The 72089-nt window shown below is 31.9% G+C and overlaps 1 protein-coding gene across 1 annotated transcript; it reads right to left on the bottom strand.

The window, feature by feature from the left end:
- Window positions 1–32016: 32016 nt before the first annotated feature.
- On the bottom strand, window positions 32017–59190 carry LOC124358498 (tetraspanin-2A). Its single transcript, XM_046810792.1, has 7 exons — window positions 58993–59190; window positions 40106–40303; window positions 34822–34970; window positions 34440–34644; window positions 34091–34327; window positions 33302–33487; window positions 32017–32375 (listed from the first exon to the last, which is right to left on the bottom strand). The coding sequence occupies exons 1-7, from the start codon at window positions 59068–59070 to the stop codon at window positions 32295–32297; spliced, it is 1134 nt and encodes a 377-aa protein (XP_046666748.1). The 5' UTR covers window positions 59071–59190; the 3' UTR covers window positions 32017–32294.
- Between the last annotated feature and the right edge of the window lie 12899 nt (window positions 59191–72089).

Here is a 72089-nt window from a genome sequence, read left to right as displayed (position 1 = left end):
TATTATCATGAGTATAACAATGTTAATACTTTTAATTCCAACATTTTATAAGTGATATTGATAACCTCTCCTAAAAGAAAACATTTGAGATCTCAGAGCTGACAAAGAATTATCATCCAAGCATTTCTTTTTAAGTCATACTTCAGGCTATTTAAAAATGGAATACTAACCGTCTACGTCATATTACCATTGTATTTTTTATAAAACGAATGTCATTCCATTTTTATACCCTATCAGTTTTTTAAGTTTGTGTAGGATATTATAAATAACTATTTAAATCCAATCCTGATAAATCTCTGTATATTGAATTACCCTTGACAAGATATTTTCGTGTAAAGGTTGATGCAAAAGTCAGGAAAAGAACAACTGTAGTCAAAATAAACTACTGATTGCAGCGTTCTAACGTAGCAAAGATTCCGAGAAACCATCCTGTATTATTAAAGCATTTCAGTGTAAGGGTAAATAACCCTTCTATATCGAATTATGCGGTTTGAAAATAACTCAAAATGTTCCAGAAGTAGTCTTAAGCTGAGCAAAGAGCTTGACAATGCTACGGGGTTTTGCAAATAACTACTTAGGGAACTTTGACATGGATGGAATAATTTGTGCTAATCACAATGATGTTTGTTCTGTATAATTATTTTTAACGTCAAAACATGTTTTCTGCCCTTTAAAGTACATTGCATGGTTGCAACAGGAAACAAAAACTATATAAGTTCTAGACAATTACATATATAAGTAGACAAAATTGTTGAAGAAAAATAATTACTCTTAAATACTTACTTTATGTTTCATAGGTTTTAGCATCGGTATTAATATGCAAATTAAATTACCCTCTATTATGGCATCATAAAGCTTACCTGACATTGGGAAAAGTAAGGTAATGCTGTGACCGGTAGGTAATGTTTAGTCAGCTATAAGTATAATTAGGTAATCAATATTGATATAAACCAAAAGCTACTGGCATTTGAAAGTCACTGCTCTTTGAATCTCATGGATATAAGATTTTTACGACTACTGACAGCTCTAGATCTCTAGAAGCTCCTGGTATATAGGATTTTCCAGCCTCTATAGTAGGACCTAATGAAACCGCCGTGTAAAGGCGTTGTGTATTTGGCCAATGTATATTAATACGCTATATTCTCCCTCAAAAAAAACTACGGAATCAAGAATATTTTATACCTGAAAATTCTGAGCTAATAAGAAATCTTTGCCCTTCAGTAGGTCGTGTTAGGACAGTTTCTAACTGGAAATTTTCAGCTTATACAAGCTCTCAACTTCTCAAAATTCTGCAACTTCGGTACTCCTAGCTATTTGAGGTTTATCAGTTTCCAATTAACTCATCAATTTGCATGTAATAGTAACCCACACAAATATTTCAAGGTAATTATAAAATAAGAAAATATACACACACACACACACATATATATATATATATATATATTTGCTGTTTCTAAAAATACTTCAATAATCATAGGATTGCTGTGTTCTGATAAAACTGTATCCATTGAAGACGAATTACTACCAAGATGCTTTTAAGACAACATGGTTCTTGCAGATTTTGAGGTGTGTGTCATTTTTATGAAAAGTACTACTTTTGAATGTCCAAATTTAGTACTAATAATAACGGTTTTTGCATCAATCATTATAAATTTTAAACCATTTCAAATTGGAAATACTCTAACTAAATAATTCGATACTGTATTTAGCTGTATAGAGTAACCGTTTATCCTCAATATAAACCCAATGTTCGATGGTGAATACGTAATGGCGTGATGTGTATGTAAATGAACTGTGACGCCAACAAGTACCGGCCGCTAACAGAACTGTCACTGCGGACAGTGAAGGCAACAGTAACAGTGACAGTGACAGCGACAGCGACTGTGGCTCCGTTGTCACAGCCCCGTCTGCTGATCGTGTCTGTCGTCAAATTAGGAACAGTTGTCAACCCTTCCCGGAACTGAACCTAATACTTCAGTTTATACAAATTTGTTTTAAATTGAATAGTACGATTAACGTGACCAACGTGCCCTACGTATTGGTTAATGTAAAACTGTTCTTTTCTAAAATTACACTTTTGTAATTCCAAACTGTAAAAGGTATTTCAAACAATGGAATTTAACTTGGAGTTTTACATAAAAAATGGAGAACATCTAATCCAAAAACCCATTCCCGTATTGTAAAAAGCATACAATAGGATAATTTAGGTACCATGTTTGAACACGCAGCTCTAAAGACAAAAGGTCCAACCCTATTGAGATAGAACTGCCCGTTGAGGGCACTACCTTCAATGTATTATGGAATCTTTGCCTGAATTGATATAACAAATTCAATTAAATAAAAACAAAACATAGGTTTGTTTTATGCACGATGTTGGGCCTCCCCATTTACGAGCCAAAATTAAACAGACGTTATGAAGAAATAAATGGATTAGCTGGAGCGGTCCTCTACATTGGCCCTATATATTTTTAGTCAAAAGTATAGTGTGCAGAGTTCCACATGAGAACATTGAGCAGCTAAGAGAAAACATTTTTAATTGTTGTCAGAGAATCTGGGAACATTTAAGAATTTGCTTTCGACCTTTAAAAGACGCATACAAAATCTGCATTTAATCGAATGGAGGACATATTGAACACCTATAATTATGAAAATAATCAGGAAGGGGTATTTTCATCGATGAACATAAATTTATTAAATTAAGTTGTTTTAGCCTACACAACATGCTTGTACACAATAGAAGTAAACGTATCGTGAAATAATTTAACTAAGAATAAGAATAAGAATACGACCGCTAAAAAACACATTCAAAGTTTTTTAATTAATACAGCTTGCACATTCCTGAGGTAAGAAAAATATTCTCGCAAATGCTCTTTTGCAATCAGCAAATGCCTGTCAACTAACGGTACATATGAGTTTTTAAGGTGCTGTCTTGCACATGGTTGATTGTATTACTTGCACAGGAGGTATACAATTCATATAGAAGAGCCCTCACTTTGCCGTACCTCGATTGATACCATTAGAAGAGGTGTGTTGAGGCCCAGGGAATTATTTCGGTTACTTCTGACATCCGACGCTAGGGCTGTGCCATGACACTCTAATGTTTACCATTCAAATATTCACTATCTGAGCAACCTGGCTACCTCACTCCTCATACATCGGTCCGAGCCCTCACTTTGCCGTACCTCAATTGATACCATTAGAAGAGGTGTGTTGAGGCCCAGGGAATTATTTCGGTTACTTCTGACATCCGACGCTAGGGCTGTGCCATGACACTCTAATGTTTACCATTCAAATATTCACTATCTGAGCAACCTGGCTACCTCACTCCTCATACATCGGTCCGAGCCCTCACTTTGCCGTACCTCAATTGTTACCATTAGAAGAGGTGTGTTGAGGCCCAGGGAATTATTTCGGTTACTTCTGACATCCGACGCTAGGGCCGTGCCATGACACTCTAATGTTTACCATTCAAATATTCACTATCTGAGCAACCTGGCTACCTCACTCCTCATACATCGGTCCGAGCCCTCACTTTGCCGTACCTCAATTGATACCATTAGAAGAGGTGTGTTGAGGCCCAGGGAATTATTTCGGTTACTTCTGACATCCGACGCTAGGGCTGTGCCATGACACTCTAATGTTTACCATTCAAATATTCACTATCTGAGCAACCTGGCTACCTCACTCCTCATACATCGGTCCGAGCCCTCACTTTGCCGTACCTCAATTGATACCATTAGAAGAGGTGTGTTGAGGCCCAGGGAATTATTTCGGTTACTTCTGACATCCGACGCTAGGGCTGTGCCATGACACTCTAATGTTTACCATTCAAATATTCACTATCTGAGCAACCTGGCTACCTCACTCCTCATACATCGGTCCGAGCCCTCACTTTGCCGTACCTCAATTGATACCATTAGAAGAGGTGTGTTGAGGCTCGGTTACTTCTGACATCCGACGCTAGGGCCGTGCCATGACACTCTAATGTTTACCATTCAAATATTCACTATCTGAGCAACCTGGCTACCTCACTCCTCATACATCGGTCCGAGCCCTCACTTTGTCGTACCTCAATTGATACCATTACAAGAGGTGTGTTGAGGCCCAGGGAATTATTTCGGTTACTTCTGACATCCGACGCTAGGGCCGTGCCATGACACTCTAATGTTTACCATTCAAATATTCACTATCTGAGCAACCTGGCTACCTCACTCCTCATACATCGGTCCGAGCCCTCACTTTGTCGTACCTCAATTGATACCATTACAAGAGGTGTGTTGAGGCCCAGGGAATTATTTCGGTTACTTCTGACATCCGACGCTAGGGCTGTGCCATGACACTCTAATGTTTACCATTCAAATATTCACTATCTGAGCAACCTGGCTACCTCACTCCTCATACATCGGTCCGAGCCCTCACTTTGTCGTACCTCAATTGATACCATTACAAGAGGTGTGTTGAGGCCCAGGGAATTATTTCGGTTACTTCTGACATCCGACGCTAGGGCCGTGCCATGACACTCTAATGTTTACCATTCAAATATTCACTATCTGAGCAACCTGGCTACCTCACTCCTCATACATCGGTCCGAGCCCTCACTTTGCCGTACCTCGATTGTTACCATTAGATATGTATCTCTTGTGTAACTAATATGATAAAAAGGCTAAGATTATGTTACCACGCTAATTTCTGAGTTATTGCCTCATTAGTTTTTGTGCAAAATAAATATCTAAATTAATAATGCATCTTAAGTTTGACATTTCGAGATGTTGCCTTAATGTGAGGTATCTTTCTTCGGACCCGAAAGGGATATTTCGTTTCAAGAGCAAGTTGTGAATTAACATAAGAACCAATACGAATAGTGTGAATGCACAAACAGTTTTGTTTATAGATTTTTTTTACGACAGAATGTTGATAGATGTAGCAAAATACAGAGTTGAATTTGTTTGTATGGCAAAGTTTAGTTTATTATTTTAAATTTCTATTATTTCAGTATTAATAATAATTATGAATGGGAATAACATAAAATTTAAGAGAGGTTTTAATTAAAACTATACTTTTTAACTTCTTGTACAATGCCCGGGAGTAATCAAACATTCATTACTATTTAACTTCTCCAAGAGGTCCAGTGGTAGGTGAACTTTCAGAATAAATTCTATCAGATGAAGGCACCAAGAATTGGATTGCAAGTGTAAGTAGGGTGGTCCCTTCCCATGAATGAACATAAACTGTCAATGCAGATGAGCTGAAAATAGACTAGCTCTGTTACAAAACAAAAACTGAATTTGCAATTCTATTACGTTTTACGTTCTGCCACTCAAGTTTATAGGGGTTGAAAAGCCTAAGTAACCACAAAATACTCAATCACAGTTCTGCATAAAAATTTTAAATTTATAGGATTCGAAATTGGATTTTTTAGAACAGTAAATTTATTTCGGTGATACACTTAGCGTACACCTCACGCGATGTAAGTAGCCACATCTTCTTACGTGCCACTGAGTGCCTGATACCGAATACTTACCTTAAAATAAAGACATTGCAAGTGATACTGTGATTGCTATGCTACATTACTCTTTAGCACGCTATATTGTTACACTTGAAAACCACTGAAAACATGTAAAGTGATATCTTTGATGAAGAGAATATGGATAAGTTTTATGAAAAATAAACTTGTATTTCAATATTGCTTTGAATAATTTAATTCCAAAGGGAAAACGTCAGGTTTATTCATATTGTTTCGTAGTATTAAAACTTTACTGGTTATTGTTTGACAGTAGAAGTCACCCTATGATTTATTTAAAAAAACACATTCTATTTCATAGAAAGTGCAGAAATTATTTAAATTAAAAGCTGTTATCATTTCGTTCGGTTAAAACAAAAACTGACAGATGTCAATGCACCGTTTAAAACTTTATTTATTTAACACATTTTGCTTTTTACCACAAAAAATATTTTTCAGTTTGAGTTAAAGTTGTATAACTATTGTTACATACTTCCCTGGCTGTCCTCATGGGCAACTTAACGAGGCAAGTACCTTATCAAACAGAATAAACGGCAGAGTCACAGTACAAGGTCAATGGTACTGATAAATGTGCAATGATCACGTACAGGATTTCAACATGCGCTGTCTCTGGCTCAGTCTCAAAATCCAATGCCTTGGAGCAGTTGCCTCTGCACTCTCTACGGTCGCCATTATTTTAAATGGTGTTATAGGTAATCAGGATGGCATTGAGGGCATCGTCAAATGAGTAAATTTCTTAATGAACTCACTACAACCTATGGCGTTATAACACGTGACTTAGTACCACATGTAGTCTAATGAAATGAGCTATTTAACCTCAATGAGCTGGTTATGCGATACATGGAGTAAGGTAGTCATACCTTGTTAATATTAGTTTTAAAATGAATTTTAATAACATTATGCTTAAAAATAATTAGTTTTGTGTTTGAACTTATTTGACGCAGAAAATAATATTACAGCATTAGATACTTTACAATACAGATATTTAAAATATTGTGCCTACATCTTATGCACCGGAGGCTACAATTGAGAATGTACTTTCATATTAAGTAAAGTAAGCTAATATGGAACTTTTGAAAGCTACGTTATTCACAAAGGCAATCTTAACTCAAAATGTAATTTAATAAATTTGCTTAACTTTCTAGTGAGTTTCCACTCAGCCCAGATAGGAACTTTTTGTTTTCCATGAAGAGTAAAGTTTTGTTGATTGAAATAATATGCAAATTTAAGCAGTCGCATCTGTCAGTGTTTTGCTGAACTGAGCGACATATTGACAGACTTTAATTAAAACACTTTCTGCAAGTTTAGCTGCATTCTAAGTAGCCCCTAAAACAAGTTGAAACGATACGTTTAGTATAAATTTCTCAATCATTTCAGGACTAAAACATGTCTACAATTCATTGTTTCTTATTTTAATAAAATGAATGGAGACATATAATTTGACAATCAGTTTATTATAAATGACGTAAAACCAAACATTCTAAAATAGTGTAGTCATTATTAAATATAATTACCACTGCATTATACAATATATTCGCACTAATCTTGTGATACTGTTATAGGATTTGCTCTTCAGTACTTATTCTCCATCAAATACCATTTCTATTATTATCTGCACTTACATTAATTAAATCCTGCACCTCCAGTAAAAGTGCTAAATTTTGTGATACTGAAGATATAATACAGAATAACATCTAGAAGTTTCAGAATGTAATAAAACGTATAGTGCGTTATAACTATTGTTCAATTTTTAATACTACCTAATGGCGTAATTTATACCTAAACATGTATTAGGTAGTATCAAACTGAATTCATTGTATGATTTCCACGATGCCATATTGTTTACTCATGAGACCAATTTAAAAGCATGGCGACCATCGGGAGTGTAGAGACGATTGGTCTGATATCGGATTTTGGAACTAATCCAGAGACAGCGCATGTTCAAATCCTGCCTGTGACCATTGCACATTTATCAGTACCATCGACCTTGTACTGTATCGACTCTCCCGTTTATTCTGTATTTGATAAGATACTCGCACAGTTAATTTGCCCAAGAGGACGGGCAGAATAAGATCTAAAAAGAAGAATGCATCTACTTAAGAAAAGTTTTCACTAACGCAAAGCCAAATGTCAGGAGTTACATGCACCATCTTCGAACACGATGTTCTTTTATAGAAATAAAGTTTGAGGCAAAATCGGTTGATCGTTCTTAAATATCGTGCAGACAGACAGACAGATAGATAGAGAGTAATATATTCTTCTTCAGCGCATCCAGAGATAGTCTTTTGTAAATCTCAGCTGATAATGCTGTTAGATTTTCGAAGATATTTGTTATGTTTACGCATTAATTGTAATTAATTTCAATATTAATTCAAGTTCTATAGAATTTTATATAAAATAAACATATTTCAGTTTGCGAGGAAAGTTTAAATAAATGTGAAAACTGCTCAGCGAATTTAAGTTCGATGCCATTAAAACCGTGGCTACAAACTAATTCTGGAACAACTAAGCTCTTAGTTGAGTCACCTAGATTTGCCTGAGTCTCACTGCGAACAATGAAGGGATCCGAGCACAACACTTGCTAATGCTGCTTGTGGTAAAGATAAACCAACAAAGCTCGAACTGTTCCCGTGGAGCTTCTACTCATTAGAGATTCTCTCTAACAGGTTGACCGCGATACCCCTCATTCTGGCCCATTCCCTTGCAAATCGCGCCCCGTGTAAAAGTTCTATCGGTAAGAGCTCACTGAGTTCTCTGGATCACGATGTAAGAAACATTAAAGGCATTAACTTTATCAACACGTATAAATACAAATAGTCTTAAATTGTTGCAACACAAAAAAAACTGAATTTGTTTCTGGAAATATATTTTGAAATTCTGCGCTTTATATATTACCACAACCACTATAAAGCATAGTGGCGTTTGTATATTTAAATCGGTTAGTTAAATGATTAAAAAATGATGGCCATATACCTATGTAAAATATGGATATATATATATATATAGATATTCACTGCACGTATAAAGATAATTCAGTATTGTAGTATACAATGAACTATGTTTTTGCTCACTACAATTCGATACTCAATTGTGTTATTCATTTTGGTGATTGTAACATAATAATGATATAAAATATACCTCTTCCATGTTTAGTCTGTTTTTTACGATGAAAGGGTGTAAAGGATAACAGGATTTCGGACATTTGCCATCGTTATAAGTTATAAAAGTTATAACACAAATTGAAATTAATAAAGTGTGTCATAGAATGTAACAGGGGCATATTAGTTAATTATATATATATATATATATATATATATATATATATATATATATATATTCGCCTCTGAAATTTTAATTTCAATTATTTGTTTCAGTCAATTGAGATTAACATAATAGATTTGATCAAATTTTAAATATTGAATGATTTACGCAAATGGAAGTATACACAATCAGGATAATGTTTCTAAATTTATACATCATATGTAAAGTGTTTGTAGTTTATCGAGCTATGAATCCTAATTGTCTAAGCTTTCAAGTAGACAATTATCGTTGCTGGACTTTAATTTTCGTTCTTTAAAAGTTAAACTAGCAACGTAAGAGGACATGTTACCGCCTAGGTGAGAACATCTTATAGATGTGTTTTTTTTTTATTAAGGTTTTCCCGGCGTATATAGGCCGTTATAATAAGTTGGGATGAGAAATTATAATGACTTTTCCGTGAATATCTCTTACCCCATTCTAATAGGAAGAAATATAATCATTCAGCTAAGGTTATTGGACAAACTGTAGTAATTTATGTATGTAGCAACATGAATAATATGTAAGTAGGTGCGAAGATGAATATTTTCCCCAATGAATATCACCGCCTTTAGCTGTTTATGAGGACATCTAATAAATCATTTAAGATTATTCGGTGGTGCACGATTTCTGATATAATGTTGGTTTACATGGAAACATCTCACGATTGTTTAGTTAAAGGTTTCCATTGACGTCAATGGTAGTGATGACAACTTACCTGGTTGTTTTAACAGGGTAGGAGTAGGGATGGTATCCACTAGTACTACAACTGCCCTAGTGACTGCTTGGCAACTTCTAACCTTTCGCTTGGGGTTTGAAAATGTCTCTTTTACAAGGGTTCCAAGCTACCTCCAGTTTTGTGCTGTCTGTACATGGGACTGGGAAATTATAAAAGACAATCACGTGCCAGACCGTCCTGTGTTCTTCTGACTCAGGATACCTGACATAAAGCAAGAAAAAAGAAAGTTATTTTTTCCAGTTTGTTATGATTAGGAAAGAGTACTTAAAAATTTTTACGTTAAAGTAAAAAAACAAACTTTATTAAGACTACAATCGCACATCACATTATCACAGGCTACAGTAGGATACTGTTACAGTACAGTTTCCTGAGTCAGAAGAACATAGGGCAGTCTGGCCCGTGTTCGTCTTTTAGATTTTCCCAGTCCCGTGCACAGACAGCACAAAACTACAGGTAGCTTGGGACCCTTGTAAAAGAGACACTTGGTAACCCCAAGTGGAAGGTGAGAAGTTACCAAGCTGTCACTAGGGCAGTTATAGTACTAGGGGATTACCTTCCGTACTGCCTAGCCTGTTAAAAAGGTCATGTAAGTTGTCATCACTACAATTGACGTCAATGGAAACCTTTACCTAAACAATCCTGAGATGTTTCCATGTATTACTGAGAATAGTGAAGCTAATTACAAGAAATCTTTATCTTTGTAAAACAATCCTATTGTGCCACCAGATCAACACCAACATTATACCACGAATCGTTTACCACCGAAGAATAATCTTAATTGATCGATTAGATTTTTTCATAAACAACTGGAGGCGGTGATATTCGTTGGGAAAAAAATATTCATCTTCACACCTCATTCTATATTATTCATCTTCATCCAGATATTAGTAAATTTCGCCTAATAACCTTAGCTGAACGATTAAATTTCCCCCTATATGAGTGGGGTAAGAGATATTCACGGGAAAATCATCATTACTTCTCATCCCAACTTATTAAGCCTAGAGGTATATTCACCGGGAAAACCTTAATCAAGAAAGAAAAATCCTATCCTATGGCGGTACCATATCCTCTTATATTGCTAGTTTCATTTTAAAGAACGAAAATTAAAGTTCAACAATAATGTTAACCGACTTGAAAGCTTAATTAATGAGGCGTTATGGCTCGATGAGCTATAAACACTTTATATATCACTTATCACTATAGATACATCCTGATTGTGTATACTTTCAATGGTGTGAATCATTCATTATTAATTTAAAAATTGCTCAAATATATTACGTTAATCTCAATTGAATAAAACAAATAAGTGAAATAAAAATTTCAAAGGCAAAAATATATCTCTTTAATAAACTAATATGCACCTGTTGCATTGTATGAGACATTTTGAGATTCACTTCAATTTAAGATATATTAAAGTACATGAACGTTAGAATTGATGGAAGGTTAGCAACTTTCTACCCAATATGTTAGCATGTGAGTTACAGGTGTGTGTAATAACGTGTGAATATACCCTTGGTGACAACACTTTAAGTGATTGATGTAGCTTCACCCCAACACGCTCCTTGGGAAATAGAGGAAAGGAATATGTAGTGGTTCATGGCCCTACCCATCTTTCTTCTGCGCAAAATTAGATTACGGTAAAATGTATTGGAAAAGCTTCTCAATATATATTATATTAATTTTTATTTATTAATAACTTATTTTGGTTAGATCTGCTATAATTATTTAGTTTAGTGTACATAAAAACAAGCAGATATGTGGTTTCAATCAATTTGTATATTGAATAATTACATACATTTATTTACTGAATATAAATATTAGGAAATAGTATACATTTAAATTTTAGAAAAAAATCATAAGATAGAAAACTGATATCTTCCTTCTTAAAATATCCAATATATGTAATTAATTAATAAAAATACTTACAAATTCAATAAAAACTAATTATAATGTTGAACTATACAATTACAATTATTTTCTGAAAATAATAAAGAATACAAGTGAAATCCGAGTAAATGCAGACATTTAAAATAATACTAAAATTTTAGTGAATGAGGTAAAACTCAAATATAAATAAAAAGAAAAATCTTTGATTGCAACAAGTTAAATTATATAATTCTAAAATAATTGGCAGTATTTAGGATTTCTCCTTATTTATATGAATAATTAACCTGCATACCAATTATAATGACTTCACACTACTTTCTTGTAATCATTTTTTTAATTTGGTGTGTTTAGAATGAATGTATTAGAAGGTAACATATAAAAATATTTTAATAAGTAATATAAATTAAAGTATTTTTTTTATTTTACTGATTACTTTAGTATTAAACCAAGAAAACTTTCATTGATAAAATGAAGAATACAGATTTATTAACTGAATAATAGTTATAATTTTAATTAGTATTAGTATTAACCCGAATTGGCTCGCGAACAGTTGCACCAAAGAATGAACATTAAAAATTAATGTAAAACTTGGAACACAAGTAAAACGTCCATGAATAAAGTCATTGATTTTGTCCATAAACATTATGGCAAGTGTAAAGTAAAAAAAAAGTAAAGAATGTCTTATTGTACCAGGCGAAGTTAGGGCTAAGAAGCCCTCTCTAACACTTAACCTGGGGACAACTTAACTTAAATGTATACAAGTTTGGTAATCGAAACAATAAAATTTTGTAGTATCGTCAGATACTCAATTTTGAAGAAATAAAATTGCACGATAACACAATATGTTTACGTTAGATTGTCGTCATTCGTGTTGTAATGCATTTTTACATTAAAAAACCTTTACTCGACAATTCCAAAATCAAAAAGTTAAAATATTGATATTTCTTACCCGCTCTATAGAAATATCAATTCTGTATTTTTATACTATAATTGAGCAACATATATAGATGATATTTATTTCACCAACCGCGTAGGCTTAGGGTCAAAAAAAGTAATTGTACTTCTTTTGTGGAACAGGAGGCCGTAGGAAGTTTCCATATCTCGATTTTCCATCGGCATGTACAGCCTTATCATGTCTGCTGTGTTGAGTGCACCATGTGTTTCTGGAATTTGTGCTAGGTTCAGATATTTGTAATATAGACATTTCAAATACGCTATGTGTGATTTTATTGCTTTCATTGGCACGAGGTTGATTTGTTTAAATTTGTCATGCTTAACATTATGATTTAAGTGTTGAAACCTGAAAAAAGGGGCACATAACAATTCTTGAAACGTTAGGTTTCTCTAATCGTAATTTGCAACGCTGCCAAAATTCCTTTATCCTGTTTCCCTTCCAACAAGTGTTTCAATAATAACAAGTTCACTGTTATAATTTGCTGTGGAATGAACCAAATTCAACGTAATATCTTAGAACGTGACAGAACGTGACTAAAGATTATGAAGAAACGATATACTAATGTCCAAGTCTCTATGACCTTCCATCAAGAGTTATCGCACATACAGACAGAAGGAGAGACAATTAAGAGTTTAAGATGATCAAGGACCTTGACAATACACAATTGAAATATTATAAAATATTTAACATTCAGATTAACCTTTAAGACTTCAGCACTAAAATTATGAAATGGATAGAGATGGATACAATGAATATAAAGATTATTACAACTTTAATGGTGAATATTTAAAGTAGTTTTTTTTAACATTTCGTAAAATAATCGAACCAAAAAGATAACTTTATGTTTAAAATTATCCATTGTAAACGTACTATTATTATATTCAACACTCTGGTCGTAGCCTATCATTCAACTGATAGTGCTGTTTATATGTCAACTGTACTAAATCCTACTCATTAAAGATCAAATGCAATTGTCGTCCTTATCTCAGAATGTTATGTAACAGTTGGACTGGAGCGCACAAACACTCTGGTCGTAGCCTGTCATTCAACTGGTAGTGCCGATTAAATGGCAACTATATTATATCCTACTGAATATCGATCAATTGTTAACAAGCTATTGTGATACTCAACTCAGACTGTTATGTAACAGTTGGAATGAAGTGAGCAAACACTAGTCGTAGCCTGTCATTCAACTGGTAGTGATCATTAAATGTCAGCTGTACTGTATCCTACTCAAAGACCTTACTCTTCATGAACTGATTACATTTCTAGTAGTCATTCCTGGCACTAATGCTAATCTTTTGTATTTTATACAGGGTGAGTTTTAAGAGTAGCCCCATTCTTCAGATATCGAATTTGGATTTCCGCTGATCATAGTTGAGTCTCAAGTACTTAAATTTGAGACATCGATGAATAAAACTCGATTTATAAAACCGTTTGCCTTTGAAAGTCTGGTGTTATGGGTAGGGAAAATATAAACATTGTAAATAACACAAAAAACACATCTAATTGTTTGTGCTAATATTACCTTTAGGTCAAAATTACCAGTTGTAGATACGTTGAACTGATTAAGTTACTACATTTAAAAAGTTTCTAAGTCGGGAGCTCGTACTCCACCTCGGATATGAAGGATGTCGATAACTTATTACGATAACTTCCAGCTGTATCTTACTATTCAGTAGACCTAAAATAGTGTTAAATCTAAAAAGTCACCCAGTTTTCAAGATTAGTGTGCGCAAACCTATGCAGACATACAGACAAACATATATTTGCTTTTCAAACTGTCTTTATTTAATAATAATAATTAATTGTAGTATAAGTCAAATGTAATTCTGAAAGGAAATGTATGTATACTTTGCTGGCCGACCGGACCGGCCAACTTTGCTGCTTTTCTTTGCTCCCTTTATATTCGTGTTTCAATAAACGAATATCTGTAAAGCTCACAAAGTAGTATATGGTATTGCTTTCCAATCCATATTCATTATATTACTCTATTTCCATGGTTAATTCAAAAAGTTACATCAATATTTATATAATTAAATCAGTATCGTATCTATCATCAGTAAAAAATGGATGCTATGATTTCCTCGAGGATTGTTTGTCATAAAAATTGAATTTAAAGCCTTTTAAATTGCTTTGTGTTTCTATTGGTTATCATTATAGGCTCACTGCGCTCGTTTATTCCTTCAAATCGTAGTCACCGAAAAAATTCTAATTCTTCGTATGATCGAATCATGTTAGTGCACGGTTCCTTCATTTATCTTTCTTCAGCTACTGTACATTTGCCGACCCACAACGCCAAATACAGCCGATTTCGAATATTCTACATGTACACATTCACAATTTGGTTCATTAAAAAAAATTAAAAAGAACTATTCAAAATTCATCATTGCAGCAATCTATGAAAATAGATAGTCATTACTATTTGCATTACACTACGACAGCTGATATTTATTCATGCAAATAGAAATTTCCGTACACTGCGTGGCTCAAGTGGTTATAACAAATTTAGGCTTTCTTTATTTATGTTTTTTTTTTTCTTTACTTACTTTAAATTAATTTTAAAAGTATATAGGGGTGGTAATTTGGAATTAAAATATTCTTATAAAGTATTTAATTCTTACATCAAAGCGGTGCGAATACGAAATTTTTACAAAATCTCCCCTCTAGGTTTTTTGTAATTGTGATTGACTCTCGCATTTAGAATATTTTAGTATTTATTTTATTTTTCATTACAAAGCTAACATTGCCGCTGGCAACATTGAGAGGACAGATCGTGAAAAGTGAGGTAAATCGGGTTTTCAGTATTGCTTACCAGAGTGTGGGATTGGAAAAAGCGTATTAGGTCGAAATAAATGTGATTGGATTTCTGTCACGTGTGAGGCGTTAAGGGAGGGCGTGAGTAAATACAGCCCGGTCTGATCTTCGCCCGGTCTTTAGGCCCCATGTTTCGGTTACTTCCACAACCCTCCTCCCTGCCTGTGAAATGGGGTTCTACTGTAATGAATACAAATTATATAATAGCTTGGACCTGCTTTTAAATTATTGCCATCGAATTCGTTTAAATGGTAATAATGAATTTATTTATTTATTAGCAAATATTTTTAAAATATTATCGAAATACAATAAATAAATCAAAATATATTTTAAATACAACCTCAAATGCTAATTAATCATTGGGTTTATAAATTCTAATGTATCAAGTATGTAACTCTTTAATTTTTGCTTATTTTATAGAAGTACTCATTAAAATAACCACAAAATAACTATGTCTAAGAAGTATACCTTTAAACTTAAATGTAATTAATGTAGCTTTAGATTCAAATTTAGATGAAACTGTTTTAAGTAAATATACTTGTTGTTACACTGAAATATAATAGAGCTGCATATATTTTTATAATATGTGAAACCACTATACTAAAAATTACAATTGAACTGTAAAAATTAAGTAAACGTATTGAATGTGACCACATATTCTGTACGTATTCCACGTTAACATATTTCTTATTACGCTTAAACGTATATGACAATGAAAGAACACTGTAAAACAAATCAAATTTACTTCCTTTGTTTAAAGTTTGTTAATGACGATGGAAGCTTTGAATTGATAACAGGATTTCGGACATTTGCCATCGTTATATATTGCAAAATATGTTTTATAAGTTACAAACCAAACATTGGCACACAGGACTCAAAAAACAATTTTTCTTGTAATACGAATACTTAGGTGAGACAAAAAGATTACTAAATATTAGAATTAAAGAACCTAAAGAGAATAAGAGAAAAGGATTAGTGGAACATCTAAAATTATTTAAAATTGCTGGTCTGAAAATCATCACATGAAATGGGATGAAGCCAACATAATACACAGTGAGGAGAATATTTTAAAGTACTATTTTAAAGTATTGAGGCTTTTTACTTAAAATTAGCAGGCCAAGCACTAAATTGAGGTTAGACCACATTGTGTAACAATATTAAAAAATAAATAATTATGGAACCTAAAATGATTGTACCAATTAAACAAATTCACCCAAAAAAATTCGTACACACCATAATACTAAGTCCTAGGACCAAAAAATAGGTACGGTACCGACTTGCCTTTATCCCTTCTCCCTCCTGACTAACGCCTTCCTGTCCCATTGTTTCATCTGCCATGACGCCGAAGATGGATCCGACGTTTATTTTCTTGTTAGTATCCCACTTTCGCCTGCGCTAGTGTTGTGTGTTATTGTGGTTTTCGTTCTCGTGACTTGTGCTCAGGTCTTCAGCATTCTGTGTGAACCTTACCTCACAGTTTTTTTTCGAAATAACATCCTCTGAAACCAAATTTAGCTATCGTATATAAAATTGCAAATCCATAAAACCACAGCGAATAACAAGAATTTATTAATAAGGCGATTGTTAATGTTGCAAAAACCGGAACACTGTGTCTTGAAAACCGGTTACTCCCTTACCCATTGCCATTCATGGTGTAGTAAAGAAAGTGATTTTTACACATAGAAATAAAAAATTGTAACGTGTAAGGATTCTAAATTGTTACTACCGGTAAATAAGTGGAATTATTGATTGAAATAAAATATCAGCGGCCAGGCAGTGGAAGCCTGTCACAAAACATTAATGCCGCGTTCACCGAACTGATGGCTAGGACGTGGACAGAATCCCGAGCTCCCAATATCCTCGTTCAGCCGGTGTCAAAACTGTCATGAAAAATACAGTTGGAGCCCGATACAAACAAAAGATTTCTATGAAACATTTACCTCCAAACTCAAACTGGATTAGAATTTCATATATTTCTGGTTTTCTTAATTTGTTTTAAAGATATAGGAGTTTTTTATTTGCGATAATCAAAATTTGACTATGTTATTTGGTCAATACAAAGGAAAGAATAAAATATTTTATAAACTTACATACTTTAAAGTAATATCTATGTACTGAACGATATCTCGTATATCGTTCACCTAGGTTTTAACTGACAAAGTTATTATTTATGCAGTTTTTTAAATAAATCAAATTATACAGGTAGATCACTTGAGTCATAATCGTGTACATGTACCATTATCAATAATTTGAATGTTGAGTTTAGCTCTAGTTCATGTTCCTCTTATTGCAGCGTCTGGTATCTTACACTGTCTCAGACTTGACCTCTGGAATAATTTCCGTCTGAAGAGTTCCAATGAAAATCGGCAACAAAGACACTCAAAACGAACCTTACATCGTTTCGACATCGGAGACATCTTTGAATAGGTGAAGGGGCAGTCTCATTTTCTCTCATCAGGTGCACAATTGGGTCCACTGCGATGTTTCTAACACGATCTCTAATCATGGTTGAACAACCGAGTTACCAGGCCGAGATACTAGACCTGTAACTAAAAGGAAGGTAAACTGAAGCTACATTCAACATTATAATTGTATCAACCTTTCCTCCAATAACTGCTTTATTAAAAATATTTTTTTTAAATACTGGTACATAACATTTAAGTAAATAAACACACGTTTTACTGAATTTTAGACTACATTAAACCGCTTGTGAGATTCACCTTTGAACAACTACACGAGGGAGGATATCTGCACGATTGGAAGCTAAATATTATAATTACGCAAGGGTTTTGTGACGTTCGATATTCATGCATTAGTATATACTTTTAGGGTTAGTTTAAATGGACAGGGTAGATGGAAAATCTTATCGTAATATATAATATATAAGTTAATGATTACAAGATAATATGCTCATCATGGAATGTAAAATTATTGTGCGTACTTAAAGTGCACTATTTTATCCTGTACAAAATAAAGTGTATAATATATAAAATTGTGACCTTTTGAGGTTAAATATTAATCTTAGTTTAACAGCAAGTTTGTAATTAAAAAGGTTATGAAGTGTGGATTCTGATGTTATGTTCTAATAAATACACATATTGATTTAAGTTTGTATTACAAATTTCAAGGCACTCCCCACAGCCTTCCCACTAATGTAGACGTGTATTGCATCATAAGTGCTTGAGATAGCTGTGTGACAATCTGCAAATTTTGGCCATTTTATCTGCTATGATTTAAAAAGTAATATGGTGTTTTCAGTAATTTTACATATTCAGTATACATTTACGTGTTCTTAACGAATCTTAACGTGTTCTTATTCGTAATAATCTTGAAACGAAAATTTAAGAGACTAATCAGTCTTTTTAGACTTATAGAAATAGATAGTGAATTAGTTACATCAGGAATATAATACCGACATTTAGATTCTACGGGTTTTAAAATTATAGTTATTAATGTAATCTGAGAAGTAGAATATTTGAGATGAAATTTGGCAAAACTACCCGTTTATAGTAAATAGGTACTATTGATTTTTGTTATAGGCCGTTGTCTTCCTCGTATATTTCCTACAAAGATGTGCTAAGAAAGACTACCGATATAACTTCATAGCCTCGATCTATACATAAACGACCCACATCTGATTTGAGAAGGAATGTTTAATTGATACTCATTTTATCAAATATTTCGCAGTAAATCGGGCCGATCCGACAAGTTTTGCCAGCGTGCGTGTGGGGATCTGCATCATCTTAGGAATGCTTTGACGTATATTTAGGAATGTGATGATAAGTTGCATACTAAACAGTAAGGCACAACTGGAAGTTGGGATATTTTAATATACCTCTTAGACCGGAAGACGATTTCAAAGGACGGAAGTAGCCGATTTAAAAACGAAGTGGGCTTCTGAATCATATGTAACATTGTAAGTATTTTCATGTAAATTCAGTAATCAGAGAACCAAGGTCAACTATAGCTCCGGAAGTATGTCAAGCGGAAGTTCAAAACCGGAAGTTGGGATATTGTAATATACCTCTTAGACCGGAAGACGATTTCAAAGGACGGAAGTAGCCGATTTTAAAACGAAGTGGGCTTCTGAAACGTATGTAAGTATCTATATTTTTATCAGAGAACCAAGGTCAACTATAGCTCCGGAAGTATGTCAAGCGGAAGTTCAAAACCGGAAATAAGTTGTGGAAGTAGTCTGGTGCGGATTTCTTTATCTGGTGACATTTTTACGGGCTAAACGAGTACAACATTAGTTAATAAGACCACATTACGAATTATTTATTTTTATTCAGAATTAAAGAAATCAGAGCAGTATTCATGGGTGTTAAACATGAGTTCTCCAAGTAGAGAACAGATTGCGAAAACTAAGATCTTGAATAAGATTTGGCCTTTTCATGGATAATATTATACCGAAATACATTTTAGTAATACAAATTACAAATATAATAAGGCCTAATTATTATTTTCAAATAAGACTTAGGTTATGTTATAATTTACTACGAAAGCTATTTAATAATACAATTTTATATGTAATATAATAATAATATTGCGAATGTACGATCATTAGTAAGATTGTAAAAAAATATCAATAGTTCAGAATATTTAGCCATTACTTTGGAAGAGAAATAGGTACTAGAATCACAAACTCGATGATAGTGTTTGTTTATTTAATTCCCTAATAAAGAGTATGACGATTTTCACGAGCAGCGCAATACTGTTGTCAAAGAAGTGATTTACATTTTCGACAGCGGCAGCAGCCTGGAAACTAACTCAGCGATGGTAGTGACTTTATTAAGTCGTCGCCACTTCCATCGCTCTACGCAATTTTGTGGCCTTTTCGTTGTTTCATCTTTCTGGTTAAATTACCAGAAATAACAAAAAGCTATCATTAAATTATTATACAGTTTAAACGATTCCAACGGTTTCTAAAGCATTATTGGATATCACGAAGATTAAATTAATGGTGAGGTTTTATTTTTTTTTTTTTTTTATGGAATAAACATTTAAATACATTTAGATTTGATAGCATAGGACTACTTAAGTTAAATTATTATGAAGCGTATAAGTGTGTGGATTGGATGGTGAATAAGAAATTAAATAAATTATAGTTGTTTTGCACTTTTATTAATTTAACTTATTTTTAACAGAAAACGTTTGTTTTATTTTAAAATAATTTAATAACTGTACTTCCATTTTGCATTTAAACCCACGTATAACTGTTTGTGTTAATATTCTTTTGTGGAAATTTGACTATACTGAAGATATTTAACTTCTTTAACCTGCTTAATCTAAGTGTTCTAATAAAATATTAAATTATTTTCTGTAGATACATATAGTTACATTGAAAGAGAATAGCCAATTTAACTAACCTTCTTGGTACAAGAAGTCTCAGTTAACTACGAGGATACGGTTTCGACAATTTTTTTTATTAAAACTAATTCAAAATTTTATTTTACTGAAGAAAGAATGTGCCTCAAATTAAAATAAGATGACCTTCTAATTCAGAAAATCTAAATTCCATCTTCAACATTTAAAAATTGTTTATATTTCTTCTCATATAAGCGTCTATTTATACTTTCGCTAAATTTAATCTCGGCTATTGCAGAATCTTGTACTACATGTAAAACTTTGAAAAATGTATTTGCTATTCAACATAATCTTATTAGTGCACAGTGTAGATATCTCTTTAGTTTTCAAGGGGCTGTTCCAAGTTTAAAAAATAATCGATTTCAAATGTATTCGAAAATTGAAGCCATGAAATGAAATATTGCGGATTACTAAAGTATGAAGACGAAACATTAGTTTATTAGATCCAAAAATATGTTTTTGTATAGTATTTTATTTAGGATTTTATACTACGTTCGGGAATTCTGATAAAGCCGTGTTCCCCATTTTGGATAAAGTGAACATTTTGCGATCGAGTGTACAGCATATGTTCTACTTACGTAGGCTTGAATCAATATTTCAAAACCATCATGGCCATCACAATTTTGAAAAATAGAATATTCCATTTTTTGCTTTTAAATTTATGCAGCCATCAATTTAGCTACCTTTTTTAACCCGAATGTATTTTTATTATTCATGTCCATATAAAGTGAATACATGGAATATGAAAAGTAATAATACATTGTAAATATCCAAATAAAACTATACCTGTACAAGGAATATCAGGATTTATATGCACGTTAGGTAATGAAGATGTATTTAACATTGAGTTACTTAAGGACACAGAATTTGATTGACACTGATGGAGAATACTACATGCAGGTCTTGTGATACATTTTCAAGGTTGAATTCAAATATCTAACACGTGACGTTATCCTCTAAGACGACAACCCCTTAGACATTTTGGGTATACTTGCTCTAATGGTAGCAAGAATGTATTCATATAACGGCCGAATTAGGACCGGAAACTCTACCTCGCAAATCTTCAGTCTATATTTGGAATACGTACTCTACGAGCAACACAATCTCGCTACTTCCATGGCAAGATCGGTTGAACACAGTCTTCTTTGAAGGTCCTAAGTTACTAGCCTCAGGGGATATTGTGGAAATATTTGTTTCAGTAACTACAGCCTCTTATCTATCTCAAATAGGACCAGAAAAAGATCAGCGTAAACTGGATATCTATTTCACCAAACTACACTAAATTCAATGTTGCGATTCCCTAGTTTAACAAACACCTTTATTCACTTTCTTCAAGATAAAAAAAATAAGGTACATAAATTTATTTTTGTTATTTTTTTACATTAAGTAAATGAATTTCATCAGGAACCTTCTTCGATCAGTCATGTCGAGACAAGGATATCTCATAAACCGACAAACGTATCCTACCAGCCGTAAGCCACCATTAGCAATAAATCGAATTTACTGATCACACTGCATGACAACATTCAATCTCGTCATTTCTCTCGTGACAAAAAAGAGAGTAGAGAAAGAACACTCATCTGGTGTTAGAGTATACGCATATACAAAAAAGTTTGTAATTTCTGGAGAAAGGGCCTTAAAGGAGGACTGATAGTTCTTATATCAAAGGAAGAGTGTTTACGTCCCGAAGGAGAGAGAACACAACCAGAGGAAGAAGATTCCAACTTCCAAAGATGGGATACCTCGTCCTTGAGAAAGAATGTATCATTTCGGAGGAGGAGATTTCTGATGCTAATAAATAGGATTTTTGTCTTATAAAATCCTGAAAATGTGTTTTTACCCCTATTTAGAGAATCTTTACATCCAAGAAACAGGGAACACATCCTAGAGATACTATTACTGCCACATAGGAGATCTATCTTTCTTCCCACTGGAGGGAATATGATTAGTTATAATTAATTTTACAGATACTAACACTTTGGAACCTATGTAATAACACAACTCTGAGAACGTTAGTAACTTAATACTTCAAATCAAAACTTAATTGATGTTTATAAAGTAAAATAATAATAATTGCTTTATAAATATTTGAAAGGAAAGAAATATTTCATAAACCTTTTTATTTAATAATTTTTTTTGAAAAAGTAGTGTTTGCTTTATCCACAAAGATGTATGTACTTTTCTAAGACTCATAAATACAGATTATCTTACCTTTCTTTTATTTACCTTTATTTAATTTGTTTAATGTCTATGGTTTTTAAGGGCGATAATTAAGAGCGTTAATTTTTCAGAGCTTTTTTGTACAACATAAATTTTTTATCCTTAAAAGCTATTTCAGAACCATAATTTTCTATACTCTTAGAGTGCTAAAACATGTGCCAAAATTGTAATTAGAAAAATCTCCAGGATCTCTCCAGGTGACTTTTACTTGCAGATATAAACCTAATTAGACTAAACGAATGACAAAAACTAAATTAGACGATGCGACGATGCTTTACATCACTATATGACTTATTTACTATTGAGGATCTATATAAAGTGAATAACCTAATAGATATCATTATAATATCAAAGATTTGTTCAAATTTATTGCCTTAAAAATTAATAAACTACTAGTACTGACTCAATATTTCAGTACAACAATTGAATTTTACAAATATATGTCAACCACCTCTTAAACTGGCATGCATTAAGTCCTAGTGGTGATAACGAGTTATAATGAATGTTATAATCCATCTTCACGTAGATGAAATATTAATTAACAATTTGTAATGAAAATTTAACATAAATCAGAAGAATTTCATACGTACTTTACCTCTAAAGGTAAAGCAAATAAAACCCTCAATTTATTGCAAAATTTCCAAAATTAGAAATAAGTAGTTTAGATTGAGTTCTAATCCGACTTCAAGTTATACCTGAATGTTTTATGAAAATATTTTGTTTGTATCTCGCACCAACTGTATTTTTCATGAGATTTTGACAGTTTTGACACCGACTGAACGAGTATATTGGAAGCTGGGGATGCCGCCCACGTCCTAGCCATCAGTTCGGTGAACGCGGCATTAATGTTTTGTGACAGGCTTCCACCGCCTCGCTGCTGACATTTTATTTCAATCAATAATTCCATTTCGTTACCAATACTAACAATTTTGCAACGCTTCAGACCAAAATTGTTTGATCAAAATTGTAAAAGAAAATTTGTTCCACTTTCATTTTTTAAATCTTTAACATTTTAATTAAATTAATTTCAGTCTGTTGCGTACTTTTGCTTTCCACTTTTCTGATAGAATTGTAAAAGACCTATTGTAATATTGAAACATATCTCTTAAAATATAAATTATTATAAATTCTGCACTTCTTAATGTATCTGTAAGAAAATCCAAATCGACACCCTACAATTAGTTGACAAGTCAAAATACATTCTTTAGGATAATTAGTTAATTAATTTTACGGTGATAATTAATTTTCACCGTAAGAACAAGTCCTGGCAGTTTCTCCGTTTCTTCATGGGACAACCCCATGAAGAAGAAACGGAGAAACTGTCAGGAACTTTTTCTTACGGTGAAAATAATGAAAAAAGTTTCATATACACCAATAGGTCCAGAAACGCTTAGTTAGCGAGCTATACAGGGTGAAAGATTTCGCCCAGATTTCAGTGCACCGTTAAAAGGGAGCCCTATTAAATTATTTTGGGCGTTACCCAGGACGTAAAATTTAATGTACATTATGCAAATTGAAACTGAAAAAATTGAATAAAATGGTACCAGACCTTCAGCTGTAGTAACTTTTAAGATATCTGAAGAAATACGCAAAATTCGGTGTCCAAAAACAAGTTTCATTTAGGTTTCAAGTAGATTAACTTTGTTAAATGTGTAACAAACATGTAAAATTATTTAACAAAACTTGTAAAGAATTAATTTCTTAAGATAATGATGTAAAATCAGCCAATAAAAAATTATACGTAAACTTTAAAGAAAAATCAATTTTTTAATTAAATAAATAACGTTACGAAGAATAAACTAAATCGGTTACACTTTTTTTCTTGCTGAACGTACATGTTTTTATAAACTTTTATTTTCACTTACTATTGCAAAAAAATAAATGCTAACAAAATAACTAACCTTAGTTTATTAACTGTTCGAAATTCCCTCCTTCACAATGCACACAGCACTCTGCTCGACGTAAAATATTTGTAGTGGCTCTGCGAATTATGTATGGATTGTTTCTTCAAATTGTGTTCAAATGCGTTGCGAATTCTAACGAGTAATTCTTCCTTGGTATCAACTTTACGTTTATACACCATAGCTTTGATATGTCCCCATAAGAAGTAGTCAAGAGACGATAAGTCAGGCGATCGTGGTGGCCAGTTGATTGGTCCACCATGCCCAATCCAGTTCAAGAAATTAGCATTCAAATGATTTCTAGCTACTAAAGAAAAATGAGGAGTTGCAACATCGTGTTGGAAAATCATTTTTAAATCTTATTGTAAAGGGATATCTTCCAAAAGAGCCGGTAAATAATTTTCAGAAATTGTTCGTACATATTTCCTGTAAGGTTTCCTTCAAAAACGAATGGTCCTAGAATTTTGTCATCAATAACGCACACCAAAACATTAATGTGAAATCTGTGTTGGAAAAAAGGTTTCTACGGTACCATGTGGATTTTCTTCGCTCCATAAATGACTATTTCTACAATTGAAGGACCCGTTTCTCGTGAAAGTTGCTTCATCAGTAAATAAAATTGAATTCACCCTATCAGCATTGTCTAGAAGCCAATGAGAAAAGTTTAACCGTAAAGGGTAATCTGTCGGCAGCAAATGTTGTACCTTTTGCAGGTGAAAAGGATGAAGTCTCTCTTTACGCAAGATGCGCCACACTTTGTTTCTCGATAAAACCAGTGCGATACGCAAATCGCCTCGTACTAGTACCCGGGCTACGATGAATATGTTGAATCACTTGAAGTTCATCGTTAACGCGATGATGTGCCTGCCGTTCAAAACCGAAAAACGAAATTGTTGGAAATGATCCATTCGTTCTTAAAAACTGAAACACTGAAGAAAAAGGTTTTCGCATTCGGAATCCGCCTTGCAGGAAATCTTTCCTGATATTCACGTCGAGCAGCTTCCGCATTTCCATTAGCTTATCCGTAACAGAACATTATGTCGGCATATTCTTCATTAGAAAATTGAAACGGCAATATTAACTTTTATACTGTATCAATATTTACACTTAACTTATCTGTATGACACTTCAATATAAAATATTCAAAAAAAAGTTCGTAATTGTGATTTTTGAACAGCTGTTAGTACTGCCAACCTATGAAAATAATATTTTTGTTATAAAAGTTGTTAGAATAACGTAAATTAATTCGCAATTATTGTTAAGTTTCAGATTTTATGACACTAAAGTTTTTTTTACTAGTATGTAATTCATTAGAAAAAAATAGAAGAATGTTCCTATAAATAAAATCTATACATCATTATTTTCAATAATTAACATGTTTTCTCCAAATATTAGGATGTACATTCAGCAAGAAAAAAAGTGTAACCGATTTTAGTCTATTCTTCGTACACGTTATGTATTTAATTAAAAATTGATTTTCTTAAAGTTTACGTATAATTTTTTTATTGGCTGATTTTACATCATTATCTTAAGAAATTAATTCTTTACAAGTTTTGTTGAAGAATTTTACATGTTTGTTACACATTTAACAAAGTTAATCTACTTGAAACCTAAATGAAACTTGTTTTTGGACACCGAATTTTGCGTATTTCTTCAGATATCTTAAAAATTACTACAGCTAGAGGTCTTGGTACCAATTTTATTCAATTTTTCAGTTCAATTTGCATAATGTACATTAAATTTTACGTCCTGGGTATAATTTACATTGAAATCTGGGCGAAATCTTTCACCCTGTATAGCTCGCTAAATAAGCGTTTCTGGACCTATGTGTACATGAACTTTTTTCATTATTTTCACCGAAAGAACAAGTCCTGACAGTTTCTCCGTTTCTTCATGGGACACCCTGTATATATATATAACTGCTTATTTGTAAGTATTATATATATATACATAATATAAATAATATATATATATATATATATATATAATACTTACAAATAAATACTGATATGTATTCTACGCGAGAACATCTCTTCTGTAGGAAAGAGAGACAGAGAGAGTAAGAAAGAGATGTTGAAGTAGCCGACACAGGGTGGCCTAAAGGCCGGACGAGATCAGGGCTGAGGCGGTATTTACTCACACCCTCCCTTAACGCCTCACACGTGACGGAAATGCTATCACACTTCTTTCCAACTAATACACTTTTACCAATCCTACACTCTGGTAAGCAATACTGAAAATCCGATTTACCTAACTTTTTACAGTTTTCCAATTCAACAGTTCAATATATATAATAACAATTATTGGACTTTTTGGTATATAATTTCCTTTAATATTTCGGCTTTGCCGTTTTCATAAAAAAATAATAAAAAAAATTAACATAGCAAAGAAAATTTTCATAAGTAAATTAATAAACATTTACATAAATAAATAAACAGGAATTTTTGAACACGTGATTAACACCAAAGAGAAATAACATGAACAGAGAAAGAATTTAGAAAAAATAATACATAATAAAAACAATTTATCATTTCATCTTATATTCAGACCAAAGGGTACTTTTGATTTTAATGTTAACTGATGTACCTGTTCTAAATTTTCTAAGTAAATTTTGTTTCCATCTTCGGGTACTTTGCAAATACCTTTTAGTGAATAACATTGTTCAAAATTTTGTTGGTGGCCTAATGCGTGTTGTGAAACCAATTTTTCATCCTGTTTTTAAACGAACAACGATGATTATTCATTCTTGGATGTGCAATGCAATGGATTTGTTGTCAATCCAACATAATCTATTGCACAATTTTTACATGTTAATTGATAAATTACATTTTTACTTTTGCAATTAATTTCTCCTCTAATAGGGTAGGTTTTCCTTGTTTTACTACATGTAAAAAAATTGGACGATTTTATAATTTTGCAAGTATTGCATCGTTTGTCTTTACAGGGTTGACACTTAAAACTGTTCTTCTTTTATGAATTTTGAATTTAGTATCTATATGAAACACTAACCTGGGTGGTTTTGAAAACAAGTTTTTAGTAATTGGTGAAGATTCAAGAATTTTGTGCGTGTCGTTCTTACAGTATTTTTTGTTTTATATAAACCAGGAGAATATTTTATTATAAATTTTACATCATCATTCATAGGATTTTATGAACATGAACTCTAATTTAATTTGATTATTTATAAATTTTTAAGGATATTTTCTTTTAACAAATGCATTTCTAAGTTTTTCTAGATCATTTTTAAAATCTGCACTATTAGTTCAGTACATTTTTTGCCCTAACTGACAAACCCTTTGGTACTGATTTTTTGACATGAACAGGATGGCAGCTGTTGAAATGTACATAATCCATTGTGTTACTGTCTTTAATATGAATTTTTGTTTTGAGAAATCCAGATTTAATAAAAACATCTACATCCAAGAATGTTATGATTTCATTAGAAAATTTCCAAGTAAATTTCAAAATCGAGAATTTGTTTAGATTTTCCAAAAAAAATTTTATGTTCAAAGCTACTATTTCAAAATCATAAAAATATCGTCAATGGATCTCAACCATACAAGAGGTTTTTCCGATTGAGAATTCAAAAAAATCTTCTACTTTTGCAATAGATAGATTAGCATACGCAGGTGCCATCCTGGTGCCCATAGCTGTTCCATTAATTTGGAGGTAATTTTTATCTTGAAATTTAAAGTTGTTCATAGTTAAAATAAAATTAAGTAATGTCATTATGAATTTTGTACTGGGACTGGCTTGCTTAGGTCTAGTGGTTAAAAAACTATGAATTCTTCTTCGCCCAAACTGTGAGGAATGTTTGTGTATAGAGACTGGATATCAGTGGTAACCATAATTGTATCGCTGGGAATGGGTTGCTTCATTTCATTCAGTCTTGCGATGAAGTGATCGGTGTTCTTGATGTGTGACTTCAAATTTGTCACCATTGGCTGCAAAATGTCGTCGATAAAGCTGGAGGTTCTTTCTGTTGGAAGAACCATAACCCGAAACTATCGGTCTCCCTGGTGGTGGCCTTGTTTCCTTATAAATTTTAGGTAAAATATAGAAAACAGGGGTTCTTGGTACATCAGGAGTTAGGAGAGCTAAAGTTTCTTGACTGATATCTTCTTTTGGTCCCTCAACTGCGAGAAATTACTTAATATCATTGTTAAAACGTTCAGTTGGGTCATAATCAATTTTTTTGTAAAATTTTGTATCATTTAATTGTTTCTTAATTTCAAAAATATAATCATCGAGATCTAGAAGTACTATTGTGTTGCCCTAATCTGCTGGTAAAATTATTATGTCTTTATAATTCCTAAAAGATGTGATAGCTTTTCCTTCTCCTGCTGTTAAATTGTCATTACTTTTTAAGGAATACGTGAATTCATGATGTGAAAAATTCGATAAGATGACATTTATGAATTGTTCAATCGGATGATCTGGAGGTAGATTAGGAGGGGTCCAATTTGACTTCGGTTTGAACTTCACACTAGAACTCACAGTGAAATGTTCTGCCAATGGTCTTGTATTATCGTTTTTGGAGATTATGTTGATAGTCTCTGGTGGATCAGTTTTTATGTTTACATCTTTATAACTGTAGCTATCTTTTAAATTGACCTTATTCGGTTCAGTTGTCTTTATATAAAGGTTACTGAGATTTTGGAAAGTTGTTCAAGTTTAGTTTTACACTGTAGATATAAATCAACGAACAAAATTGCATGGTAGCTTCTAAAGTACTTAACCTTTCCAAATATGATCAGAATTCAGAAGAAGTTTCTGTTTTATCCAAAGGATTAACTTTCTCACCAACACCAAAGTTCAATCATATGGATTTTCTTGCTGATGCCCTCGCTTTTGCGCGTAATATAAAGCTAAAGTTTCATTTTCTACAAAACACAATGAATGATAATAAAATCCCAAATTCAGTTGCTAAGTTCAAACCGAAGTCAAATTGGACCCCTCCTAATCTACCTCCAGATCATCCGATTGAACAATTCATAAATGTTATCTTATCGAATTTGTCACATCATGACCTCACGGATTCCTCAAAAAGTAATGAAAATTTAACAGCAGAAGAAAGAAAAGCTATCACATCTTTTAGGAATGATAAAGACATAATAATTTTACCAGCAGATAAGGGCATCACAATAGTACTTCTAGATCTCGATGATTATAGATAGATCTCTTGTATGGTTGAGATTCATTGACGATATTTTTATGATTTGGAATAGTAGCTTTGAACATTTAAAATGAGTTTTGGAAAATCTAAACAAATTGATTTTGAAATTTACTTGGAAACTTTCTAAAGAAATCATAACATTCTTGGATGTAGATGTTTTTATTAAATCTGGATTTCTCAAAACAAAAATTCATATTAAAGACAGTAACACAACGGATTATGTACATTTCAACAGCTGCCATCATGTACATGTCAAAAAATCAGTACCAAAGGGTTTGTCAGTTAGGGTCAAAAAATTATGTACTGATAGTGCAGATTTTCAAAATTGATCTAGAAAAACTTGGAAATGCATTTGTCAAAAGAAAATATCCTTCCAAATTTATAAATAATCAAATTAAACACTCTTATGTTCATAAAACCCAAAAGAATTATGTAAAATTTTATAACAAAATATTTATATATTATTTATATATTGGTTTATATAAAACAAACAATATTCTAAGAACGGCACACAAAATTCTTGAATCTCCACCAATTACTAAAAACTTATTTTCAAAACCACCTAGATTAGTGTTTCCTAGAAATATATATATATATATATATATATATATTCAACTAAGAATTCTATTATATTATAACACATACCTGGCACGAATATTATTTTGTTCCTAGTTGAGTAGGAAAGTATTAGAAAGTTTTATGCCAAATTACAAATCCATTAAATAAATCCTGTTATATCACAGTCCTCTCTTCCCATAAGGTAATATGGTAAATATATGGATATTAATCAAATATTAACATTATAAGTTATCTGGAAATTTACTTTATGGACATCCATACACCACTAGTATTTATTAAGGATGAATGGATACAAACAAACACGCAGCTTTAAAATCGGTTATATAAATTAAACATAGAAGAGAACCAAATGTAATATTTATTTTTCTTAATTACACTTCAATCCTATGGGCCAGTTACAAAGCTAGTAACTTAGCCCAAATTTACTTCGTAGTAAAAACCAAATGCAAAATAAACAGAATCATTGAAGAAATTTTATTGTTGTTTAACGATGTTTTATTATTGTTTGCACCCTACATTGTACGATACTCAGTACATACTTTACGCTAGCGTTAGGGATCCAACAAGTCAAGAGGAATATATAATAAAATATACGACAAGTCTGTGGTCATCTAATACCTCTAAACCACCATCGTCAGTACAGTTCAGTGGTGGGATTAAGAATTAACTAAGCCGGCTGTAGAAACTGTACCACTGGACGATCAAGAGCTCAAGAGTTTAAACAGATACCCTCGTTTTACAGTAGTTTCTATTGTCTAGTTTTGTATCCGTACTCTCTGCATTGATATAACTCACTGGCTGACAGGCTTTAGGTACTCTAGCACTTATAGTCCACAAAATAAATGCTGTAGGTCATCACATTATTTTCCCCTGTAGAAGGCATATTACGGAAAATAAATATCACTTCCGTCACAGGTAGATGGGAGTTTATTTTATGATCAAAGTAAAAGAGCAGATGAAAACCCTACTTCATTAACTTAAACCTTATAGGTCTTCCGTACAATCTCCTGAGTGTATATTTAGAATAAGTAGTGGGTGGGTGATACAGATTACCTCCTGCTGAGATTAGATGGTTATAGCAATATTAAGAAGGGACAAGATTGACTCTCCTAGATGTGCCATATTAGAAACAGGGAGGGCTATCTCTGTCCCAGCCTGTAGTAGCAAAATTGAACAGGGGTTTTCCCTTTTAATTATTAGGTTTTATAACACTAAAGGTGCCATATATATATATATTCGAACTGTCGTCCTTCACAGTGTTAGACTGTAATAAATTTAAAATATATAAAACCATAGTTTCACCATATTAGGTTTGGTTATAAATTTAGTAAGTTATATTAACATTTGCAAATAAACCTCTCCACTGTGTAAAATATTAAGCAAACTCATCTTACTTAACATCGATATATAATACATGTTTATACAGTATTTAATTAGTTTTTATATTGATTTAATAAAGTTCGTCAAAAATAATTCACAATATTTCAAATTACACAACTGTTTATTAAAAAATTAATCTACTAGTTTGTAATCTAAATTGAACACAAAATAAAATACTAAAGCCTACATTTTAATATTACTACTCTATGGACTACTGCAACATAAAACTATAAAATACACGAAAGTTAAAAATAGCATTAAATAAAAAAGTAGCACTGCAGTTATATAAACTATTAAAATTTTCGTAGAATTTCTAGAACACAAGATTGCCCCTCTCCTTGTAACAACTCGAATACGTTGGTCATGGCTTCTCTTTGAGAAAAGATAGTTAATAATTGCATCTGTCTTTGAAATGTTTGTACTTAAATACATTATCTAATCTAACATTATTCATCTTATTTATAACGTCCTCCAGATTCCTCTTCTTCTTTTCTTACAGCTTGCAGAAGAATAAAACTGCACACAGCATTCAGAACCTGAATAATAAAATCCAGCATTAAAACTGTAATAAACAATATTAGTACCAATAATAGGGTTAAGCTTTTAAAATAGTAAAATGTAATGATAATTTCTAGAAAATGGTTGAAATTTAAATTATTATTAAAAATTTCTGTTTCCTAACAGAACTAATCATTTTGTGCTTTCCACTTACTTTATTGTAGTCAAACTGATATAAATTGAAATTTGAAAGAAAACTGTACAGCTTGCATGAAGACAATACATCGCATTAAAATATTTACATAAATATTCATATAATGTATGTCTTGTTTTTATATGTCTTCCATAAATTTCAAATATTTTATAACGCTTAATTACACGATAAGTTGATTTATCTTTTTTATTATTACATGTAGCAAAAATTGTTACGTATATTAAGAAAGTTTCAAAATTTAGATATAATCTTCAATTCTTTTAGCATTAATCTTGAAAATTAGACCTTAAATTCATTTTTTAAGTCCTAATGTTACATTTTCTTATGCCTGCTTTAGCTTCAGTGCATTTGTTTAAAATTTAATAAGCAATTTAATAGTGATATATTGGAATTGAGGCTGGTGTTTGAAGTTTATAATCAGCGTAAATATGAAGATTGATATGCTTAATATTTATCTAAAGTTACTTGCAATTTGCAGACCTATTTAGCACATTTTAGCAATTTAATTTACAATTTGCAACACATGAACATACACAAGGAACAATGGTGACGTTATACTATAGTTTACTTGCTATCAACTTGAGTTTCATAAAAACATCATTTGCTATCGAAATAAATTAGTAAACCTGAATTATTGTTTCAAAGCACTGTTTCTTTAATGAAAAATACGATTTATTTCGTACCACCCTATCCGATACACGTAAGCCCTTGGTAATACAGATAAGCGAAATATATGACGAAAATAATTACGTGGAAGAAACAGAGGAGAATTGTAAGTCCGGTGATCCAATAGCAGCGACCTTCAAGGTACCACGTGACCTCGTCCATGCAGCCGTAGAAGAAGGCATTGCCGGTGACGGAGTCTCGACATTCAGTGGGCAGCGGTTTCCAACGTGTCACATAGTCATTAGGACCTGAGCCTCCACAGCACCCGACCTGTCAACAGCAAATACTTTCTTTATCAAAGCAAAATTAACTTAGGGTAGATTGTTTGAGTTTCTAATATCTACATAATGTTATATGACGTATTAATGTTAAACTTTGATAAAAGAAGTATAATTCACGTATGTGAATGTATGTGTGTGTTAATGCCTGTCCTATAAATCTGTTAAAACAATCTTTTAACGATGTCGGCAACCGAGCCGTGGATTTTTTGGAAAGCATACGATTCTCCTGGAAAGGCTCCCGGAAATACTTCTCCAAAGCTGTTACATTCAGATAGACTGTGTTCAGGAATTGCATTGAGCAAACTGGGTCGCTTTTAGATATTAAAGGCGGTCTGAGGTTCAGTAGTGAATCTTGGTTGAGCTCTTTAGATATTTTAATCTATGTCGTGTGGGAACTCTCAAGTGGTCAAAATTACCATTGAAATATTTTCCCATCATTGACATACATAGGAGACGGAGGGTAAATTTTGTGTGAAATAATTATATTTAGATTGATTAAACATATGACATGGATATTTTTATTTAGTAATGTTTAAAAAGTAACGTACCTAATCGTACCAAGTTATATTCCTACTTGCATAGGCATACTTACATTTTCTTGTATCTCGCTGAGTCGGCCGTTGGCCCAGTCACTGTTAGGGTACCATAAGATGTAGTTCACCATGGAGTTGTTTATGTCTGACTGGATACTGGAACCCACGGTTGTAAAGGTGAGCAGCACAGCAGCTCCCAACAGGCCAACAACGAACAGTACCAGTTGGGCTATACTATTCTGTAAATATAAGAGCAGGTGTAGTTCACCATGGAGTTGTTTATGTCTGACTGGATACTGGAACCCACGGTTGTAAAGGTGAGCAGCACAGCAGCTCCCAACAGGCCAACAACGAACAGTACCAGTTGGGCTATACTATTCTGTAAATATAAGAGCAGGTGTAGTTCACCATGGAGTTGTTTATGTCTGACTGGATACTGGAACCCACGGTTGTAAAGGTGAGCAGCACAGCAGCTCCCAACAGGCCAACAACGAACAGTACCAGTTGGGCTATACTATTCTGTAAATATAAGAGCAGGTGTAGTTCACCATGGAGTTGTTTATGTCTGACTGGATACTGGAACCCACGGTTGTAAAGGTGAGCAGCACAGCAGCTCCCAACAGGCCAACAACGAACAGTACCAGTTGGGCTATACTATTCTGTAAATATAAGAGCAGGTGTAGTTCACCATGGAGTTGTTTATGTCTGACTGGATACTGGAACCCACGGTTGTAAAGGTGAGCAGCACAGCAGCTCCCAACAGGCCAACAACGAACAGTACCAGTTGGGCTATACTATTCTGTAAATATAAGAGCAGGTGTAGTTCACCATGGAGTTGTTTATGTCTGACTGGATACTGGAACCCACGGTTGTAAAGGTGAGCAGCACAGCAGCTCCCAACAGGCCAACAACGAACAGTACCAGTTGGGCTATACTATTCTGTAAATATAAGAGCAGGTGTAGTTCACCATGGAATTGTTTATTTTTGTGAAGAGTCGCCTGATGATGAAACCTTTGGTTTCGGAAGGCCTCGTCCGAAAAATAAATACATTGAAAAGGTTTTGTATTCTTTACATTCAGTAGTATTTATTGTTACTTTTATAACCTCAAAAACACATTTAACTATGGGTCCACTTAAAAATTTCACTTTAGTTGAACATCGTTCTGTTATTCGTTTATAATTGCTGAAGGTGAAAAAACTGTGAAAAAGTCATTCTAGAATTACTAAAGTGTACAGAGAAAAGTTTTTGAATCGTGAAAACTTTTACAATTAATCAATTGTAATTTCTACGCAGAAAAGTTAAAAAAAAATGGTCGAACTCAATGACTGGCGAACACCGTTCTGGCCGACCAGTTGAAGTTTCAACTCCCTCACTGGAAATTAGAATTGATTACGTAATTCGTGCTGACCGCCGAGTCACTGTGGAAATGATAGTTTACAAAGTTCATATAAGTATGGGTACAGTTTATAAAATTATTAAAAACAAGTTGAAGTACCGCAAAACAAGTGCAGGATGGGTCCCAAAGGAGTTGACACGGCTACACAAGGAAACAATGTTGAGAGTGTGCACAGAGCTATAGGAACGTTATGAAAGAGAAGGTGAGGATTTTCTCAACAAAATTTTATCACTTGGTTGATGAAACTTGGGTTTACTATTATGAGCCAGAATCAAAAAGGCAAAGCACGCGAGTGGAAGCACATCAGCTCACCTGTCAGGAAAATTCAAAAACCTACGCATCAGCAGGAAAAGTTATGTTGACGGTATTTTGGCAAGCTGAATGTCCGTTTTGGTGTGTGTTTTTCTTGAAGATCAGCGAACGATTAACAGCCAATACTACTTGGATATGCTTTTGAACAAAGAAAAGCCAGCCGTAAGAGAGAAACGTCATGGATCTCAGAGGAGGGGCGTGATTCTCTAACAAGACAATGCACATCCTCATACGCTCAACTAACCCGAGAAACCATTAACAAAATTGGCTGGGAAGTACTGCCTCATCCCTCTTATAGTTCTGATTTAGTCCCAAGTGATTTCCACTTGTTTGGTCCGCTGGAGGGGGCATTGGATGGAAAGAGGTTCCAGGATAACGAAGATGTCAATAATTTTGTGGGATATTGGCTCAAAAGCCAAGATAAAGGGTTCATTGCAGCTGGTATAAAAAGCTTGTGGTCCGTTGAAACAAGTTTTATACATATTCAAGGTAATTATGCCAAAAAGTAGTAAACGTGTTGTTTTGTAAAAATGAATTTTTTCCTCTCTAAGGCTATTTGTCTCTTTACTTGTTGAATAGCCCTTGTACATTTGTCTTAATTCGAAGAAAATAATATAATATAAGAAATGTACTACCGGATAGTTATAGTAAATTAAATTAATGAAATTTACAATTTTAAAAATGGTAAATATAATACAGAAATTGAAGAAAGAATTATCCTTAAAAGTACAAATAAATTATGCAGGTTTTAATTCAATCTCACAATGACTTCACTGGTTGTTTTCATTCTTAAGCAATTCTTCCAAATAATAATCTTAATCCAAACTCTTTCTTTTCTAGAACTTAAATATTATACCATCGTGTACTCTGAGATATCTACGGGCATTGACTTGTACTGTTGGTTACATCGAAATCAATTGTAGATTAGGTTGAATCCTTACAGTTAAATCTTTTTAGAAGTCAAAAATCTTTTTTTTATTCTTACTAAGTTGAATTTAAATACCTATATGTACTGATGTACTACTTACAATTTCTTGAATTAATACTGAAAATTTCCAATTATAACAGATAAGCCTCATTTTAGAGCTCTAACTAATACAACTATTTAAGTAAAACCAGTAGCATTAAAAATATTTTTCTTGTAATACATAAAGTACCCTTCCACTATTATTCTTGAGTTAAAAAATTTTGATAATTTAAAAGTTTTTTTTTAAGCATGATAATTTATGTAAATATAGTTCAGTGGAAAGTCATTTTTATAAAAACGTAAAGTAAACGTAAAAGTAATTTTATTAATTATTTTATACCTAAAATTAAATAGTCTTGTGTATTTATAAAACAAAAATTATGTTGTAATTTAGTGCGTGATTTTGAAACAATTTAATACAATGAAGAAAATTTTGACTGCATTTGCTTTTTTTACAAGTACTTTAAAACCATTCACAATTATACATAGCATTATATTTGAGTTTCGAAAATGGTACCTTTAGTTTTGGTCCACTATGTATATAAATTCTGATCACAAAGATTTTTAATTGACCTCTGACTAAGATTTTACGTATTTGTTATACATAAAATTATGTATTTTTGATGCTATGTACCCGTATAATCATACAGTCTCTGTATAAGTAATGTATTACTGAATTATTAAACGAGCTCTGTATAAAAGGTTAGGAAATTCATATTAGGATCATCAAGATGGAAGTTACACTGGGGATGATAAAATATTTATTAGAGCGTCGGTAAAAGGTTGCACTTATAACGTGGTGTAAAAGGACACCTGCTCCACCCTACACAGACGATTAGGTTAATGTTCGCTTACCTGGTTTTATATGCCTTTACAATATTTAATAGTGTACTAACTCTTCCTCTCGTTTATCTCAAAGTAATCCTGTAAAATTATTACTTAACGTACCAGTATTCATGTAAGTTTTATATTTTTGCATTAACTTATTTAAGTTTTACTAACATAACCATTACATTGATTAAAGTCCTTACTTTGATTCACAGAATATATTAACTACAAATATTGAATTATTAGTATGAATTAATGAAATATTTAACAAATAATAAAATTTATAATTAAACTGCAATAACTTCTTTTCAATTAACAGCAGACAATCTTACTGTGAAATTTTTACCATTCTAATTACAGATTGAAAGTTAATGACTGAGCGTTAGTGAAGGCGCTTAAAGAGCAGGACAAATTTTCTTTCTGTATGTCTATGTGCAAGATATCTCAAAAACGAATTGACCAACAGATTAGAAATTTTGCACGAATTTTCATTTCTATAAAGGAAACATAGATTTCAATGATGATGCACGTCGCTCGATGGGATTTGTCTGAACATTTTCTGAGGTTACAATAATGGTGATGAGGAAATGGCGGAGTAAATAAATGTCTAAAGGAACTGTCTATATATAGTATGTACCATATAGTATGTAGCATAGTTAAAAATGTAGCCTAATGAACTGAGAAATATACTTGGCATTTTACATACAACCTAGTGAAGTTTCATACGCAAAACGTGGTGTAATGCAGTCTAACTTTTATAATTTAGATATACCAAAATATTGTGTTAATCAGTCAGCCTACTTCTAGATTCAAGGATGACATTTCTCCTGACCATCGCCTAATTCGGTTGTAGGTTTGTCATTTTTGTTTATTGTTGTTAATTTTGACCAGGTTCTTTACGGCTCAGGTTATACTAACCACATGAGTTTTATGTTTTCCGGGTTTTCCAGCCCTTTTGCCTAAAGTGTCCTTGATTTAATTGAATTTCGTTAGTTGTTGTCCTAATTTATTAAGGAATTTGAGTTTTAGGTAACTAAAGAAGAAGTCAAGGTTGTAATAATTATGATCACTAAATGTGTTAATCTGTAATCAATCTAAACAAGTTGCTATAGTAGTAATACAAATCTTTTTGACTTTTTGAGAGATTTAAGTTATCTAGGATACGTATAGTATTAAGAATGTATTTTACAACACAGATTGAAAAAATGGTAAGGAAACATAATGTATGTATATTTGAATATATATTGTAATCCAGACTATATTGCATGATTGAAATCTTTTTAAATTGTAAGAAGCGTTACTTTAAAATCAACAAAGTGAACCTAGAATAATGTATACGTATAAGAATTATGCTAGAAATAAATTTAATTAGATTTTAATAAAACTGTTTATCCATTTTTCACATTTTTTTGTTTTAATTGGTGTGAATATTCACCAACGGCTAAAAGGTAACTTTCGGACTACCAGCAATGGCTGGGCAGGAAGGTTACTAGTAAGGATAGGCTCGGTCAGTTGGTTGTACCCGTCCAAGCAGTAGCCACGATAGTCGTTGCTTGATTCAATTATTTAAGATAATCACCGTACCCGCTACACTGTGCCAACCACACTTTACTGAAACTACTTAAACCTAGTAAGGTCATAATTGTTTCAATATACAGGTTATGAGCACGCCACACCACGTGTCACGTAACAGGCTTTGTTGAGGTTGCAGGCAACATTTCAAATCTATAAATAATTTTATTCTATAGACGTCCTGCAGGCAGATAGTCAGAAATACAATCATACTTAAAGAAATTGACGCTCAAGCAAAGTTTATGATTGGTCATACCCCATCATGGACCACATTTTTGTCTATTTAGTTCCGGTGAGCGGGGGAGCGTACCGCAACGTTCATTAACTTTCAACATTGCGTTCTACTTTGTTATTTTTTGTTTTGTATATGTCTCTGAATACAAATTTCATATGGCAAAATCTCATATGATGTAGTCAGTTTATTTACAGAGTTATTTACAGTGTTTATTTCTAGTTGTCATCACGGTTTCCAACTAAACTAATTTAAGAAATATTCACTAACCCTCAGAAAAACTATGTAGTGACATGCAATATCAACAAACTCAGTTTTCGTCAAGTTAGAATGAAGCTTCATTCGAAATTTCAAATATACATGTCATTTAGTTTTCGAGTATCATGCGAATACACAAACTGATAAACATATATAAAATAAATTCTTTCAGTCTCTCTTCGCTAAAGCTCAGCTAATTAACAAATTTATTCTGAACTAACAGACAGATATTTGATTTTTTTAGGAACCATAGAATTGTTAATAAATTATAAAACTAAATTTATTGTTATATGATGTTATTTTCTTCTATCTATGATTACCCTTATAACATGTAGGTTGATTCCTAGAACCATAAAGGTTTAAAGTTTCTTTGACTTTTAAGTTTAATTACCCAGTTGTAAGTTTATGAAATCTGGCTATACATATATAGGCCTAGTACAATATTAATTTCTAAAGATACGGAAAATATAAAAATTTTACACCTACCTGGCTTAACAATTTACTTACAATCAAAAGGAAGAACACATTTTCAAGAAGCGCAGCAGCGCAGGCGAAGAGAGACACAAGAACTACGAGGAGAGACTTCAGCATGATGATATAGAGCCCGAGATATACAATGGATATGTTTAGGTAGTCGATGATATCCGAGAACTCGTCCTCCACCCATAGCCACACTGAGAGACCAAGCACTGTGAGTCCCAGACCCTGGAAGTATAACCATGGTTACAAAATTGCTACTCTTAAACCGTAAATGAATAATGAATTTATTCCACCATCAAATGTACATCAATACAAAATTATAATAACTCGGGATTGACTGACCACTTTTGCAAATACTGTGGTCAGTGGACAACAAAATAAAACAAGTTTCTTATAAGAGCCCAGTCTATGGATTCTTAAAGTTATCAGCCGGGCTGCTCCCCGTGGCGCCTGCACTACTGATTAATAATGGGTAACACTGCTTGAGTCACCAACAGATCTAAAATACTTTCCTGGTTACAATATTTATGGTTACAAACTAAAACACATATTTCAATAACCCTTTCTTCTCAACTGGAAACTAGAAATTATGCTAAACATATACAAGTAAAACACGTGATTCTTTGCTATTTACATACTTCATCATGTTAATTTAATCCTAATATATTTATACACGTGATTTATATAATAAATATATACTAAAATTAATACTTTAGGAATAAATTATTAATTGTAAACTGAGTTACAGTTCTCTTGTAATAATAACAACGTTCTTAATTTACTACAAAATTCTCTAACATTCACAGATATTTTAACGTTATAAGCCAATTTATTAAAAACATTAAGGCCACTGTAAATGCTTTAGTATTGACTTGTTGACTTTAAGTGTTCTGAACATTCGCCGGTTTTTGCTTCTGGTAGGATAATTTAGGCCCGTTGTTCCTAAGTTATCACTTCTAGTGTAAAACAGCCTAATGGTTTTAAATATAAATAGATCTTTCAATGGTAGAATGGTTAATTGAATGAAAATAGGAAAGGAGCTGTCTCATATTCTTTTGTGCGTAATTGTTCTCATGAAATGATTTTTTGTGACTCTTAACCTCTCTATTAAATATTTATACGTCCCTCCCTATTAAATTTATAACACCACTGTAACTTTTGTACTCTATACTAATAACCGAATAGATTTTTAAGGCATCAAATACGACATATTGAACAAGAAGGAAAAATAAACACGGTTTCTTATTTTTTTATTCTGTATACAACTTAAGAAACATTTTAAAAACTAAATCTATTTTTTTGAACACAGAAAAATAGGTTTGTACATATTAAACATTTTTTTTCAAATAGGCTTCAAAGTACTGATCGAAGTAAAGAGCTTAAACCTCGGATATCGGCCAGAGAAATATAGTAAACTGTTAAATATTATGAGTCATAAAATGCAGAGAACGTGGAATTAATGGATTTTGTATGATTTAACATTGAAATGATAGTACACTCAAGGTTTACAGCCTGCAGTGTTGTCGAACGATCATATATCTGTAAAAATCCAGAGGTAAAGAAATATGCATTGCAAAAATACAATAATGTACATGTTTAATAATATAGACATACTTTTAACTCTTTACATCTCTATAAAATATCTCACAATGAAAACTTACGAGTTTCATCAAATCAATTATGAAAGCCACCATTGTGGTTTTAAAATCAATAATAGTATGAGTAATTTTATTTAAAAATACTTTTTATTTGTATATAAAATTTATTTTTATGATCAATTAAGTCCATTAAAACACAGTGGGCCTTTTTCACAATTATAATCAATCTCAGTTTCAGTTAAAGAAGTTTCTGGGAAGAGAGTATCCTGAATCAACTCCCTTAGGTCAACACGGTCAGAGAATAACAAAGTTAAGAGTCGTATGGCCAGTTAGGGCCATAGTTAAGGACATTCAAAGTTATAGTTCAATTGTGGCCAGCAGCAGGGTTGAAACTTGCCACTTACTAAGTTAGTAGTGGCAAAGGCTTGTGACTGCAGGGACCCTACTAAATAAATTTCAGTTATGAAATCAATTTTGTGATGTTACACGTTTATCTTACTAGTTCTTTGTTATGATTGATTTATAATTACTGCCTGTAAGTTTTTTATTAATGTAGGAAGTACATAATTCCGCTTTTCTAAAAACGAAACGATTTATATTTTCTATTGAATTATGAGTTACTCTGTATAACTAAGTTTACAGGTAGTATTTAGTATAAAGGGCAATATTTTACACTAACTACTACACTAAACGTATCACGTGACCAAATTCTTTTTGTAACTTTAAGGTTGATTTTGTTTACACACCTTCAGGTATAAAATAATACAGAACTTTTGGAGTTATCGTTTTATAAATTATGGACAGTATTAAACTATAGGTGACGCAATCGCTTTTTGTTGTTGTTGGCGCTTAATCATAAAACTTATTAAAGTATAAACTAAATAGATGCTCTAGAATTGCTTCGGCTTGTAAAAAAACTGCTCTTATTTATAAACAAGAGATAATATAACTAAAAACAAAAATAACACTGAAATAATAACTCATATTTACACTTAATGCACTGCAAAGTAAATTAAATTATATTCTGTATAAATAATACATTATTATATTAAATTTATTATATTATATTAAATAATAAACTCTCTCTCGTGAAAAGTGGGTGAAATTTAAGAGTTTTCAATAAAAGCTTTTCGTTTCTTATTAATTTTATAAACAGCTGTACAATTGTTAGTGCAAGAGACGTAAAGAATTTCTTATAAATACTAAGTCTCATCACGTAATCATTTAATCTACTTCCCTGACCTACATCCGTGTTACGGATATAATTTTTCTGCTTTTTACAAATATAAAAAATGTGTTGAACTTTAAATATTTAAACATTAACTTAGACTATTCTTGAAATATAAGTTCCGGATAGTGATACAAAGTAAGAAGCCCTTGGCTCAAGCGATTTGCACTATAACGCTGAGATCTATTAACTTCTGAAAATGATATTGAGAAAGTAAAAGTGGAATTAGAAGGGCCTAGATGCCCATATAGGCAAGGAAGGAGTATGGTACATGTTTGCAAACATAAAACCGACTTAAAACAGCCGTGCCTCGATTCCGCCTATCGAATTCCATCAGCATATCTCTTCTCATAGGTTCTGTGTGACAAGCAAACAGGTTTATAATAAATATTCACCTTTTGAATATTATTTTAACATAAAATCCGTTCGAATATCCTATTCCCAGCAAGGGAGAATTCTGCTTTTATTATTATGTTACACTATAATATCGGCTCAGTTGAAAAATATATCACCTTCATAAAAATTATGTATCGTCCAAAATAGAACACAAATAAGGTTTTCTGTGCAACTTATTACATAATCCATATTTGATGTAGGAAACTTATTAGATGATTCTTAAACCTATAACAATAAAGTTAACCGTCATACAATCATTTATATATATATATATATATATATATATATATATATATATATATATATATATATATATATATATAGAGTAATGTAAATAAAAGTCGTTTGACAGGTATTTGGTCTTCCGATCATATGTTAGTTTGCTTATTTAAACGCATATGTGACAGATACGGCCAAATACAAAATATATAATATATATATATATATATATATATATATATATACATTAAACTGTATAAATGGCAATAGCCTTCTTTAATTTCAATAAACTTAAAATTTTATTTTATAATAAATATTTATTTACCACGTGCCGGGGTAGCACATTCACCCGGCAAGTGAGAGATCCGGGTTCGACTCCCGGCGGAGCAAGTACTTCTTGCGATTCAATGTTTATTGAAATTATATATATATATATATATATATATATATATATATATATATAGAAGATTATTATAGCTATTAAAGAAAAGTAAATTTGTCAGTAAGTGACAAAATATTTGGAAATTCCAAAATATTTTAACCTTTACCTTATTTTCACTTAGGTTTCGTTTTAAATAATTCCTGCTCAGTATTGTGTCTTATATGCGCTTTGAACAACAACGTTATACTGTTATGAAGAGGTAATTATCTTTGAACCTTTAGCAGAGCTAATTTATGCTTGAGTTTGGGAAATAGTTTCACCGATTACCTGACACGAAGACGACTTAAAGGGGTAATGCATATGCGGCAGTGGTTGAGCGATGGTCGGAGGTCGGGGGCGTTCAGAACCCTCTATCCATCATCTTCATCTGCATATTGTAACGGTGATGGATTGAGAAGGATATCCAAGAAGGGAAATTGAATACCATGTAGGGAATATTGAAGTGTTAAATAATCGTTTCGGCCATTTTGTACCGTTTCGGCCTAGCACTTGAGTGGAGTGTGATTGGCAATATCACAGATAACGAAGTGTTGTAGATATTCAATATTACACTTTGTATTGAGCTATATGTGTGGAGGAGAGTAGGAAGTGTCGTGAAATGTTTGATAAAGAACATAAATTCAAACATTTTGGGATACTTTTATCATACTCATTAAATCCCACTTCGAATTAGATTTTGATTTCACACGTATATCATAATTAGGAAACATTCAACTGTAACATTGTAAAATGCAACCCCCAATAAGAATCTTTTTTGTGGAGAGCTAAAGATATGGCCTGTATCTGTAACTTCAGGCTAGATATATTTAATTATTTGTTTCGTTAAAAAGACTTTACTTGTCGAGTATTTAACATTTTCTAGGTAGAGAAAAGACCGTACCCAAAACCACAAATCAAATCCGGACTTATGGGAGGACATGCCACGACACCAGGTATTCCTGACTCGATGCTTTTGTATGTTTATTAAATATCAATTTGAAGGATCGGTCGGTTTGTAAAATATCGTCGTTTTGACATTCGTTGCATTTTAATTTGCACATTTCACTATTGTTAGATTTTTTATTTTAATTTTAGATTTTTGAATGACGTTTGTTTTTATATTAATAAGACGAAATGTATTAGAGGTTTTGAATGGTAAGTGATATCCTTGTTTACATAACTATTTGCCAATTCTGTGGCAATGTTGACCAAGATAGTCTGATTACATGCATATACTATCTATTTATTCTCTCTTCTTATCTTCTTGCTTTTTGGCGTTCTTCAATAAAAGATCAATCATGCTTGGTTTGTGTACGTTAGTTTGATAAATATATTTAATAAGGTAGGAGTATGCCACAACACATGTAGCGTAATAAGGCTTCGATGAGATTCAATGGAAAATTTAAAGTTAACAGCTTTTTTCAATATTAATGGGTGGAACCATTAATAATCATATGGAACAGGAATTTTTATATCCCCGGGAAACAGAAGGGAAATTCCTATTGGCTCAGCCAAATTTCACAGTTATACACACTAATATAAAATTCATTATTTCCTTGTAGAAATTAAATTTCATGACCCAATTTTGCTGTAGATAATAATTTGGGTGTTACTGCTGTTATTACGGAATATTTTGTTGAAGACTCTGATTTTTTAAAGATTCATAGACAAACAAACTCTGAAAAAATTACAAGTTCCAACAATGTTTTTGCAGAACAGTCATCTCTTGAAATGTCTCTTGCTCCTCCACAAAAATAACTTTTTATCTGTGTGCTGATACGGAGCAATTGTAGAATTGTCGTGTTGAGTTCCTATTGTATTTGTAGGAATCTTTAAAGTGCTATCAGCATATATCACAATATATCTCACATATATATCAGCACACGTAAAGTTATCTAATAAGTCTTCGCATGTTTCTGAGCTGACTCTAAGGAACGAGCCATTTCTTCCACTTTTTTTCCAAGGTTAAGACGTTATGTTCTGGAATACTTTGTCTGATTTGAGATGAATTTAAAACACTAACAAAGTTATCTCATAGAATCTTCATTATACGCAGGTTTCAGCATCGACATTTACACAATCACAATCCATACTAAGAGATTTAAGCATTTGCAAACAGTCATCCGTTGATTATCTTTCTTGTCGTTTGGGATGACCTAGAATGTATCTATCAAAATGCATTTTTCATAAATGTAATTGAATGTTTGAAACCAATACTTCCCTTCCTTAAAAGGATTTGTTTCAGGGGCGCAGACAGATTTCTCAGGTTTCAGTAGTTTTTTCATTAAAGAGTATTCAAGTTAGTATAGCAAAAATGTGGAATAAATTGTAATGAAACCAAGAAAACCTTTTTACAAACTAAACCTTTTTTCAACGAAATTCAACTAGATAAACTTAAGATGCAATCTCAATGTAAAAGAATTACTTAATGTATTATTTAAAATACATGATATAGTTTTGTTTTTACAAAGAGTAGATTATATAACATGTTTTTATTCATATTTTGTTATTAAAGAAATAAAATATGTTTTTTGCTCATTTTACTAAAATGAGAAGCATTAATGACGAATATTATTAAGCACTATTTATTTATATCAATAATTTTCAGAATTTTAATTTGTAATGGCACTGTAGAAATCAGTTTGGAAAAAAACATCTTTAGAATCACCTATTATCTGTTATTATAGATTATAAATACCGGATACTGTTATAAAAGTGATGAAAAATATATTTATTGCATATATGACTTAAATCATCCGAAATAAAAAAAAATTCATGTTATCTATTTAGTATGTCTAACCACTTACAGCTCATAAATTACTCTTAATATTGCGAAACTTGGTTTGTCACTTGTGTTACGATTTATTTGTTTTCGAAGAAACTTATTCCCTCTCTGGCTTAAAAATCCAACCTGAATGGCAGTTATATTTTTAATAACAAATACCAACGTGTTAAAAACAAAACTGGCCTATGGTGATCGCAGAAGCAGACGTGTGTTCCAATTTCAGGGTGTAGTTGTTTAAAGTTAGATGTTACCAAAGTCTCAAGACATTACGTAACTAAACTAAATTATAAGTTTTTCGGTTGAGTGGTTACTTAGAAGAATATATAATAGGTTATTAAAAGAATACTACGGAAACCGTCATCAGATCGAATAAAAAGTAACAAATTAAATGTTACATTTGAGAAACTCGCATTTTGGAGCGCTGGCAAAATGACTCAGAGAAGTATCAATGACGACCAATTTGGTAATTAATCAATTAGTAAGTTTAATTAAATATTGAAACTCTGAAGATCGTTGCGGTGAAGTTTGCCACTTATAAGACATGAACTTCCGGAGTAATGAAACCTCTCTTTGACGCAGTTCACACTTACAACCAATACGGTTAGTCGTATCACAGACGCTGATTCATAAGGTGGTTCTTGACTATTTTCGTTCCAGGTTTGTTTACCTTTTCACTAATTTGATTGCTCCCATTTCACGGCTTGACAACTTGTCAAAATATGCCTTCACTATATGTGTCATTTAAAGGAGAAAAAATTACGGTCTAAGGAATGCTTTTATTAAACGCCGCTTACATATAAAGCAGCGACATTTTCGTCCTACGTATATCCATACACATTTATTGTTTTTAGGAGACATTTTATTAGAAGATAAGACTTATCTAAGAAGGTTCAATCTGTGGGAAAATGTCTTACCCTTTGACCTTCAACATATTATATCCAAGGATTTGTTTATTAGCATGAGAAATAAAAAATAAACGGAATCTACAATACGACATATCGACCTGAATGAGGGCCGTACTTAAGAAAATATTTATTCTCTTTTGTCTTATACTGTAAATTCTTGAAAATTGAAAGTAAAGTTTTAAGATCAAAAATAACATTTACATAAACAATCTTCTAACTTCCAGTTTTTTCTATACCACTGTTATTGATATTGTAGTTTTATTCATAGGTTGGATATAATTTACTATTTACTACACAATTAACTTAATAAAACAGTAATATCATTTAAAGGCCTATGTACTCGAACTTTCTATGAGTAAATTTAAAATTTAATTTTTCTTATTTTCCACGACCTTTTTGTACATTCTTAGAATCAAATATTTGCTCTATATGGTGACAAGTTTCATACAAGGTTTTTTAATGCCTGTGCCTTACCGAAACCCTCAATATTTATAGAGCCAAGCTACTATCCTTTGGTTAATGATATATCACGACAATATTAATCAATTAATAAGTATGTCTACGAGAAACAAGTTGCGCCAGTATTTTTATGAAATACATGTTATAAAAACTTGTTCTGCTTCCAAAATTAAAAATTATCTGACGCTTTAACATGTTTATTTTTTATTTACTACAGTTTACACTCACGGATGTGAAACTGAAACATTTCTTTGTTATACCCGAGATTGGGCTATGCACTGTATAAGCAGTGCTTAATTTTCCACAGACAGGGTGGTTCGTTATTTGCAAAATAAAATGCTCAATTAATGGATACTTTCCAATTTATCGAGTGAAGTTTTTTTTAAACTGCTTCCAAAATTAATTGTCCAAAGTACTGTAATTAATGATGACGAAGCCTGTTTTTATAACAAACTTTGGTGAAAGTCACCAAAGAAGCCAAATTGGATGGTACAAAAGTGAGTTACAACTCAAAGCCAAAGATAATTATTGAAAGTCCGCTTTGGTTCAGCAGGGGCCATCCTGGCAGCGTATCAAACTGATTGAATCTAACAAGTAACGGGATCCCGGCCATCAAACCGTCAAGTGTCAAAGTGCTAACATAGTTACTGTCGGTTACCTGCGCCTCCCCCGCGCCACAGCCGTCCACACCAGCCAGTCTAACTTGTGTTCCCGACAAACTTTGCTAGACTAAACTTGTGCTGGTTGTACATGACGCAAACTTGTATTACATCGTGTCAACTGTGCATTGGGAACCGAGCGTAATGCAATCATTAATGTAATACAATATTAATATCCGTTTATAGCCTTTAATTATAATACAATCACTTTATATAAAAAACAATAATTGTATGTGGAAAATTCTTTTTGTACACTTTTTCTCGTGGTTTAAAGAACAAAATAAATTACTTCCTTATCGCTGTTAACTATTTTAAATATAAATTTATTGTAAATAATTCAACAAGATAAATAATTATAATAATACAAAATACAATCGAATTTAGAAAAATTATTTTCAGAAATGTTAATTTTTTAATCGTGTATTATATTAAATAGTAGGTAATAGTAGTGAAAAGTATTTAAATAGTACTATTTTAAAAATAGTAAATATTTTTAAATAGAACTATAATAAATTAATAATTTTGAATTAAAACAAGCGGAGGTTAGTTACATCATCATTCCCCCGGATTCCGATCGAAATTTTGCGTAGCTAGATCGACGACGCTACAGTCGCATAGAGATTATTTCCGGAAGAGCACCAAAAATGGACCAAGGTCAGTAATAATCAGAGAAATAGCTTCCTTCGTCTGGGTACAAGCAAGAAGATTTTGTTAAGGTGGAGCATCAAATTGTTCTTAGCCACCTCTGTTCAACACATTAGGTCGCAATCATTCTTCATTGTTTGGGCGCCGGGAACAAGCAGATCAGTGGTTCTACGTGTAGGCCGTGGTCTGCCATTAGAGAGTTATGGAAATGTCATGGAACTCTCCACGATATCTCAGTGGACATCTGGACTCTTAGATGAGAACAAAGAGCCTGAATGTAATGCAATGAATATAATATAGGTACAAAAACCTTATCAAAACCAATTTTGCAAACAAAAAATGTTCACAATGAAACAGTATTAACATTGCTTCATCATTATGTTTTAACATGGATTGTCACCAATTTAATAGGAACTGATTTAAGATTTGTATTTAAATTGATACAATGGCAGATAATAATTTATAAAGAAGGCTTTGTATCCATTCCTTCGTAAAAATTTCCGATTCATAAAAGCCATAGAAGCGCCACAAGGCAGCTGTCAGAGGAATAACACCTTGAATATACCACCGCTGTCTAAAATATGATGGGAATTATTCAAATATAACTATTCAGATGTGTAGAGCAAATCGATAGTCTGTCAGTCTCCAGATCTGTTTGGAGTGAATGTGTACTTTGATTATGACTGTGACCTATTTTTACATCTCGTTGATTCTGACAGACTTGTTTTTAAATAGATTTATCGTAATGTCGGTTTACACCTTTCTACAAGACATACACCCTTAATTCGTTTGATTTAACAATTTTTTTATTAAACTCTTACACTTTTCAAATTGCATTTTTCGAATGAGCATGCTAATTTAGATAAGTTGGGTGTGACTGGATAGTGGGTTGATAGCCGAGGTAAATTTATGAATACAAGCCACATTTTATAAAAAAGTTAATGATGTGAGTAGTTGAATCTGCAATGAATATTAAGATTGAGGTGTTTTCTATTAATACAGACTGTATATAGTCTATGCGCACGGTAGGAGGTACTTTATATGCCACTGCCGACTTGAGATTTCATACTATGATTGGCAGGATGGAATCTGCATATGCTTATATGATATGGAAATGTATAGAGTATACGTTACGTGTCTGATGTATGTGTAACAGTTAGTAGGTGTACGCCGCGCCATAGGGCTAGAATCGTATTCATCACAGCACATTATATTTTGTTAATTAACTAAAATATGTTTATTTAAATCCAAGTTAAGTTAGTATAGATTTTTAACTCTACATTTTATTTGACTTTTTCGTTATAGATACAATTAAGAACACTCTAAATATAATATACGTTACATAATTATGGAAAGGGTATCGACAATTACTCTATTAACCTCAAAAATTTGATTTATCAGGTCTAAATAAGTATTGTCCTCTTTTACTTAGTTTACGATCTGTCTGTATGTTCGTGTGCCTTTTTTTGTAGAAAAAAATATTTCTCTAAGTGAATAATGATATTGAGTTAAAACGTTTCAAAATGTTTAGCCTAACACTATGAAATGCTTGAAGAAAACTTTCAGAAAAACATTATATCAGATTTTAAAATGTTGGCCATTCACAATTTTAAAACTGTAATAACTGAAAACTTAAAATTTTAAAACTTTATAAGGATAGTGAAATATATGATACTTTCATATGAACACTTTTGTACGAAACTTATTTCGATACGACAAATTATAACGAAAGAGTATCGATTTGACTGAGCGCCATATCTCACTTAAATGCACTAATCGATTTATTAATGTTTAACTGCTGATGAATCATATAGTTAACAATATTATCGCAGTTTTAAACTTCTATTTAACATATAACGAAAGAAAATGCCCGAAATGTTGTTACCTCTTTCAAACCTTCCATCGCCAATAACAAACTTTAAACAAAGAAATCAGCCGATAGTTGCAGTTAACAGCTTAAGTTACTTGGTCGTTGTTTATAATTTACAAACTTGTTATACATTTTGTATAGATTCAGAAGTTATTTTGCAGACTTAAAACCAAAATTTTGTTTTATTAGTTTCGTTGTATTTGTTTCTTACTGTTTACTTAATTCAATCAAAAACAATAAGATAGTATTAGCAGTAAAATGTTAAGTGCAAGAATAAAAGAAAATAACCTGAATATTGAGCCTTATCTATGTTTAGTAGTCATGAGGTTATATTGTTTTATACAACATTTGGTAGTTTAAGGCAATGGGAAAATCTAGCAAAACGCATATTTACAATTTAGTGTGAATTTGTGCAATTAATAGACTCATTCAATTTCGGGGCAATAATCCCAAATGAGACTGCTAATCTGTTCAAATAACTCTGACTTACTTGGTTAAAATATTAACGTTATTCAACCACATCGTTATAAACCGACAAATTGAGCATAGAATAATGTTACGTTATCCATTATTAGGCTATCTTATTTTATTTAGCGTGTTTAATATAACATTTGTATAAGTAGCACTTAACTGTTAGTATCAAGAAATTACGGAAAGCAAGGCACACTCAGCAATACTATGTTTATAAAATAAATACTTAAATACTTTTATAACCAAAAACAACTTTAACGTTATTTACAAGTTTTTAGAAACCTTAGTAAAACATATTATAATTTTTTTACTATAGAAGACAGGAGTACGCCACACTACGTGAAGTGTAAATGATCTATGAAATGTCATCCTCAAGATGTCCTGCGGCAAACATGCAAACTTAGAAAACAAGATCCTTATGTTGCGCATGCACAATCATAGAACACATTCTTGGTCTATCTACGAGTATAAATGAAATGTCAATGAAAACATTCAGAGGTACATGTGTTACTTCATAGCTATTTGTGCTGTCTATACGCCGGGATTTATAACCTTGTGTTAATCATTCCATTTGTGTGAGTTAATGAAAGTGTGAGATTGACTACCTTCTGGAGGAAAGTGACTAGTGTGGGATCATAAGTTACATACAGAGTCACATGTATTACGTCACAGCTATCTGTACTGTCTATACGTAGGAAATACCTGGCACTTATAACCTTGGAGTTAGTCATTCCATTTATGTGAGTTAATGAAAGTGTGAGATGGATACCTTCTGGAGGAAAGTGACTAGTGTGGAATCATGGGTTACATACAGAATCACATGTATTACGTCACAGGTGTCTGTAGTGTCTATACGTAGGATATACCTGGCACTTATAACCTTGGAGTTAGTCATTCCATTTATGTGAGTTAATGAAAGTGTGAGATGGATACCTTCTGGAGGAAAGTGACTAGTGTGGAATCATGGGTTACATACAGAATCACATGTATTACGTCACAGGTGTCTGTAGTGTCTATACGTAGGATATACCTGGCACTTATAAACCTTGGTGTTAGTCATTCCATTTATGAGAGTTAATGAAACTATGAGTTGGCTACTTTCTGGAGGAAAGTGACTAGTGTGGGATCATGGGTTACATACAGAGTCACATGTATTACGTCACAGGTGTCTGTAGTGTCTATACGTAGGATATACCTGGCACTTATAACCTTGGAGTTAGTCATTCCATTTATGTTAGTTAATGAAAGTGTGAGATGGATACCTTCTGGAGGAAAGTGACTAGTGTGTGGAATCATGGGTTACATACAGAATCACATGTATTACGTCACAGGTGTCTGTAGTGTCTATACGTAGGATATACCTGGCACTTATAACCTTGGAGTTAGTCATTCCATTTATGTGAGTTAATGAAAGTGTGAGATGGATACCTTCTGGAGGAAAGTGACTAGTGTGGAATCATGGGTTACATACAGAGTCACATGTATTACGTCACAGGTGTCTGTAGTGTCTATACGTAGGATATACCTGGCACTTATAACCTTGGAGTTAGTCATTCCATTTATGTGAGTTAATGAAAGTGTGAGATGGATACCTTCTGGAGGAAAGTGACTAGTGTGGAATCATGGGTTACATACAGAATCACATGTATTACGTCACAGGTGTCTGTAGTGTCTATACGTAGGATATACCTGGCACTTATAACCTTGGTGTTAGTCATTCCATTTATGAGAGTTAATGAAAACTATGAGTTGGCTACTTTCTGGAGGAAAGTGACTAGTGTGGGATCATGGGTTACATACAGAGTCACATGTATTACGTCACAGGTGTCTGTAGTGTCTATACGTAGGATATACCTGGCACTTATAACCTTGGAGTTAGTCATTCCATTTATGTGAGTTAATGAAAGTGTGAGATGGATACCTTCTGGAGGAAAGTGACTAGTGTGGAATCATGGGTTACATACAGAATCACATGTATTACGTCACAGGTGTCTGTAGTGTCTATACGTAGGATATACCTGGCACTTATAACCTTGGAGTTAGTCATTCCATTTATGTGAGTTAATGAAAGTGTGAGATGGATACCTTCTGGAGGAAAGTGACTAGTGTGGAATCATGGGTTACATACAGAGTCACATGTATTACGTCACAGGTGTCTGTAGTGTCTATACGTAGGATATACCTGGCACTTATAACCTTGGTGTTAGCCATTCCATTTATGAGAGTTAATGAAAGTGTGAGATGGATACCTTCTGGAGGAAAGTGACTAGTGTGGAATCATGGGTTACATACAGAGTCACATGTATTACGTCACAGCTATCTGAACTGTCTATACGTAGGAAATAGAGATTAGCTACCTCCAGGTAAAAAGTAGCTAAAAATGTTTCAGTTACTGTTATATAGTAGGTGTACAAAACAGAAAATATTTTACAAAATGGATTACAATATTTCAGCTAGAAACAGTTCTAATTCTCGTTCATGTAAAAGTCAATCCATTGGTGTTGCAATTTCCTTTACAGTAAAACCTTTCTTTGTGATGTGCAGACCATATGGAAATAGTATTTGTTGATTTTAACAGTTATATTTCTATATTATGTTTATATCTATTTTCAGTTTCACCTATAATAATTTAGTAATACAAACGTTTACAACCAGTGTATAAAACACAATGAACACATAATTCTACTACAGTGTATTTCATCAGTTTTATTAGACCGGTTTAACCTATTCATTGCAAGCCGTGTAAAGCGTTAAAGTCAAACAGAACTCTAATCACATCTACTTGTGTTGGCACCAACTGGCAGCATGTCTAACTCAGTTTGACTTCACGTGGTCAGGCCGGTAACTGATTTACCCAAACTAAGAAGGTCACAGAGTGCCATTAGCTCTTTGTGACGTATAGAGCTTTAGTTTAGTTTCAATACTTGTTTGTTACGGGAAAACAAAAGTGAATACAGAATGGAGAATGTTTCTGTATTTGGTTGTAATATTATCCTAGTCTTCTATATGTTTGGAAAGTATTCCGTAATAGTGTCAGATACATTTAAACACATTTATTTTAGTGCATAAAACCAGTTTTACATATCAACTGTTTAACTAACGTGTCACCTGAACAAACATATTTGTTTAAACAGTTGCGAATTAATATGCAGCATAACTCACTAGATACATTTATAAACCTATAAGTTTATTCTGAAGTTATTTAGTGAACAAAATTTCGAACATGTGCATGTAGGATACTTGAAACTAATTTCTTTTGACATTGTAGGTGATATATATTTTAAAATCGAAAAATTAAAAATCTGTCTGTATTAAAACAAACAGTTTTCAGTTAAACTTTATTTTTATGTCTTTTGCAAAGATTAAAAGAAAGTCAATATTATTCAATGTAAATATTATAATACAAATATATGAATACAGATATTAAAAAATATGTTTAGCATAATGTTAAATGCCAAAGTACATTGAAATTATATTAAAAAAAAACCAACCTTGAATAGAAAAAATAATCTAATTTTAATATGATGGCCGAAAACACGAGGTTATTAAAATTAAGTACTTAAAAATAATCAGCGGTAGTTTCCAATCGATATCTGATGATATGTAGTAAAAGATAAAGGGAGAGGTGATTTAAAATACTCCTGTATAATAATTACAATAGATACTTGCACAATTTTAAAATTAGTTTTCTGGTAACAATGAAATAGCGAATAGGTGTTTGGGCGGAAGCTGACACACGCATTATATTTAAGGCGAATTCCAGCGGTGGTTTTATCTTCGTAGCTGAGTCTTATCTACGCCACTCCGTCAACAGGGCTTTCATGAGTCAGTTTTCAATTAGGTCATGCTACTTTATCTGCTGTACCTCTCGCATCCATCTCTACTAACAAGTAATGTGTCAAAACTATCCTGCAATGAAGTCAATAAGGAACTAAAAGTATCCGGTACAGCTATAGATAGTTTCGACTTAAGCACATTAAACTGTAAAGAGATGCAAGTCCAAAATAGTGAGATAGTTTATCAGTGATGCGTAATTTTTAAGAGCTAGTAGAAAACATATAGTTTCTATATATTATAGGAACTTCATGATGTAATATTGAAGATATGCTCAAAAACATTAGCTAAATGTATTTAAACGTTTAAATTTTATTCAAAAATGATTGGTCTAATTATTTTAATTTGTAAAAGCTATTAAATAATATTTAATTTACTAAGTGAATGTAAATAATACGCTGAATAGAAATGTCTGATAAGTTAAACAACGCACGAAATGAATTTAATAAAATGAGTCATCTGATTTATTCTTAAATAATATCCTGAAAATTCAAAGAAAACCCTGTTGTACTGCATTATGCATATGCACATCTCTGCCTTTTATCCTGTCAGTACCAATTGTAAATTAATGTTTAAAAAACAAAACAGTGAATATATTCTGCAACATGAATAAAAATTAAAATTAAAGAAATGGATATTACTTTCCTCAAAACAAAGTAGGACTATGCTTCGCTAAGGTTGAATGAAAAAAAATTAAAAATCTATAGCATATTCAATTCGCAAGATGCTCTGCGGACAGATAGACAGACAAAAAATCATACAGAAAATAAATGTTCATGTTCTCCCGGTAGACAAAGACACATTATGCTAGACGACTGACTGATAGGCTTCAATGACACGCATCAACATTCCATGGTTGACCATGCACCATCATAGAAATCATTCTTGTCCATGTAGAAAAGAAATATGAAAATTATACAGTCTACAGATCGAATCAAGGTATCTAGCTACATCATACATTAACTTTTTGTTCATTAGTTTAGGATTAATAGCAATAAAATAATTTACTGCACTGATATAAAATCTTTTTACATTTTACACTAACTTTCCGCTGTATTGTTATTTTCTTTTTACTACATAAATTAAACTACATATTGTGTTCTCATGCCGAATGTTAAAATCAAATATGATTGTATCAGCTTGTTTTCAATTTGACTTATTCTGCTAATTTACTAGTTGCCATAATGGTTACCTTAAGATCAATGTAAACATAGTTGCTCACTCTCAGCCAAATCTTATTAGTGATAAACACGATAATCGACCTCAGCGCTCCTTACTTTGAAGTGAAAGAAGTGGTGCATGGATATTTTGATCTAGGTCGATCCGCTAGGTTGCCATTGAATAGGTGTCAATCTTATTTAGTGTAATGGTTTAGACGCTCGTCCAACTGATATTGCAGTAATACAAGGATAAATGTAGTTAAAGTTTGTTACGGACTTGATTAAGTTAAAATACAGTTGTCATAAAAGCGAGATGGTGAAACAGCAGACAATAATAAACGCTATCTGCTCGCGTGACGTCATACACAGTAAATAACGACTCAGGCACGCACACACACGCACGTATCTAAATGTGTCAGGTGATCCACTTCACGGCTACGAACATGTAATAATGATATTATAAATCGTAGCGTAACTAATTAGTTAGGAACGTAACACTACGAATTATATGTTTTGTGCATTTGCTCGTAACTGTATGTTGTTACACAATCTGTTTAAACCGTTCAAACAATATTTTTTACTACAATACTAATAAAATAAATTTGTTACACCTTGCTAAAAATTCAATTATGCATATTAAGTTTATTATTTCATTAAAACATATCATTAAGGATTCAATTACTATGGATCTTTATAAAACGGTCGTTTTTGCCCAAGATCGTTAAACAATTAGATATCTTCGTTTCAAGAATATTTTAGACCAACAATCAAACGAAGTTATTTCAACACTTATTAAAAGTCTATTTAAATAAAAAAATATTGATATAGATCTATCAAAATAATATCTTAGTCATTTTTAATTAAAAACTTTAGATTTATAAAATTAAATGGATTATTTCAAATAATTAAGTAAATAAAATCTAATTGATATATACATAAGTAATTGATTTAGACTAACGTACAATTACTAAACGGTTAACGATATCATTGTTGTTTTTAATATTCATAAAATAACTACTATCAAGGGTGTTGTAAAAAAACAAAGTTAGTCAGAATTATCGACTTATAGTTTTAAAAAGAATATTACAGAAGAATTGCATAATTTATGGTTAACTATAATTTGTAATCAACATCTATAAAATGAATATGGAAGTAAAGTTTGTAACAATCTATTAATCAAGATTATATACATGCTGTAACTTTAACGCGTGGATATCAAATATAAAAGTAAGTATAATTGTTAGTCCATTCTTTGTAGTATAAATCACGTGAGTATTTCACAAGTGGAGTAAGTTAATAGTGGGAAACCCAATTGTTATAATACATGATATGGCATGATTTGGCTCTAATATGTTAGTTGTACTACTACACATGTAGTAATCGGGATTTGTTTAAACCTTTCTAAATAAACAATAAAAATAACTGTGAAACTTAGGGAAAGTTTACGCATTTCCATACCAATAAATATATTTCATACAACATTCAACAATAATATACAATAGATAGGGGATTCATGTAACTAATAGTGTGAGTAGTATATGTGTAAAACATTTTTACAAAAACTAGTCGCAAATTAAATTGTTAGTGTATATGAAAAATATACTTCGTACATTTAATAATAATTACTGAACTATATATGCATTTTGCATATCATTCATGTTTAAGATTTGTCAACATCTGCTTGGCTCTTATTGAAATAAACACATATTACTGTACAAATAAATATAGTTTAGGCTTAATTTTAAAAATATTACTTTCCTCTTAAAACAACATTACGATATTCTACTGCCGACAAGGCATGTCATGCTTATTGTTAAAGGTTATCCTATAAAACTACCATATTGTAAACTTAAATTGCTTGAAATGTTATAATTTTAACACCATATGTTATAACTGATTTAAATATTTATCTTTGTATTCTTGACTTAAATATTTGGTGAATATACAAATGTAAAATGTTACTAAAAAAATAATAGGTTAGAGATAACCTTCAATTTGTTTTAGAGAAATGAGGTACAATTTGAAAAGAATATTCTAAAACTTTGCAAGCTATCATTAAACAATGTAATTAATGGTTATGTGATAAAAGGTAATCTTTAGATGAGAATTGTAATTAACCTTTCCTCTTAATACAAGATTTCTTAATAGTTTAAGATGGCTTAGATATCTTAATCTATTAAACTTTAACTGAATAAATAAAAATACAATACAGGTGTAACGTAAAATAACAGTTTGAAAAGATCTAAAGGTAGAAAGCTACTTACGAAAGTCACAATATCCAAACAGAAGAGGAAATATTTGATGGTACTGATGCTCTTCTCGAGTTTCTCCGAGGCCGCCATGTTGTAGCACAGTCACTTACTACAGAGTGTTGGGAGCGGCTCAAGCCGCTTATCGGCGATGATAACATCCTCCTGATAACGCGATAACACTGTACTCATGCCTGTTCCGAGAACCGACAGGTGCGTTCAATCTATCGACACTACCGACTCATAGGTCGTCTACTCAACCGATGAGGACGTAAAATATTTTACGATTGCAGTTAACCATGACTGTCATACGACGAATATAAATCTTGACAAGAGTCATATCTTTACGTACGCTGTGTACGACACATTATTACTGGTATTCATGAAATGTGTAATCTATTGTTGTTTTATAAAAGAAAGGATGTGGTAAAACAGGAGGTACTACGTTATTTTAAAAATATTAACCTATTCTCATTTGTATTTAAATCCTAAGTATTTTAATTTGATAACACGTAAAAATTACATAACTGTTTATTGATTTCATAATATGTTTATAATTTATTTTATTATTTTCTCAATTATGTGTATAATGAAATAGTCTATGAAAAGAATGACTTGAAATTGCATTAACATCTGTAGTTTAAATTAACATCCACTACCTTAAATATAATTTGTATTTATATAATATAAAATGGTGGAATTCTAAGTATAACTATTCCAGTAGATAAAGAAGTAGTGTAAAACTTTGTATACTATTTAAGTAGAGAGTTATAGAGGACTGGTTTACCCAGAAAGAGGGAGAGAATTTTCACGAGTGAATATTGAAACAGAATCAGAATCGGGGTTCAATTCTGTTGAACCGGGGAATCAGAATCGGGGTCCAAGACAATCACAGAACCAGTATAAAGGGCGACACCATAATTGTGTCATATTCAGAGACTAATTCTTTAGTATCAGATATGAAATTAGATGTGATCTGTTTTAGGATTAAACTTTAGAAAGAACATGATCAGAGTGATAAGCAGAGTTTTCCTAACTGCAGTGAAAGTCAGCAAAGACAGCTACACGTACAAGGTTCAAGCTACTGAAAAACTTCTACTTAAGCAGAAGCCAAGTCAGAGAAGAGAATTCTAAAAATGAAACAGCGGCCACATGCACACAGGCAATTGAAAGACAACTTATAAAAAATTAAGAATATTTCAGAAAACTGTAAATACTAGATCAATGTTAGAGAAGACTTGTTACCAAAAGACTAGTTAGAGATAGAGACACGTTCACGAAAGTAAAAACTGCCACAATCTCATAGCAAAAGATAGTAGGACTACAATCATGCTGTGGATATTCCACCTCACTGTGAGTAAAGGATAAGACCACAGCCATGAGCTTCTCCACAGTTTCTCTTGTACAATGGGCAAGAACGTAGACAATTTGAGAGGATTAAACTACTGTAATACAAAAATACATACACATGGGACAATAGATGGGCATATGGCAACAGAAATGTAAAATGGTATATTAAATAAATTGTGGAATTAAAAGTAGCTCTAAGTTCTAGAATATTGTCTTGAGTGGTAAACGCAATACCTTTATGTTTAAAAAAGGTCTGACAAACGATTAACATTGTAATAAATAGTGGTAGAGCATTTTGACTCTTCGAATATTTAAGTAGATAGAAACGGAATGTTTTCGCTTCTTAAAGTATTTTTTTAAAGAGAAACTATTTAAAATGTATAGTATTTTAATAGGTAGGTGCAGAGTTTTAATTTATTTACTCCAGTTGAAGATTCGTTTTCACGAGTGAATCAGTAATGCACATAGGATCAGAATCAATGATGTTAGGATCATTTCCAATCATGAATTAATGTTCAGTTAATTTCTGAAGAAATAAAATTGATCAAGAGTTTGGGATAAAGTAGTTCTTATTTATTATTAATGTTATTATAGTTTAGAGTATTATCTGAAAAATTTAAGTATATTAACATTTGACATTTTACATAGAATATTTGAAAACCGGTTTGGTTTTAGGACGCTGTGACACACACAATATTTGAAACAGTGTATCCTCATATTTGAACGAAAGTTACTTGGGGAACTGTAGAATACATATTCTACAGCAACCCTAATCCCAAATCCGGCCTGCACTACTTGCTCTTAGTTGATAGGCTTGCTCTACCCGAGTGCAGGGAACACCTAGGGCAGCTCCACAACTGTCTTGCCCGTTGTGGGCAGTTCATCTTGCAACAGTTGATTCTCTAGAACATCAGCATTGTCTCAACTGCTGATTATCTTCACAGTGAAAGATGATCCTCTGTGTGCATTGGACAAGCGATTATTGAGGGACACGAGAGTGAAGATTTAGACAGGATAAGAAATGATATACTTATGACTTAGAAGAGCGCAAACGGCATAGATCATCACAGAACCAGAACCGATTGCTGAAGGACTTGATATGCAGACAAAAAGGCTTAAGAACCAAGGATCAAAGGACCATAACAAGAATCGTAATTAAATTTAAGAAACACTATGGTTAGAGTGAAAGGCAGTTCTTGAACCATTGTCAAGCAATTAAAATAAAATGTTCAGAGAGCAAGCATAATAAAGATATAATAGAAGACGTATAAAGTTAATGTATAATAATCAACTACTTGCACTCAATCTCTCCAAGAGCAGAGAGAAATACACCAAAAAATGGCACAGGTTAGAAGCTACCTTAGGAATTGCTCTACGTAAGCGGAATAAATGACAGCTAATGCGGGCTCAATACTCGGATGAGGTATTGAACCACAACTTACATCTAAACAGAAGGAAAATCATTTTAAACTGGACTATGAAGTACTAAAAACATAACCTCGCCTTATGCAGAGGGAAAGTCAGCCAAGACGAATCCATTACCACGTTCAAGAACATAGACCATAAACTGCCCATGAGCAGAGGCTCACACAAGTTTGGGATGGATCTCTGCCCCCCCCCCCCACAACTTTGCGTAAGCGCAATTAATAACACCAAGATGGACAAAGATCTCGAATCAAGTACTGAAACAAAATCTGAAGCCTATCGATGAGATAAAGAAATACAGCGAAGACTAAGACGAAATTAATAAACAACAAGTTCCTTATAAGCAGGCAGATATACAGCACAGTTATGTTCAAGTTAATAGCACACAATACTAAGTGTGAAACAGGCAACTAGAATGAAGTCGAAGACTACTCCGTTAGAAGAAAGTACCAAGAATCAGAATAATTATTCACAAACAGCTTAATGACCTCGAAAAAGAAGAGGTCAACTACCAAAGGAAATAATCACTGGACACTGGACATAATATAATACAATATTATGAATTCTATGAGTTAGAAATCGTATTGTGTACTATTATATAGATATTGTTATATATTAAATAAAATACAGTAATATTTTCACCGAGCATACTACTGCAGGATAAAAGCTAACAAACTCAACCTACACGTCAGCAAAGGGTAAACCTGCCCAGACAGACACAAGGTTTGGATTAAATATTGAAAGACCTCTATATATTTAATACATAGAAACCTCCTATAAATATATTACTTTTATATAAGGGGATTGTGACGTAAATTTACATTAAAAATATACAATGTATACTGGAGGATGACCTAATGTCGAGACATGGGTCTACAATATAAAATTTATCAAAAGGGCTTTAGTATCTCTTGTTTCTATTAGTTATAAAAATCACTACAAATTATTGATTTAATATATAATACATAATTATGAATTCTATAAATTAGAAATCGTATTTTGTACTATTATGTAGATATTGTTTTATATATATATATATATATATATATATATATATATATATATATATATATATATATATATGTTCTGTGTGCTGGCTTTCTAGGCTGTTCTGCTAAAATCTTAAGTATAGTAGTCACAATCAAATCATAAACATCAGTTTTCGTTAAGAATCAATTGTTAAATATTGTAAACCCTTTTAAAGTATAAAGAATGTAAATTATTACTTAAACATGTGTCTCAATTTCAATGGGACATATATTGATGGAGCTATGAATGTTAATTGACCTTCTAATCTCAAATTTTTGTAAAATAATTTTTCCCACAATAGATAGCAAGTAAAATGAACAAAAGATTTAAAGAGGAAACATCAAATTAATTACGACCACAGTTTTATGGGAGGGAAGGCGGAAACCAGCGTCTGACAACTCAACGCGAATATTACAAAGGAGGTGGTGCCAGGATCCCATTGTCTGTCGGTTTTGTTCTAAACAAAGCGGTCCCGTCCAAAGATTTATATTGTTTATCTGATCGTAATAACTCAAGTTGCCCAGTTTTCTGATACACCAAGTGTAAGCTTCTTTCCTTTTGAAAACGATCGCGAAAACCTCTAACACAAATGTAAGATACCAATTTAACTCCACTTTTTTTATTCTGGGTATTATTATATTGTGATTCTTGTTATATAATAGATATTATAAGTTTAAGACAATCTTATATTAACATTGTACTTTTGCAGTTTAATTTATATAAATAGTTGTCCAGCTATGTATTATGAGAATTACGACCGTAGTTTTTAAAATATCTAATCGAAGATTGGCATACATGTTCTAGGTCAAATAATTTAAAAGGTCAAGCTCGTTGTGAGAGCTAATCAGACAAAAAATTTATTACATTTCTAAAGTTAAAACCACTTAATCATACAGCATGGACGTCTTAAGTTAGTGATCAATGGATTGGAAACGAAATTGTGAGGACCATTGTATGGAACTTTTGTTTATTAAGAATAGTTAGTCAGAATTTTGGAGGCAAGATAACCCAGCCCTAAGGTAAATACAATTTTCTATACAACAATTAAAATTGGGCATAGCCATTAAATGTTATTATTAAACCTTGGGAATACAGGCAGGAATTTTAGATTTCCAGTTAACTATCATATAAGTTTTATGACTAGGACGATTTATCATTTGAACATTTAATGGACTTCAATATTTCGCTAACCACGCTATTGAGCATGGTTTAAAAGTAAAGAGCTGATCTACAGAGCAGAGCAGTTTCCGTTGTAAAAAATACACATCAGGATTTGAATGCATGAGGATAACTAAACAAATTAATGCGTGTTATATGCAGGACTATTCAAATAATGTTTTCAAATATCTTTAAATCAATATATGGCAATTCTCTAACAATACTTTTCCTTCATAAATCTATAACCGAGGACCACTAGGTACCGGCAAGTTTTATAAGCTGAAATAAAAAAATAAGAAGATTTTTCTGCCGCAAATAACCTCTAAATATGGGAATTTTAGTGTTTGGAGGCTACCATTGGCTGAGACCACACAAAATTTGATCTTAATATAGTCCGGAAAAAACCTTAAGAATTTCTTTTTCAGATTGTTCTTTTCAGAGTTCAAATTCATCTATACGCAGGGGTTGTCCGTAGGTTTTTAGCTCACAGAGACCAGAATTCTTAGTCTATGAACTCCGTTCTCAGTGACTCTTATTCTAAGTGTTTTAAATGAACGAATCTTCAAAATCACAGGAAATTCCATTAGTCTGAATCGTATAGAATTAAGAGACTTTTGGAGTACAATTCCTGAGAGCATGGACCCATAGAGATGAGAAAGTAGTTTGGGATCCAAAAGCTACGTTTTGATCCGGAGTCTAAAGGGGTTCTAAAAAGGAATCTTCTCAGATGGTATCTTCTGTTACAAGCCAAAAGCTTTTTGAGACAAAAATGCAGAGATAGTTATACTGAATGCATAATCCATGAAAATGCTACAGATATAAACCTTCCAGATGCTAGGAATTTGCAGAAGAAAGGAATTTATACTTGCAGGATATCGCAGAGGATAATAGATCAATGCTTAAGAAGGATACCACGTAGAACTAATGTTTGGTAGGAAGACTCCCGAACCCATAAGCTATCCTTGACGGCCCGAAATACTTCAAAGCTGGTAACTTGCAAAGATCTAGAATTCTCCTACGGCAGTTAGATAGATGTAGTACCGGCTTCTGGAGGTTAAACCCACCATCTACACAAGTGTTTAAAGTAAGCGGGAGCTTGTAAAATACGAGACATTTTAAAACAAACATTCCTAAAGTACTAACTTAATATCCAAAGACCTACTAGGATCTAGTAATTCTTTTAATATTTGATGTTTACATGAACTAAAATTATCCGCTTACTTCATAAACATCATTATTTATAGGTTTTAGTTATATTTGAAGGAGAATAACCAAGGCATAATAGGTTATAACAAAGAATAAACTAAATTTATAATTCTTTCTTAAAAGATTTTTATATTCCTAAATGGGCAAATGAGTTAAAGACTCTTCGTCAGAAATCTACCTTTAAGAGAAAAATATTATCATCAAAATCGTATCTGGAGTATTCACAGACGACTTGAAGATATTTGAATGATTTATTCACTTTCAAGGAGGCAAGGAAATTGAAGTTTCACTGATAATCGATCAATCTTTCAGACAATAACCCATCTAAGGCTAGACTGGCTATAACTTTATTCTGCCTCTTCATCTTTCTTTTTAGGTTGAAATTTAAATGCTTCATGTATTGCAACACAATTAAAAGTCTGAACTATTATAACATAAAATAACACAAATGTATTACCATATTACAGAGATTGAATAAATAGGTCGCAATGTCCAGTAATACAGTCCTAAATGTAACGCGATAATACACGTAATTATACATTAGGTATCTCACTATGTGTATATATCATCATTACATGATTTTTCACAAAAAGTCCCTGATTAGTTTATCCCTCCAGACAATAAATTACAGTATTAATCACAAAACAGCTGTTAATCTAATGTGTGATTGGAGTCTTAAGACTAGATTAAAAAACAGAACATTATAAACTTATTCATTTGAATGCAGTTTACGTTTTCTTCTTTATTTGCAAACATACTTATAACTGAGCCAAAAGCAAAGTTTTATGTAGGGCCAGAAAAATATTCTCGATATATTCAATTTAAAAAGTTTTGTTTCACTGTAGTTATTATTAGTTGACAATAAACTGTTATCAATAACTTAGCCGTAAAAAGAACTATTTTTACGGCTAGACAAAGAAAAAGTGTATTACGAACTAAAAATACAGTTAAAACCAGTTTTGATTGTTATATAAAATACTACTTTAATTATATTTTTTCTTCCTATCCATTTCTTTAAATTTTTGAGCCATATAGAGGAAAATGATATTATTTTAGCATGGTTAAAATTCCACGAAATCGCAATATAGTTTTAAAAATGTATATCTTTAAAAAGTAAACTTTATTATTTCATGGCAATAAGAATTGCTAAATAATGTTTCCTCATTGTCACAAACCACATCTACTTTCACATATGCAATGTAATTAAATTATTCTATCCATGTTATAACTGCTGTAATTTGCTGCAGTTGCAGTTCTGGATGAAATTTACTTCATTCAGGGTGAGTGAAAAATTTAGAAAAAGTCATAAACATTAAAAGTTACGTCATAATTAATTGAAACATTTTGACAATGTTAGCAGTATTATTTATTCTAAAGATTTCTACATTTGTATTATATGCAGTACTGTATAGCCCAATAACAATATTTTTGAAAACTGATTTTGTTAATCACAGTCCTGAAAAATACTCCAATACATGTTTTAAACGCCTAACTTTTAAATCAGTTTTACTGAAAAAACATAATGTCTGGAATGTCAAGTAATTAGAGATGAAGATAAAGGTCTGACCTAATAATATAATGCATTGTTTAGATACACAAAAGTAATACCATGTACTGTAAATAATTTTTTTTAATAAATATCATATAATATGTAAAGCTAGTTCTTACTAATAGATATAATTTATGGCTGTTTTTTTATCTAAATTAAAGTAATTAGGCAAAACTAGTTTTGACCTTGGTATTTTTAGCTGTTTTGACGGTAAAATCAGCATTACATGGAGTCTAAGTATACGATGTAACATGTTGACTATCTATTGTTTTAGAGACTGATGTTGGGTTAAAATAAACACCTGTAAACTTTGGTATTTAAATTAGTTCATGTAAACATACTATAGTTATGTCATACAATGTTACATTTTTGAATACATAGTAACGCAGCAACAAACGTATAATCTTTGATATTTAAATTATTATACGTAAAAATTAAAACAGTTATGGTATACAATGTTATATTTTGATTATGTAATGACGCAGTAACTGATGTTGGGTGAGAAAGCACAGGTGTAACCGTTGATAGTTAAAGTATTACATGTAATCATTACAACGGTTGCGGTATACAATATTATATTTTGACTACATAGTATTGCAGTAATTGATGTTTAGATTAAAACAAGTCGTAGATCCATTGGTAGTTAAAGATTACTTGTACGTTACATGTAAATATTACTAAAGTTGTGTATAATAGTGTACTATGTTACATTTTGGGCTCACATAAATAATGTATAACACCTTTATAGAGTGGCCTACAGCAACCAAATTAATAAGCGACTAGTCACACTAATGACCTGTATTGATAGGTACGTGTTGGTTAAGGCAAGATATTTTCATATCTGAATCCACTTTCAACAAACAGTGTTGATTATTTAATTTAAGTTGAAAGGACATTCTGTTGGAGATTTGAAATCGGAGTGCGAATCAATAAGCACCTTTTTCAGATTTAAATAGATGCTATTGAATAATTTAAGAAACGTTGAGAGGAAGAGGAGTTGAGTTTTGAACCTACAGCTCTTTCTTATTGAAAAAATTGACTTTCAGATTATTCAAAGTGCAGAAAACTATGTTTTATTTTCTTATATATGTCTAATAAGAGTACAATACCCGCTTTTAAAATATTATTGAAATTCTGACAACATTGAATAATTAGTGCTAAGCAAATATTTTAGGCCAGGGTGTTGACAACGCCTAATCTTGTGCCGTACTTTACATGGCGTAGTGAGCAGGATTACACCCTTTGTCACTTCAGATTAGCTGGATCAATGTCAACACTGCTTTGTAATTGTTTTGTTTGTAAAAACTGTAGTAAATTTTCAATTTAAAGCGATTGAATTGTTTATATCTCATATAGTTAGCTTTAAGATAATGCTTTGTCTATACATATATCATCATTAGGTCACTAAACTTCTTATCTCAATATGAATTTCAATGGCCATAAGGGAAATGAATAGTGCATTTATATAGGATAAACATTTCCCTTCTATAAAATAGATGGTTAGTTTGATGTTCAGACATTTTAGAAGGCTCAGATAAGAATGAAAACTATTTACATTATTATCTTATGTATATGAATGTATGACTTAGCTTAGTCAAGATGTTTGTTTAGTTCAAAAGTTATACTGATGATTAAACAATTTAAAGGTTTAATTTCTGAAATATTTAAATTTATACTGATTAAAAAAATGGCATTTTATTTTTCCGTTACATTTTAAATTGTATTTTACAATACAATAAATATGTACAATAGGTATATATTTACTGTTTTATATAATGTTTAAATTATTATCTTGTTATAAAAATGATTCAGTTTTTATTGAAAATTTTTATTTTACTAATTACAACACTAAAACATTCCCGTACAAAAATTAATATAATGTAATACGTTTGAATTGTATACTTTATTGTTTAATGATATATTAAAAAGTGTTTTTTAATTATCATAATAAACAACTACGTTTATTCATTGAATGTTATAGATATTATATTGCAAGAAAAACATGAAAACGTGTACTCTAGATTAAACAAATTTAATATATTTATTTTATTAGTTAAGTATTATTTAAAATCCAAACGTCATTTAAAGGTATATGGTGAAGTTAACAATTCTATTCAGGAAAATAGATGTTGTAATAGTAAACTGAGAAGATGACGCAACTCAAAATATAATTACGACAATATTTACATTTATTTTAAGATTTTAACTTTTAACAATATAACTCTAAAGTAAAAGAGAGTCAATATTTATGCGAATATAGTATTGTTTACTGCCTACATGCAATATAGTAGCTTACATTAAAATTAAGGAAACTCCTTATATAAGTTACGCTGACCTTTTTCTATTTGACGGCAAGAAAATTGTAAATACTGAGGTAAGCTCCATGTTAACTCAATGTTTGCATTGCTTCAACCTTTCCCGTCACATATCCGTCATGTGTAAGGAAAGTGTTTTAATTTTAAGTCATCTGCTATACATTTTAATGACACAATTTCCGCTCCGTTTCAAATCCCTCCTTAATTACAACACTTATTTATTTATGATTTTTATTCGTATGGAAGATGATACTAGTGGCTTCATTAAAAATTTCTTAATCGGTGAGTGTTAGGATAATTATTAAATACATATTAAGGCGAAAATGTCAACTTTGCAATAAAAAAAAAATAATTTTTCTGAGCAACTAGTTAACTAGAGTTGAACCAAAAATAAATGAGCTCCAATATGACAATGTGTATAAATTAATTTTATTTTGTATGAAATTGATTGATTTTAGCTTCATGAGTGATTTTTTTATAAATATTAAATAATTGTTATAAATTAAGCTTGATGGTGAAAATTAAATAATTGTTATAAATTCAGCTTGATGGTGAACGTTGCAGCAAAAAATCAACTTCGCTCCGTCCATTCAAACATTTAGGTACACCTAAAATACGTAATTATACACTCTCCCAAGGTAAGAGACTTGGTGTAGCCTAATCTGTATAAACAATCTGAAATTGTTTTTCTTTAATACTCCAAGATTTATCCTTTTAAGTTTTCTTCTAAGTATAACACTTGGATAGTGAAACATTTGGAATTGAAGACTTGGTAGAATATACTTTGAGTATAGTGAATAAAAAGGTAATCCACATAATATTTCCAAACAACTATAGTATAAGAATAAAATGTAGTATATACAAAACCAAATCCTACTTTTTTAACAAGCCTATAATGAAAATAATTATCGTCCAAAATTATAATTTTATTTTTGGGCTAAATATAATCTATAATAAATTCTCGTCACATTTATAAAACTCAGGTACTGATTTATTTAAGTTATTGTTCACCACCTGTCCATAATTTAAACTAAATGTTCATAAAATAAAATTGTTAAAACAGAACTATCAATACTGTAAAACATACTAAATACACGCTCGATAAACACTAGGATAAATTCTAGGAAATGGTATTGGAAGAAACTGAAAGTTAACCTTTGTTTGAATTGCGCTTGAAGACCATAACACCTTAATTCTAACACCAGGTCTTTATGTTACTTAAAAATTTTTCCTTTGTTTATACCCATTAAAATGTTGAGCTCTTCCTATTCAGAAGAACCATAGTGATGAATTATTTTGAAATAAATAACATGAGTTAATTCGTAATGCACAGTTTATGTACTATGCACACTATTTATTGAGTGTTACAAGGCAAAACATAATGCAAAAGTAAGATGCAATATTGTTCATCTTTAACAACATCCATATAAACACTTTAAACGTAATATAACGAGTTATAAGGAACTAAATGCAAAGCATTTTTAATTATTGAACATATTACATAAAGTGACCATTTATGAAACGTTTGAACAATGGATCCCTTAGTAAAAAATTGTGAGTAAAGTTATATAAAATCCTTAAGAAGTAGTGTTGACACTGATCCGACTAATCTGAAGTGACAAAGGGTGTAATCCTGCGCAATGTGGCACAGTAGGCCTTTGTCAACAACATAGAGGACTGAGGCCGTGCAGTAGATTCCTATTGTGTAAAAGTATGACAGATATATTTTACAGGCTTTATTTTCTCCAAGGTCTTTAGATGCAAACGAAATAAAAAGTTCAATTGAGTATAAATTTGCTACTAAAGAGACACTACACAATATAACTGCAATTGAATCAGTCCTTAATAAATAATAGCCTATTACTTCTAATTTGTTGAGTATTTATGATATCATATTTTAGTTTTTAAATATTATTTATAATGCTTGATGTGGTCAAATTTATTCAGCTACTCGGATTTAATAAGATTTACTTTGTAATCATTCTAAATTAAATTTTGTTAATTATCAGTAAGGTTGTTGTCTAAAATTCCCATCGTGTTTTGTGCGTCATCTCACTTTGTTAGCGCGAGAACTCTTGTCAGAACGATATTAAAGAGGAATCTCACGTGAAATAGATATATGTTCCTCTTTGCCTAAAGAATAACACTATCCATTTTAGGGTAAAAATTAAAAATATTTGCTATAGGTTTTTAGGCTGACCATGTTGAGAACGAGAAAAAAAAACTACGTACAATCATATAGCATTGCATCATGCACAACCAAAAAACGTCTGACGGAATTGTTGATTAGAGACCTAATTAGGGGATTATTTACATGACCCTTTTAGTATAAAAACTAAAAAAAGTATGTTCAGACTTCAGACTCGGCAACTACGCTTGGTCGAGTATTGCCTGAGACCTAATCAGCGAGTTCTAGAACGCAGAACTGATCAGAGTAATTGAAGGTTTATTCGCTGATCTTGGTAACTACGCTTGGTTGAGTATTGCCTGGAATCTTATCAGTGAGCTCTAGAACGCAGAACTGATCAGAGTAATTGAAGGCTTATTCGCTGATTTCGGCAACTACTATTGGTCGAGTATTGTTTAGAATGTAATCAGCGAGTTCTAGAACGCAGAACTGATGCGAGTTAATGATAGGAGAAATAAATACTTAAAAGAATAACAAGCGGTCCATTCCAATTCATACTTAATTTAAATACATTTTTGCTAAGAGCCTATTAAAACAAACTAGTCTAAGACATATTTACTTCTTCATACTATCCATTAAAGTGAGGATTATTAGTTTTGAAACAATGTAAGGGCAATTTGTGGTACTGAATTGTAAAAAGTTCATTTATAAATGTAATGTGAAACTTATAGTTCATGTAGGAATGTATTGCAGTTGCCAGTTCAATATTTTTAATAACTCAATGCCACTAGCATGCCATTAATACAGTATTATTGTTTATAACACATTAAATATAACATAAGTATAACAACGACAAGAACGGTACTTAATTTTTTTGTAAAAAGGGATAGAAAATTTAAAACAAGAAGCTTTAAATTTTGTATAAAATAGAATTTTGATCTAATCCTGTATA

This window comes from Homalodisca vitripennis, chromosome 3 (genome assembly GCF_021130785.1).
Source record: "Homalodisca vitripennis isolate AUS2020 chromosome 3, UT_GWSS_2.1, whole genome shotgun sequence".
Classification (NCBI taxonomy): Eukaryota; Metazoa; Arthropoda; class Insecta; order Hemiptera; family Cicadellidae; genus Homalodisca; species Homalodisca vitripennis.
This window is presented reverse-complemented; position numbering and strand designations above follow the sequence as displayed.

Bases quoted from the DNA above. Each gene is read 5' to 3' on its own strand.
- LOC124358498 (XM_046810792.1), bottom strand. From the start codon at position 59,070: ATGGCGGCCTCGGAGAAACTCGAGAAGAGCATCAGTACCATCAAATAT. The intron at 34,645-34,821 runs GCCCAACTGGTA...GCCTGTTGGGAG, and splicing joins TATATTTACAGAATAGTATA to CTGCTGTGCTGCTCACCTTT. The intron at 33,488-34,090 runs GTAAGTATGCCT...TGCTGTTGACAG, and splicing joins TCAGCGAGATACAAGAAAAT to GTCGGGTGCTGTGGAGGCTC.